We start from the raw sequence: 72,089 nt of genomic DNA, 5'->3' as shown, positions 1-72,089 counted from the left end.
ATAATGGATCTATCATAATCAGACTTACATAGTTGTTGCATACTTTCTAATCTGCAATGAGGTGAAGTACTGGTAAGATGAATACGCAACCCGGTACCTCAACATGCTTTGTCTATTTTATGGAGTCCATTAACGTCAAAGTACATCTGAGTAGACAATGTTATGATAATGTTGGTATTTCGTTTTTTTTATCGGAAAATCAGTTTGACTGGTAATGAATCAATATGATTTTCAAATGTTAGGCATAAAACATATTTATGGAATTTACTAAGTACAAAATAATATGATATCTAGCCTTTCTGTTTCAAATTAAGAATATTGTTTCTCCCACCTCCATTAATTTGGCTGAGGCCTACGCCTTCGTTTGCAATTTACCCTCTGAAAGGAACACATCGGCAATAAGAGCGCACGAATTGTACCATTCATTTTATTTTATTTTTATTATTTATTTAACAATCACCAGATACAGCTCAGAGACCATTTTATACTATCTATCTACAACAACAATTACAACAGAAAAGAATTGAGTAGGTATCGGCAACGGTCTGTTTAGTAGGTACAAGGGCGCATTTGGCTGCTAGGACTAAGCAAAACCCTTGTCAGGATGGTCGGCAACCGGAATCGAGCCCACGACCTCCCGGTGCTAATCCAACGCACTACTCTACTACTTGAGATCCTTCGCTCGGTACTTCGCTTCATTTTACAATAAGAACTGTTTGTTGTGTTTATAATACCACTTCTTCCTTTATCTCTTACTTAATAATTTATTGAGGTGGAGTAAATCTATTGAAATGTGTGGTATATTCTTCTGAAAAATTCAACATTTCCAGACAAGCTTTTAATTTGGTGACATCGTTTGGTGCAAAGCATTTAAAAATAGCTCAACATGCTTCTTGACATGTGATATTTATACCTGCTCACCTCATCATTACATTCTTGTATTTATTGTCGAACGTGTCTAATTCTTTACATGCAATCAGTTTTGTTCCTGAATACAACTAATATATCATCCAAAAATCCATCCACCTTTGATATATCTCTCGAACACTTTCGACATTTCTTTAAAAAATATGGGGTTGCATGTTAATCCAAAAAGTAAACCATCATTTTCTTATAGACTCTGTGGAGTTTTACTGTGAATATTTTTGACTTTTTATCAACCTACATCTGTCGGTACGCAATAGGCAAGTGCAAGACTGAAATATTGTGAATCTGTGTAGTTGACTTAAAATGCCCCCAGCTAGGTTTAGAGTAAACTACTATTTCTAAAACTTTATTAATTGTTGAATTATAATTGGCACATAATCGTATCTGAGTACTGTTCATTTTTACGTCATCATGGGAGACAATCTATTGAGCCACTGCCATCCATACATTTTGCTTCACACAAACACCAGTATTTTCTCTGAAGTCTCCTTTTTTGATTTATGTGTTATGTAGACCCTTAATACTACTTGTATCTTTCACAGTTCCTGTAAAATTTCCTTTCATTGTTTCAAGACTATGTGCAAAAACGGTTGTTCAACAAAAGCTTATTTTAACTTATCGTTCACTATCCCTAAAGTACCCATCTTATAAAAATGTGCTTTTGTAAGTATATGTTGATTATGATCTAAAATGATCAATAGCATTCTGTCAGCGGCGGGTAAGTGAAGTGAATTATGTAACTGAAGAATACGGAAATATGAATTATTTATATTTGAAAACACATATGTCTTGTGGCAGCCCTGTGGCGACTTTGAAATTGTACGAATATTCGATCCAAAATTTGTAAGAGCTTTTTGAGACCAGCTACCTAGACTGAGCTTTTTTCTGGGTATTGCTCATTCACACCACGCCACGCCACGTTGATACCGAATATACAGATTCCAAGGCGCTTCCTTCCCCCTTCATTTGATAACGGGCTCAGCGCAAAATATTATATCTCATAGGTGATAGGCTTAAGGCCTCAGATGCCTTTAATATTCAAAAATATGTGTAAAATAAATAAAAACCACTTTAAAATTAATAAAACCATTATTACATTATAAAGAGATTAGACATATAAATGATTTGTTTGGTTTTAATTCACCTGTTGTTAACTGAACAATTTCCAGTTTTGCATATAATAATTGAAATGCTTCCTATTGTGTACTATTGCTTGATCACTCGGCACCAATTGTAACTGCAAACCTCTATTAGCAACTATAAAGTACCAGGTGGCATAGTGCCGTGATATGCGATTCCGTCATGTTATCAGATCGCTTAATATGTCTTGTTAACTTTCGTGATAGAGTAAATGAATACTAATACATATATAGGTGTATGTAATTATCGGAATACATACTGAATGTCAACACCTTTTCATTACAAAGATTCCGGTAACTTTTAATAACAACGAAACAGGTAACTAATTATCTTTCTTTAAATGTAACTAGAACCAGCTTAGTACTTTAATGTATCACTTTCTTACCTATACTTGTTACGTGAGATAACCTCCGAAGACACAGATGGTGATTAGAAAAATGGAAACACCTGTAGCTGGCAACACGTCAGATGAGTTGGCAGTGGTGTCGTGGCGCCCGCAGCGCCGGACCGCTGGTGGTGGTGTGTTAGGTCGGTCTCCATACTACCTCAGGCGCAGTGGAATAGCAGTGTCCAGCGGCTGCAGTAGACGAAGGTAGTGTAAAATGGAAGACCTCTCAGATTTTCAAAGAGGGCAAATTGTTGGTACGCGGTTATGTGGAGTGAGTGTAACGGTAGTGGCTACTGTGTTAAGTGTGTTGCGTGGGACAGTGTTGAAGGTGATGACGGCCTACATAACACACGAAAAAACCACATCGGGGAAGCGGAACAGTGGGCGGAAGAAAATCATGAGTGACAGGTCACGCCGGGTATTAAAGTACATTATCACGCAGAACCGTCGTGCCACTGCGGAGCAAGTGACGGAGGAACTCAATCAACACATTCCCTACCCTGTTTCGACAATCACAGTCCGCCGCGAATTACATGACATGAACTTACGGGGTCGTGTTGCACGGGCCAAACCGCTCATCAGGGACCATAACGCTTTTGCACGCCCCGAATGGTGCCATTCCCATGCAACTTGAATCGTTGAGGACTGGAAACGTGTGATATGGTCGGATGAGTCATCCTTCACCCTATTCCCAACCACGGGCCGTGTTTATGTGTGGAGAACGCCCAAAGAAGCTTATGATCTGCAGTGTCTCCGCCCAACTGTGAAACATGGCGACTGCTCGGTGATGCTGTGGGCCGCCATATCATGGTTTTCATTGGGTCCTGTGGTCACACTTAGCGGACGTAACACTGCCAAGGATTATGTCGTGATTTTAGGAGACCACTTGCATCCTATAGTCCGGATGTTGTTCCCGGACAATGACGCCATCTTCCAGGATGATAATGCACCCATTCACACAGCTGTCGTTGTTGCAGCGTGGTTTTAGGAACATCGGGATGAAGTTCAACACCTCCCTTGGCCCGCCCAATCTCCAGGTCTCAACATAATTGAAAATCTGTGGTCCGTCTTGGAAACAAGAATCCGGCGACGATTTCCACCTCCATCCTCTCTCACAGAACTGGCCGATGCCCTGCACGAGAAATGGTGTAAAATTCCTCTTGCTACCATTCATGACCTCTATGGCTCCATCCCACGTCGCATCAAGGCTGTTCTGAAGGCGAAAGGTGGCCCGACACCATATTAATCTGGTAAGTTGCAATTTCGTTCAGGTGTTTGCATTTTTCTGATCACAATCTGTAGATCCCCTATTATTTGCTACAGCGACCATATTATTTTCTATCAGGTGCTTTCATTGGAGACCTTAGTTATTCACCAAAAAAATCCACTCTACTCTGTTAGTGAATTTAACTTTCGGATGGCCAGAACAACTTTTTAACACAGGGGCTTGGGATTGGTTATGCCGGAGTTGTATCATCATCAGTATATTTGTATAATATTTGCATTACTTACAATAACGTATTGACACCACTTGGTCCTGGGAGAGGTACAACTTCGTCATCAGAGCTTCCGGACGAACATGCAAATCTGTTCTGTAACGATTTGGAAAATAATTATATAGACAGAGAAAGAACAGACTCATGTAAAAAGAAGTTCTTAGAAGTCTTATTACAGTATTGCTATGAGCGCTTCATGTTAAAAATGGGAACTCCTGGGTGTTAGGTAGTTAGCATTTACATGGGTGTGAGGTGGAAAATCATCGCGGAAAATTTTCCATTCCTGAAAATTTTCCGCTATATTTTTCCGGACAATTTTCCGTTGTAAAAGATATCAGTAATCAAGTAACAATTCATCAGCAATCATGAAATTGATTGAATCCATGTATAGGAATGTTAAAAAGTGAAAGATCGTTTAAAGAATCTGAAAATTTTCATAGCTCAGACAATTTTCAGTATTATGTAGGAACAAGTTAAAAAAATTTTCATGAATCGAAATATTTTGTCTTATATGGAAAAATTGAATAACTTTGTATGAGTCGGATGGTTCTCATCATTTAAAAAAAAAAGATAAAACAACATTTTTTTGTGAATCGGGAAGTTTTATTGCTCTGTAGAAACAAGTGAAAGGAATTTTCATAGATCGGAAAATTTTCATCACGATGTAGAAACAAGTGGAGAAAACTATTTATAGGCCGAACAATTTTGAATATTATGTACAGTGATGTTAGGTGGAAAATTTTCCACTATATTTAACTGCACATAGAGCTAAAAAATTGAATTTCTGTACAGGAAAGGTAGTCAGCAACAAATTATAATTTTCCAATTAGCTTTCGGGAACCGGAAAATTTTCTAATATTTCAAGTTGGGAAGTAAAATTTTACACTGTTTCTCTCTCTCTCTCTCTCTTCCTCTGCAAGCTCCTTCGTTGCTAAGCGGTTAGCATACGCGCCTTCGGCATGGATAATCTGGCTTCGATTCACATCGGGAGCTCATGTACTTCGGATTCCACGTTAATCAGTTGGTTCCATTTTATATAGTGTCGCTGCTGAAAAGGACGTTAAACTCAAAATCAACTCAACTACTCTCTCTCTCTCTCTCTCTCTATCTGTGTGTGTGTGTGTGTGTGTGTGTGTGTGCAAAGTGCAGAGAACATACATCTAGTTCGTATAGTACAAATATCCCATTCTATTATATAAAATTTCAATTTATTACAAGTCATGAATGTTTTCCGATTCATAAAAACATACTTCTTCTATTCATTCGAATCATGAAAAATTGTTTAAATTGTTTCTACATAGTAAAGAAAATTGTCTGAGCCATGAACATTTTCAGATTCTTTAAACGATCTTTCACTTTTTAACATTTCTATGCATGAATTCAATCAATTTTATGAATACTGGCGAAGTGTTACTTGATCACTGATATTTGTTAAAAACGGAAAATTTTCCGGAAAAGATATAGAGAAAAAGTTTCCACCTTACATCACGGCTAAACAACGATGTAGGAATAAGTGGAGTATGTTTTTATGAATCGGAAAATTTTCCGTTTCAAAATTTTCCGGAAAATTTTCATCACTGTACAGGACAGACAATTTTTCGATTCATGAAAAATTGTTTCACTTGTTTTTACATAATACTGAAAATTGTCTGAGCTATGAAAATTTTCTGATTGTTTAAACGATCTTTCACTTTTTAACGTTTCTATACATGAATTCAATCAACTTTATGAATACTAAGGAATTGTTACTTTATCACTGATAGTTGTTAAGAACGGAAAATTTTCCGGAAAAATATAGACGAAAATTTTCCACCTCACATCACGGCTAAACAAAGATGTAGAAATAAGTGGAGTATGTTCTTATGAATCGCAAAATTATCCGGAATATTTTCTGAAATTTTCCGTTTCCAAATTATCCGGAAAATTTTCATCACTCCATGGGTGTTCACAGCAATGTCCAACTGCGAGTGCGATACAGCCATGACTGAGAAAGCACCACTAGTAGTAAGAACACAATTGAAAAGACCTTGACGAGTAATGAATTTAAGTGGAGTTTTTGAAATGAAAGGACCAAGAAAAGTTAATAACAAAAGTAGTTTATCAATACAAGTGTCTATTGTATGGATTCAAGTTGTAATGAGTTCAATCAGTTTTGGTATATATAAAGATATATTATCCAATGCAGCCATTTCTTTCTCATTAGCATATCATTAGAGTTGATTTTAATCAGTAACCATAAATATATACTATTATAACTATTCAAATATTTTCCTTTTATGTTAGTGTTACTTAGAGATTTCCCATTTATACTGTATGTTTAATATTAATCTAAGTACTATCAGTCAATTGAACGTTAAAGTGTAGTGAATTTGGGGACATTCTTTTATCCCAGACTTACTTCCTACCTAACGATATCTCTATGTCTAGTCTGTATGACAAGGTACGTTGCACAGTAATACGTTGCACAGTTGGACAGTAATATCTAGTACCTGTTCGTCTGTTAAGCTGAAAGAATTCAGTTTCTTTACGTCATTGTCAATTGTCGATTAGTGAAATACTCTGTTTATGTTTTGTCAAAGTACAGTACAGAGTAGTTTTATCTTGGAATTATGTTGAGAAATATTAATGCAAATCTAGTAGCGATCTTATTTGTATGAAAATACATTGAATGTCAAAGCAATTTATAAAAAGTCAAAGCAATAATTTTAAAGTTAAATTGAAATTAATGAACCTCCGAGCCCAGTTTTATGATCTCCCTTTTCAATATCTTGTTTATCAAGTCCTTTTGAACTCAGCTAGAATAGACAGAATACATACCGATTACATAATAAATCAAGGGTACTTGCTGTATCTGTTGATAAGATGCGGATGTAGTTAATACATATTTTTGTTTTGTCTGTACGGAGGTGTTCAGAAACATATTGTTTATCTTTTGGTACCTGTTATGGCACTTAATTTTTTTTGTATATCTATCTATCTATCTATCTATCTATCTATCTATATATATATATATATATATATATATATATATATATATATATATATATATATTTATCCTGATACCGGTGGAACGACCATACATTGGCGATTTGCATTCCATCAGGCGACCTGGTCGATCAGGCGACACTATATGGTCGTCCAGTGGGAAACCGTGTTAGACGGTCTCCTCTCACCATCACTAGTGCGTAGAAATCAACTTTGAAAATTGATGTTGGTGGTCCCAACGGTGCTGAGATAACTTTTTTTTGTATAACTGAAGTTCAGGGTTTCATCGGCAGGTGCGCGACAGTCGCGAGCGTATAGCTTGTCGAGCGTATAGTTCTATCTACATCAAGGCGCGTTGGACCACCGAAAGTTCTCATTTCGCAGTTGGCAGCTGTGCTCACCATTGGCTCGCGCATGCACTTTGTTCTGTTAGCAGATAAACAGATTTCTCGCGGTTTCGGAAGCTAGAAGAAACAACACGAATGAATGAATCAAACAATGATTAAAATACAACTTAAAAAACTGACAGAATATTTTATATAGTAATATACAAGACAATAAGAAAAAGTAACAATGTTTTTAGCTTGTACATAGAATACATGTGACTATCTACAAATAATTATTATAATACGTTGTTTCAATTATTATCATACATATTAATCCTGTGGGATGTCAAATACTTTTACAAGCAGTGTTGGGCGTCTTTGGCCCACTTTCACATAATAAAAGCCGAAAGTTACTGGCAGAAGTTTAAAAATGTTTTATATCCATTTATAAGAAAATCGTTAATCGTTTTATACTAGTTTCCTTAAATCTCGGAACCGTTTCCCGCAGAGCCGTAGCTCGAAGGGGACGCGCGGGGCGGTCGTCCCGGGCGCTGATGGCTAGAAAGCGCCGAACGAGCAAAAAGAAAGAAAAAGTGCTAGAAATGATTAAAAAAGTATTGACGCCCTATTAAATCAATGTTGTCGTCGGTTTTGATACAATTTGATACGACTGTAACACTCCGATTTTGATAAAATTTGGCAGTTAGATACTACACATAAAATACACGAATACGTGTTTTTTTTTTTTTAATTTTCTGTGGAGAAACAATAATTGGGGACCAAAACCCCTACCCAATATTTCGAAAGCTCACGCCCGAACGCAGTATGAAGTGGACCGAAGTGAATGAAATTGTACACAGATATTGTACCTAGTAGATATAAAATATGGGAATACTTGTTTCGTATTTTCCTGAAACAAAGAAATAAATGGGTGGGACAAAGACCCTTCCTAATATTTGATTACGAAATATGAAAAGTGCTAAAGAGTATACTTTCGAAGTGCCTAAATTACATAGAGAATCGCAACGAAAGTATGTTAAGAAACAATACACAAAAACAAGCTAACCCGTGTTTTGTAGTTTGTGCGGAAAAACTGTGTGGATGCCAAGGTCCTCTCCTAAAAAAAGTACATAATAAAGCAGAAATGCAGGAAGGAGTGGACAGAAGCGAATGAAATTATACATAGATCTTGTAGACCTATATGTAAAATAAGGCAATACGTGTTTCGCAAGTAGCTAGGGGGCGCTAACTTCAGTCTTTGAACTTGAACTTTTGAGGGCAGAAACACGAAACACTCGAAATTTATTGTATTGATTCACTGTACATTAGGACATCTATCTATTGGTAAAATTTCACTATTTTCACACTAGTTTTTTCTACATATAGCATATTTTATAGTATTTCGAGGTGCGCTTTTAACCCTTACAGTGTTTTTCCATAAATGAAAACACGTGTCGATTTATTTGCTGTTTACTGTTGATGTGCAAATTTGTAGCAAATCAGTACGGGACACTTGGAAAACACGAGTTGCTTTATTTTACATATACAATATCTACACACAATTTCATTCGCTTCGCTCCACTCCTTCTTGCGCTTCTGCTGTAATATTTACTTTCTTTGGAGGGGCCTTGGCCCAACACTATTTTCCCGCAGAAACTAAAAACACGTGTTCGCTTATTATTATTATTATTATTATTTTCCTATTGTCCCTACACAAAGTGTTGTAGTAATTCTTCTTATCCTTTAGGCACTTCTAATATATACTTATTCGCACTTTTGATATTTCGTAATCAAAGGTTTGGAAAGGTCTGTGCCCCATCCACCAGTTTCTTTTCTTTTCTTTTCTTTTCTTTTTTTTTTTTTAAAGAAAATACGAAATACGTATTCCTTCGTTTTAATTCTACCGTATCTATGCATAATTTCAATTACTTCGGTCCACTTCTTGCTTTTCGAACGCCAACTTTCAAAATTTTGGGTTTGGGGCTTGTGCACCCTAAAACTTTTTCCGTAGGAAGAAATTACGTATTCATTTATTTCATGTGTAACATCTACCTGCCAAATTTTATCAAAATCGGAGTGTTACACTTGGGAAGTGTTACATGTTAGTACTTAAAGAAAGTTATTGCTGTATATCATTTTTAATGACGGTGTGATATATATAAGGTGCTAAGTAATGATTTATAATGTATTCAAGAGCGTTTTCAAAATCAGAAACAGTCAAAGTCTGAGTCTGAAATGCGTTGATGGTGATAAGTTTGCTTACTTAATCATGCTTTTCTACCCAATGGGATTAATATTTCTGTGAGAATGAAGATACAAAAATGAAAGGAGTGAAGAGACACGAGAGGACATGCAAGTTGCTGTTTGCGCGGGAATATTAAAAGTGTAGGTAAACAACAGGAATAATAACACTTTCGACCTTGAAGCAGATGTAAGAAAGGAGTCAGCGAATTTTCTCTTTCTCAAAGATTGATCACTACCAGTGTATTTTTTTATTCCTTTGATAGGTTATAAGAAATGCTTCCAATTTGAAGGAATTTGTTGGAATTATTTCTCCATCAACCACTTGTATCGCCAGGATATTTTCTTTTGTGCATATGTATCTAGTTTTGTGGTTTTCTATCAGCATACATACCAAACGTATACACATATATATAATATATAATATATATATATATATATATATATATATATATATATGTGTGTTAGTGTATTTTTAATATGTTAATTAATAATAAGCAACCTTAAATTCAGAACTTCTATTCATTAAGAGATTAAGTAATTACTATTATTTCAAAATGTTGTAGCGAAGTATATTTTGGATTTGAAATACAGCAGTAAACATATTCTTTAGCTCCATAGATCAATATTGAGAAATTCGCAAAGAAGGCTCCTTCTAAATGTCCATTACATTTCACAAAATATTTTTTTTATCGTAAAAGAATTGAAATTAAAATCATATTTACCTACAGAATAAAATTACAAAAGTTTACAATTATTACTGGAAATTAATGCTATAATTCATTTCGAACATTTTAAAAGCACATAGTTTCTAATGTACTGAAATTTCATTTCTTATCGATAGAATGAAATATAGCGAATAGTTTTACTGTAAGTTTCCATAACTGTTCTCCAAGTGGATTTGTATAGAATCAAAGGAAGTTTTGTCAAGTTTAACAAAAAATTCCAAAAAAAAAAAAAAAAAAAGAAACCTCTTGAAAGCAGCTCTTATTTGTAAAAGAATACATCACCATCATCATAGGTATTCTGCCTTTATTGGCAGGTCACTTGCCGCAGCTGAGAAGCTTCCATGCTCCACGGTCCTCCGCTAACCTTTTCGTCTTCGCGTATGATCTTGTATCATACATAATGATCGCTTTTGGCTGTTGTAATGCTCTTTTAAGCAGCTTAATAAAAATTCAGTGTAGTATAATAACAAAAGCTGCTTTTCTTATGTAAAGAAAAAAGAAAGAAAGAAAGAAAGCTTGGTAAGGTGTCTGTACTGGGTGCTGAATTCTACTTCACCCCGGGCACCGAAATCTCTATTTACGGTTCTGGTTGACGGTATTAACAAAAAAAAAAAAAAAAAAAAAAAAAAAAAAAAAAAAAAAAAACCTCTGTTGACATGTAAAAAGTTCGAACGGAGTTCTTACAAAACGGAATACCGAGCTCATTCATGGTGTATGGCATGCTTTAACAATGAGAAAGGCAAATAACTTTAAAACGGTGGCACAATCAAGCCCTTAAATGAGATATGAACTTCCTTTTCTGAACATTTGTAATCTCTAGGTTGAAATTGTAAGGGTAATTTTAATTTTTCATTATTGGGTAAAGATAGGAAGATTGTGCTGATATATTTACTGGTACAGTCAACTGCTTTCGAGCTTCTTTAAAAGTACGAGTAATTTCATGTGTTTAGGTACAACTCTTCCTCGTTGTTCAATCACTCATTTTCCTCCTTAATTATTCTTTGTTTTTGGCTGGAGTTAAAATAATTGAAGTAAATGATATAAGTTGGTTCTCAAAATAATTTACTGCAAACATTACTACATAATTATTGGTCAAGTAATTAAGTTCTATTACTGACAGTTTTATTCAAAGTAACTTATAATCTTTCATACTGTGTGTAAATTGAAGAAATTTTTTCCAATAAAAAAGTAATTAATCAATACTTGTATTTTCACTTCCAGTATGTCTTTGTGATAATTTTTGTGACATTTTACATGTTACAAGCTTTGCTTACTTAATATACATTAATATCATCACTGAGCAAATCAGAATGTTTTAATTTAGAAAGTTGAACATTTACATTCAATTTGATAAACTAGTCCTACTTTACCCCGACCGAAGAAGAAGAGAGTTGTTTCGTTGACAGCTCTCATGACTTATTTATACTTTTCTCGAGTAATCTTAATGAGTACGGAATTTTAATTATGTTGTCCTCACTACGCAAATTCAATGAAAATTCTTGTGATTACTGTATCTTGTTTTCTGGTTTGTTGAAGTGATGTCTGAATCTCAATCAGCCTTCACACTTTTGAAGACTTGAACTATGATGATTCTTTTTTTTCAAGGAAAGTCCCCAAAGGATATAATGTCTGCACCACAGATGGAATAGGTCAGTGGGTCAAGATTTGTGAGTGGATCAGTGGGTCGTGGTCAGCAGGACGTGACCCACTGCTACCTACCACCCACCGTGGCCCACTCTGACTCACCGACACACTCAGACCGACTGACTCACTCTATTCAGTCCATAGTAGCCAGCATCTTCTGAACACTGATGAATGTGCCTGTGTTTCACTTTCAAGGCCTCCATTTTATTCTTTTTTCATTTTTTTCTGTTTACTTATCTGAGATGAGTATATCTATGTGAAAAAAGAACTTCAGGTATTTTGGATATTGATATTTTTAACTGTTGTAACAACAATAGGACTTATTACCTGGCTTTCGAGATACAGCCTGAGAGTTTTTAGAGGAGCTAACTACTGAAAAAATACATTTTTTAATCACCTGTAATACATGAATTATTACATAAAAGCGAATGTAACTATGTGTGAGTGATGATCACGGACAAATGGCAAAGCCAACTGAAATGAATTGTGGTAGATAGTTAGACCCTAATCCCAACTGGGATGTTATCATATCACTTTTATTATAATACATGTACTAAAGGGGGAGAGGAGGTCCAAGTTTTTACGAAAAATTGAGTATCTCACAAGTCGTTCAACTTAGGGAGTGAAATTCAGTATATTAACACTTTATTAAAAATAAACAGAACGTGTTCTAGCAATTTTTTAATTTCTCTTCTATGGGGGAGACTTTCTATATATGGGAGATTGGTAGTGGGTTGATTTGTAAAACTAATCAAAAACGATCGATATTAGTTGAGTAAAAAATAAGAAACAATTATTAATTGAGACACAAAAAATACAGTATCAATTAATTAGAAAGCAGTAATAATTAGAAAGCAATGGCATCATATATCCACTACTTTCTAATATAATAATTTTTGAATCTTATGTTTATTATATGGAGCCTTCTCAGCACAAGGCAGTGAAGCTATAAGGTTGCGAGAAAATTTGCGTATATATATATATATATACAAAATTTGTACTGTAAGTTTAATTACATGGAAGTCTTAAGTTTTCACTGTATACTTAATTATATGGAAAACTTTACATTTTTTTCACATTTACTTTGGTCCACTATACCTTGATTTGAGACTTTCAAATTTCATCCTATTTTCCACTGAAAAGTATCTGTAATTCAGCAAGGAAATAATTATATATAATACTTCAAATTCATCGTAAATGTACCCATGACAAATATTTTACCATTTTATATTGTAAAGGTCAGATCCACCTTATTGTAACAGAGCGGTGCTTGAGCGATTGACCGTAGAAATTCAAACTCTGATTAGTGATAATTTCACAGCATTGTTTAATTGCAAGTGTAAACTCTTTAGTCAGTGAACAGGAGGACGTGGATCATGGGTTAAAGTTGATTACGATGGGTTTTGATGGGTAGTGGGTCAGAGTGCGTCACGTTAGGTAGTGGGACATATTGGGTCACGGTTTGTCGAAGTGGGTCATGGTGGATGATGGAGCACAGTGGATCATGGTCACAATGGGTGGTGGGTCAATGGGTTGTGGGACAATATTTCATTGACATACATCATTTGAACAGTGATCAGAAATAATGAATTGAAGCAAGCACCATTCCTTCTGATCACTGTTCAGACATTTTTTCCTTTATATATTTTCCTTGGAACAACGTAAACATGATAGTCTAAACTAATACTTGAAGGGTTTGAAGATTGCTTGAGATTCCGCCATCACTTTTTCAAGCCTGACGTATTATAAGAAAAGTAACAATGCACTGTAGTGTCTTTCTTTGCTAAACAAACGCATGTTTAATTAGATGCGTAACCGCTGTCTCAATTAATGCGGATAATCAACACTATTACTTTTACTGTCACTACTGGAAGTAGGATTTCCTTATAGATTAATTGGTATTTTAGGCTTCAATACTTTTACTTGCCTCTTGATGTGACACTCGTCAATAAGCACGTAAGGTTGTAATGAAAAATGAGACAATTAAATTGTCCATTACTAAGCAACAGTCTGAAAGAGTAGGGATGCACGCGAGACGCGAAAAGTCTCTTCTTGCCTCGCGTCTCGTCTCGCAAATGCGAGACGATACACGAGACGAGAGTGAAAATTTTATGCGAGACGCGAGACGAGACTAAACCATGCGAGACGAGACGCTAGACGAGACTCTGTTAAGTCTCGCATGAGAAGTCTCGCGAGACTTCTCGCAGTCTCGCAACACTTATGAATTACATTTAATTGTATATTTAGTGAGTTTACATTTATTGAGTTTTCTAAGTTGAGCGTTAATGCCTCCAGGAACAAAAAAGTGATTGGGGAAATACACATTTTATGAGATTTATTATTATTCAAGGTTGATTTTCAGAATTAAAGCCTTCTTTAGTTTCTAAACATCATTAAAAAAGAAAAGCTTTGTAAATTGGAAATTTATTACAGCATCGATTTAGGACTTTATTTTGCGACACAAATACATACACACGGGCGCGCACGAATACATAAACTTCTGTTTTTGGTCTGGAAAGCGAATAAGACTCTCTATTGCTGCGAAATGTGATATTTCTGTTGTTTCTGTCTTTTTCACATTACTACTAGCGATTAATGTTGGGGGATGGCGGAGAAATCCCCTCTCGTCAAAGTTTATCCCCGGCCCGGCTCCCAGAAATAACATGATATTTTTACATGGAATAAGTATTTTCTTTCTATATATTTATCAAAAACATTCCCCTCTAGTTCGGAAGTTTAATTCAAACACTGGTTTGGTAGGATGGCCCTATAGGTTTGGTGGGAGATAGTAGGAATGGCCCTATATCTGTCAGTATTTTATTTTCTAGATCTGGCAACACTATATAAGTTAAAAGCGAAAGTTGATAAAATGCGATAATGCTACATTGCCACAAGCGCGAACGAACCGAAAGAATTGGGTCGTATTGTGTTGTGGGGAGTTCTATTTTTGTCTACAAGTGCTTTTGGTGATATAAAAACATCTTTATAATGGAAAATCACCCTTCAAGGAAACGACCAAAACGTGTAAATGTTGATAGTGGCGACGATATTTTTGAAGAGCCAAATATTGCTGGAGACCTCTAAGCTGGAAAACAATGTTGGATCCAGCAACAATTTATGCTGGTTTTGCTGTAAATTATGCTATTAATTTGACGAAAATTAATGGTCCAGCAATCAAATTCCAGCACAACTTTTCTTTTAATTTGGAGCGGAGGGGACACAAGTTCGGATACCATGTTGAACTCTAGGTTCCGTTTCCTTAGGATGTTATAAACATTCATCCCATGGAAAGCAATGGCAAACCAACATGGATTCACCTTGCCAAGGGACTTTTAGGTCAAATACCTGCCTTCGGACAGAATATCACATCATCATTCATTAACAGCCATAGAATACATTGCAAAATTTTGACCCAGAATATATGCGAGACTGCGAGACCATGCGAGATAGTCTCGCGTGAGACGCGAGATGAGACTCGAAATTTTACGCGAGACGAGACTTCACATTTGAGAGACAAGACGAGACGCGAGACGAGACCAACATCTGAGGCTGCGAGACGAGATACTTCCATTTCTCGTCTCGTCTCGTCTCGCGTGCATCCCTATGAAAGATGTTTGATTTAAAGAGGGTGAGTGTCAAGAAAAAAAAAGTAGATTTTGTTGCGGAGGATGATAGGTAAATATAAAAGTTCGTAGTAAAGCTATACGTATAAGGGTAACATTTTTAAGGGATGACAATAGTTTTAAGAAGCAAAGAAATATGAAGTTTGTTTACAGGGTGTCCAAAAAGTCCCGTATCATAGATGGGAGCACATTTGTTCAATGTGCCCTCTGTTGAATTCTACCCATGTTTTGACGTGGAATGATAAAGGATACGGGGGGGGGGGGAATTTGGGAAAATTGCTTCCCTTATATATCCTTTGTTTTCGTGCAAAGATGAGCCCCGTCGCGAATCTATATGCTGCATTACAACAGAGATAACCGTACTCCCAGAAAGCGTAGTTCATCGAACTCAAAGTAAGCCTCGGGCTCCTTGACGATCAATACAGTTTGCCTGAAATTTAGTGTTCAAGTAGTTTAGTATGAGGAAGATGTAGTGTGCTAGGGCACCAACTTGCATGAACCATGCTTTCTTTATATGTTCTAATAACAAAGTGCAATATTCTTATCCATGTTCAAGAAATGACCACACAATACTAGTTTATATTCACGATCTTGGGGAAGGAAAAGTCGCAGCTTAAATGGATGTAGTTTTCCTTTGGGATATCGTGAATGGCTGAGCGTCTTGTCTTATCCTCCTATCCTCCCTTTATTTTCAAATGCCGTATTTACGCAATCCTAAAACGCACATTTTAAATTATTTTTCAGCCCCAAAATCGAGGTGTGTTTTACATTCGAGTTTGCAAGTTTAAGCCCAAGCACTGTCAGTAAGGCCCAATTTACAGCAGAAAACGATTGAGTTTTGCCGGAGATAGCTAATCTCGTTAGTCATGATTCTGTGAAAAATGTGTACTAGGAATACCCACATTTTCCGAAAAATGGGAAATTGTTCTATCCAGAAATTGCAAACTGAAAATGGAAGACGAAACATTTTCATTGTGTTTTCACATGTTTATTTATCTTTTTCATTCTTAAAAGTCAATGCCGAGTAGTTTTTTTTTTTCGTCTCACATTTGAGGGCGTTTTAGACTCAAGTAAATACGGTATCTAAAATGTCCTGCAACCCGCTTTAATTGACACCTACGTTGAAACTGCTAAACTTTTATTCTTATGAACTTTTAGTTGAGATGCATATTCAATATTTTTTTCTATGGCCACGGATATTCACCCCAACGAAACTACGTTGGGAACATCAGAAACACTTAATATATACAGAAGTGAACATAATGTTTAAGATTGTAGAAATTTTGTTTTCACACATTTTCACCGCAAATTCAGTTTCACCAATTTATTGTATATTACAGCACTTTTGAAGTATTCTGTAGACATATAAATGATAGTCAACGCTTTACTTTTACATAACAGAAAAATACATTTGAAGAGAAAAAACGCCATACAGTTTACCTCAGTTGCATATTCACCCATTTAAAGGAAAGTAAACGTTTTATTTTAAAAGAACTGAACACTGTTTGAAACTGAAAGAAATGTTTGAAACCTCAGATGTTATTTCACTTAACCCATTTCAGGAATTTTGCAGAAATTTTAAAGTAACATGTATACAGGGCGTATCAGATTAGCCGTCCCAGGCTTTTTTTCGGCTCGTAGTGCACGTATACACTTCAGACAACAAATGGTGATGCTTTTATAATTGGTTCTTCGATTAAGTCAAACTAGCTTCAGGTATTCTTCTTATGGCAATGCTATTAAGCGATCAGCTAACTGCTTCACATGGCATTTGATACATAGATTTGGTGTCCCAAATACTTCTCTGCAACACAGACTGTCACAGCGAAACCAAGGAATGAAATTACCTGTTGCGCGTAAGTTAGGAGTTGAGAAAATACTTTCCCCGATATGTATGGAAAAGAGCTGAAATGCCATGTGAAACAGTTAGCTGATCGTTTAACGGTAAGAATACCTGAAGCTAGTTTGACTCAACTGAAGAACTAAATATCAATGACAGGTTCAACAAAGATAAACAGAGTGCTGTGAAAGATTTTTATACGAGTTTAAGAAGTAACTTCCCAATTTATTTGTTAGAACACCTGTGCCTACAAGTATATTGAAATCTTTGAGTTTCATTTCCCACGCTTATGCCGTCTAGGCTAATGGAGACGGCAATGATGAGAAATGAATGAAATGGTGGAATCAAGAAAGTGGGAGAAAACGGAAGAGCCTGGAGGAAACACACACACGCGGTATTTGTCCACCACAAAGGTCACTTGGCGGAGCTGTGATCGAACCAAGAACTCTATGCAGCAGAGGTAAACGCTCTACCACTGAGCCACCGCGGTCGGTAATTATATCGTGAACAACAACTTTCAATAAGGAACAAATTGCAAAGTTCTATACAAATTAGTGCACAATGATGAACAAATGTTCTTTTCCACCAGCACGAATACTGAACCCTCATGAGATTGGTGTATCGTGTGTTCATGTTAATCCCAAAGTGATATGTGAAAAACGGAAACGAGTTCTGGGCAAGTTGACATCGGGCTAGGGTTGCCAGACGTGTCGGTTTTCAATGAAAGAATTAAGTGCCCCGAGAAAGGCTTTCAGGACGCCTGTTTTCGCTCTTCAGATCGAAAAAAAATCAGCCCGCAAGAACTAGTATGTCTTACCTGAAAATTGTAAGTAGCTACTAATCTGGAAAAGACAGGTATAATCGATTCTTGACAAATGAGTGTGAACCGTGATCTTAATGGCTATATAGCGTGAGATTGGTGTCCCGGTTTTTTGCTTACAAAATCTGGCAATCCTACGTCGGGCGAAAGAGGTCGGAATATAACATTGATATTCTGAGTGAGTGCTACTGGTCAGTTTGTACTACCCCTCTTCATAGTCGTATTTCCGCGCCAGAGAATGAGTGAGGGACTGTTTGTTGATGCTCCACCTGAGAGTATTGCTGTAGCACAAAGTACTGATTGGATAACGAGTGATACTTTTTTTTAACTTTGTTGCAACACTTTGTGAAATTCTGTCATCCTTCCCCTCACATCCCAGTTCTGCTAATTGTTGATGGACATGGCAGCCATAAAGAACTGAAAGTGATTAAGTGTGCGAGGAATCACAGGATTCACTGCTCAGTACTTCTCCACATATCACTCACAAGACTCAACTCACTGATAGATGTTTTATGAAACCATTTCAAGACGCATACAATGATGCTTGTTCACTGTGGATGCGCAAAAATTCTGGAGTAAAGACATCCGAATACGATGTAGCGCATCTTGTTTCAGAGGCATACCAAAAGGTATGTCACATGGACGTAGCTCTCAACCGATTTGAATTCACTAGAATATATTCACTGAACCCTCAGATATTCACAAACACTGACACTCTGTCCGCAAACGTCCACGAGTATCTGATCGGCATTTTGTGTGTAAAGGATTGGGCACGTCCATCCTCACCACAACCAGCGTCTGCAGATCAGGCGTCATGTGCAGGATAAACGGTCTCCCGACATCCTTGATGCAGTCCTTATGGTTCCTCAAATCTCAACAGGACGATTAGCTAGGGATGCTGCTATGAGCCACTTAATGATTTGGAGGATTCTGCACAATAACGCGTTAAATCCTTATCATGTTCGTCTGCACCAAAAACTCCGAGAACAAGATTTCCATAACCGTCTGGAGTTTTGTCAATGGGTGAGCGCCAGGAACCCATGTTTCACTATAACATTCTGTGTAGGCGACCTTCAAGATTAATGTAGGTCAACGTCCAGCGAGAATGCTCACTGGGTACGTGAAGTTGACAATCAACATATCTGGAGTCTAAATGTCTGCTGTGGTATAGTGGGAGGCCAAATTGGACCTTACTTCTCCGAAGGTACTTTAACAGAAGTAGGATACGCTAATTTTTTGTCAGATGTTCTTTGTGAGCTCTTCGAAGAGGTCTCGTTAGCAACTCGTAAAACAATGTGATTACAAGACGATTGCTCTGCTCATTTTGCAAGAGTTGCCGGACAAACTGTTGCTCATTTATTTCCAAACATTTGGATCGGAAGAGGAGGCCGTTTCCTCGTCAGCTCGTTCTCCGGACCTGACTCCTCTCGATTTTTCTTTTGGGGACGAGTCAAGGAGCTGGTTTAGCAAGAGCGTCCTACTACAATGGAAGACATAATGAACAAGATCTATAATGTCTGCCATGGACTAAGAGGAAATGAAGTGTTAAGAGCAATCTACAATGTCTCGGTGCGCATTCGAATGTGCATCGCACGTGCTGGACGATCCTTTGAACAGTTATTGTGAGTTTTATTTTTTTTGGGGGGGGTACGATATTTTGGTGAGAATGTTCAGAACTTGCAGTTCATGTTATTTATTTTATTTATTATCTTCAGTTTGTTTATATATACTATTCTTGAACAATTGTTTGTGCAATGAGTTCCAAAAAGTGATTTATTAAAATGTTTACATACGTTAAGAAGACTAAGAGAGTGGCAGTGATTTCGTAAGTTTGATTCTTTTGGGAGGGGGGGGGGTGTTGGACTTTACATCCAAATTTGTTTCATACGCAGTTTAAAACCAGAGTGTTTTTCTCTGTTTTTCTGTTTTAAATTGATTCAGATTCCGAAATTTAAACTAGTACTGTCCTGTAATATTGTTTTCGTTTGTTGATAAGTAGACGAGATATGCCCTAACGTTTGATACTGAATTCTGTAAAGGGTTTTCAACAACTATTTAATAGAACATGTGCTATCTGATGTTCTTTTGGAGTCATTACCAACTAAAACTGTTGTTCTTAGTTGCAATTCAACAGCAAATAATACATACAGTAGATGCCAAACCGTAGAGTTTAACGAAAATGTTCCTATAAAAGTTGTTTCCTTTTCAATAATACTTCCAAATAAATCGAAATTGGTACCACTCTCCATTTAAAATTTTGGAGTTGATCCCCCGCGGAAGTATTCTCGCTACGCCACTGAATATGAAAGAGTTGAGTTGAGTTGATTTTGAGTTTAACGTCCCGTTCAGCAGCGAGGCTATATGAGACGTGGACCTACTGATTAACGTGGAATCCGAACCACATGAGCTCCCGCCGGGAATCGTGAATATGAAAGAATCACAGTTTGATTCTTTACTTACGGTTTGGTAATTCATTTTTTTTTTGTTTGTTTGTTTGTATGAAGTGTCTACGTGCACTACGAAGTACGAGCTGAGAAAAATGCGTGGAACGGGTGGTCTGATAGCAATTCAACAACAAATAACACACACAGATGACAAACCGTAGAATTTAAAGAAAAGTGTTTCCTGCAAAATTGCTTGTTTTTCAATAATACTTCCAAAGAAATCGAAACTCATACCACTTTCCATATATTTTTTTGAAGTTGATCCCCCGTGGAAGTATTCCATTAAAATTTTTGAAGTTGATCCCCCGTGGAAGTATTCCCGCTACGCCACTGAATACGGAGGCACCACTATTTGATTCTTCACATACGCTTTTGGTAGTTCATTTTTTGTTTCAAGTGTCTACGTGCACTACGAGGCGAGAAAAGTGCCTGGGACGGGTGGTCTGATACTCCTTGTATATAGTAAAAAGCTGAAGGAACAGAATAAAGAGCTCGTCGCTCCATCAGATAAATACATACATATCTGTTACCATAACTAGAGGTGCGTAAAACATCTATACACAGCTTCGCCGGAAGTCCGCTTCATTGTAAGGCTAATTGGACGCCCAAGCAAACGTTGGTACTTCTGCTTGAATGGGCGCAGAAATTGCCTGAAACTGTACGCAAAAAAGCATCTATACTGGACTCCGAAGAGGTACTTGAGTGAATTGTCTCCAGAAGAACGCCAGTTTGGGAATAGGCAGAAATACATCAATTTTGAAGAAAAAAAGTTGACTACGGTGTCATCCTCAATGTCTAGAGACGATATATCCAAAAAGAAATTTCTATACTCCAGCCGTTCACCCGGTTGCAAAAAGGATACGTTTTATGACGGTCCCCATATTGGTATAGGGATTTAAATATATATATATAGTGTGGCACTAAATTCGTTGTACAAAAGCAGAGGGGTGATTTCTAAAAGTAAAACAACCAAAACAAGTTCTAATAAACGTAGGGCGAAAACTGCGTCATTTACATGTTATGGGCTGCCGAAAGCGTGAGAAAACGAACTCTGAGACAAACCCACACGGAACGTCAACTCTTGCCCATCAGAAACGGTGTTCTGTGAATGTTCGGGCAGGAATCGTTCATAATTATCTTATCGGACCGTATCTACTACCACAAGGTTTGACCAAGTGGGAGTATCGCATATTTTCGAAAGAGGTTCTGCCTAAAGTGTTAGGGTTTGTGATACTGGCTGTTCGTCGAAACATGCTTTTTTTATCACGACGGTGCTAAAGCACATTTCGCTGCGGAGATGCGAAATTTTTTCAACGCATTCTTTCCGAACCAATGGATCGGCGTAGATCGGAACCAGTGTCTTAGCCAACTCGCTCATCAGATATTAACCCCTTTGATTTATTTTTCTGGAGCCATATGAAACAACTAGTCTATACGACGCCTGTACAATCAGAGTAGGAATTCCTTTCTTGAATTTTTGGTGCTGCCTGGAGCATTAGGGAAACGCCAGGAGTGTATCAGCGCGTCCCCCGGTCCCTTCACCGCTGCTGTAACCTTTGCATTGAAGTGAAGGGTCGAAACTTTGAATATGTTTTGTAGTGACAGTTCTGACAAATATCCTCTTTTAATTTTAAGAAAGACTCTTCTCTGCACTTTGTTCCCTACAATTCTCTTCGGTATGCAGTCCCGTTATACGACTTGGGACAAGAAAAAAAAATGAAATTTTGAGTTTTACGTCCCACGGTTATGCCGGTTAGGCTAAAGGAGACGGTGATAATGAGTAATGAATGAATGAAATGGTGGAATGAAGAAAGTGGGAGGAAACGGGAGATCCCCGAGAAAACCCACGCACACGGTGTTTGTCCACCACAAAGTTCACTTGGCGGGAGCAGGGTTTGAACCCGAGACCCCTAGCACCAGAGGTGAACGCTCTACCACTGAGCCACCGCGGCCCCTTGGGACAAGAAACATCAGCCTCTGTTACAACAAATATCGCACGTGGAATGAATGTTTTGTTTCACGTCAGTCAGTTTAGATCATTAATTGAAAAAAAGAAGAACGTATTGTAGTCGCATTTATGTGATATACTGATCAAAACAGATGTGCTCAAACTGTTATGTGTATTATTATTATTATTGATATTATTATTATTATTATTATTATTATTATTATTATTATTATTATTATTATTATTATTATTATTATTATTATTATTATTATTGTTGTTGTTGTTGTTGTTGTTGTTGTGAATGTTTTATTTCTTTTTAATAATGGTTCTTGTTCAATTAATAGTAATAGTAAAATTGAAAGCGTTTTCAAAAGCTTTGCGATATCATTAATATGAGCGGATCAGCAATCGGAATTTCTTTATCTTCTGTTACCTATCAGCTTGTGTTGTACGATTTTTCACATTGCAGCCACGTGACGTTTCCAGTGAATTATTGTACAACGCTTTTACTAGTACTTCTTGAGGGAATATGCAACCACGCACAGTGATTATTACCTCATCCGCCATTTTTTAATCTGCGTGTATGAATACTGATCTGCCACGTAGTATTATTTATATTCAATGAGGCGTCTTTTACATGCTCTTGTCCAATCAATTTACGTCATAAAATGTCTGGGAATCCCTGACGGCCTTTGGGGAATCCATTGTGCCGCCACTGCAGAATCTGAAAGCTCCACATTTCGATAGAGCAGATTAGGATCATTTGACGATATCATGCCGCATCACGTCTACGCTTAATAGTTAGTGAAATATTTAAGTCTAAAGTTCGTTTTCCCACGCTTTCGGCAACCAATAACAGGTAAACGACGCGGTTTTCACCCTATGTTTATTAGAGCTTTTCTGTTTGTTTTACTCTCAGGAATCGCCCTTCTGCTTTTGTACAACGAATTTGTACAACATAGGTCGAACAGAGTTATGAACCGGCGAAAATTCGAAAAACCAAGTTTCCAAACGCCTTGCCTCAGAAATTATAGGACCTATCCCAAGCGGTTTAAGGAATTACATAGGATCTAGTAAGCGCTCTATCTAAATATCTATGTTCTACCATGGTCCGTTATCGGCGAAATGAACTGTAAAAGGGAATTCAACGTACAGGGATACTCCTTTAAGCACTAATGGCGCGTTCGTATAACCGATAACGGAGGATGGGAAAACATTGATATTTAGATAGATCGCATACTAGTTCCTGTGTAATTCCTTAAACCGCTTGAGATACTTCCTATTGTTTCTGAGGGAGGGCATTTCGAAACGCGATTTTTCGAATTTTTTGCGGTTCATAACTCTGAAAGGAGAATTTTTCGACGAATGATTATTAGACCTTTTCTTTCATTTCAAAATAAGATAAAAAGTTCATATAGAACTGTGGGGAAAAGTGCATAGTTTCAGAGCTAGGGCTGTTCAAAATCGCGAAAATGCAAATTTCAAGAGGCATTATTTCGAATTCGAGAAACTGTGGATGGTGGTCCTTATCAGTATAAAGGAAGTCACGCATGCGCAATCCCAAAATGCATATTTCATTAATGTTCAACGGGTGTGTAGAGTATTCCATACAGGGTGAAATTCACAGACATGCCACCAACCGAATTTTGAGATATACTCTGACTTTATGACTTAATGCTCTGACTACATTGGTTCAAAGTAGGCAAATGATAAACTTTGATAGCAGTGAACATGAGATGTTTTGGCGCTATGCCAGAAGTGTTAAGGATCGTCAGCAGCACAGTCTCTCGTACTCGGGAGAATGCATGCCGCAATGTTTTCTTTGAGGCTTATAAGTGAAGAAAACGTGAAATAAACCGTGACAAAATACATCGCATCACACGTTATTCCGAACACACACAGACAAAAAAAAAAACATGAAGGAATGTACCAATGTCAAGGGGCGACAAACTTCTGTGAGACGCAAATGCCCCCAAGTTCCCCATCATAGTCCTAGGGGCCAACCTCAAACTTTCAAATGGCACCAGCGGTCGAATCATATTTCTTTCGATAAATTTTGGAATATGAAACAACGCATATCAGAAATATTTACTATGTGGAATTTCAAAATGGCTGCGAAAAATATCTGCTTGGTGTTAAGAACACCGTGCATTTTTGGCGGCCATCTTGAAGCCCGTGCTTCATATAGCAAATGTTTTCTATAGGTGTTGTTGCACATTCCATGATCTATCGAAAGAGGTACCACTCGGTCCCTGTTGCCATTTGAAAGTTTGAAGTTGGCTCCTGGACCGTTATGATGGGGATCCTGGGGGCACTTGCTTCTCACAGACTTCTATCACCCCCCTGACATTGGTACATTCCTGCACAACTAGATCCGTCACATTTTTGTTCGTTTCGCAAATCTTTCAGGACACAAAGTTTGGTGGGACACTCTGTATATTCCCACATACGACCCAACCATGACATAATGTTCAGTACTTCTATTATCGGTTGTTGGCTCAACCGAACAATTTCATGTTCTCCGATTTGATATTGCCTCTATAACTCCAGTATTGATCCATTCCGAGTGATGCCTGTTGCCGGAATTTTCTTTTTGTGAAGCGAGTGGCCTTACTATATTAGACTTGTCTGGATTTTCATGGCCAGTGCTGCCAACTTTGGAACTCGTTTTTCTTTTCGACTCTAGGTACGTCGGTTTCCTGCATAGTTGGTACTTTCTTGTTTTGTTCATTCTAATATGCACAGTTAGTGATGAAATGTGGCATATTATGGTCAAATCCGTCTTTTCCGTATTTTTCGTATTTCTGTTTTTCTATTTTCTTTTATTAAATTGTACCACTGATTATACACGTCATATCTTATGTTCTACATGACAGGTTGACGCTGAATATTGCACTCAGTTATCTTTGCAAAACATGTACTTTTCATTGCAGTTGGCAACACTGTTAACTACAATGGTGGCCTTCATTTGTTCTCCATTGTGGCAACTCTCTTTCTATACATCACTTCTCAGCAATGTATTTTGCCGTGTTCCCGTTTTTTGCGGAATTTGCATTTTTTTTCCCCTGTCCAACCTTGCTGTTTCCCAAACTTCCACCCCTTATATTTCTTGAACCTATTGCTATGGGCAGGTAATTTTCTGGGATTGCTCATTTCTGTTACAGCTCTTTCAATTGGCATAGGTAACATCTTTCACTGCAACTATCATTTTGGGAAGGTTCTCTTGTAAGTTTTTCCTCCTACCTTATTTCCTAATTTTTTTTAGTCTTGTTTTATTTTAGCAACCTGTCCCCATTTCACTTGATCACTAATATAATCATGTTATGTAATTGATTTGCATCTAAAGATCTGATTTTCTTTCACAAAGCGTTGCGAGCTATAATCCATGCGCTTATAGACTTTCGTTATATCCCGAGGGACTAATTGTTTACCGTTGTCAGCTTTGACCAGTCGTAGCCGTGAACGATTGTTTAGTTAATGACGTATTATTATTATTATGATCTTTTCTTTACTATAGAACGATTTTGATATTGCTTTCAGACTTTTTAACCGTGTTGTGTCGGTATTTAATCTTCGGGTCCCACCTATAACCTTCGTTATTGCATTCAGCTTTTCAGTATCACACAGAGATGAATATATCACTGACTGTAACTAGTGGGCCCTCTAATCTGTAATTAAGTTGTTTTAACAATATTTTTATTATAGTATTCCTTGATAATCATGCTTACACGGTTTATAACTACCTTAGGCATATACATGTTTGTTGTTTTTACAGACTGAAACTTCGGTAATGAAATATAATCTAAATTAGGAATATATTTCAGTGTGGTCACTCATCTTGTTTGGTTATTTGTCAAGTCCATTTTTGTGCATGTAGTGTAGTTAGGCAGCCTAAAATATGAATGTACGGGATGATTAACTATGAGTTGTATAAAATGATTAAGTATATGTGAATTGATATGTAAATATATGATAAATGTACTTCTTTGTGGGAAGGTATATTACGAATTTGAAGTATGCCATTCCAATGTGAATGAAGGGTTTCATTATTACCCCGCTTACTTTTTGGGCGATTAATGCCATAATTTGGTTGCCATAATTTCGGGTCGTCGATAGACATAAGTATAAACTGTTTGAGTATACCGTCATTGTCCTGAATGTAACTTTTCTCTTTTGTGTTGTCATGATACCCATATGTGTACTTAACACCTCTGTGGTGTAATCGTCACTAACTGCATGTTGGGGTCTTAGTTCAGCAGGTTATCGAGATGTAGTTTAACCCCTAGTGTATCCATCCAACATTGTGAAACCAATTTGTTAACACATCCATCCCTTGTCCCTTTGTGAACCATAAACCTCCAAAGATCCTGATAGTGTTATTCCTACGAAAATAAAAGTATAGTGATCGTTCATTAATAGTGATTGGTAGTAAGAAACCCCATGATTACAGTTTACTACGATTCCATCCTAAAGTATTCCTCAGAATAGGGACTTTAGGATTCTTCGTGCCTGAAATATTTATATAATTAATCTTGACTTTGTTATGTGTCGTCAAATAGTTAAGAATAGATGTTGACTTATATGATTAATTTCGCGATAATATGAAATTGGACTTAACGTTAAACTCCCAATTTGATTACCACGTAGGTTTATAGACTACGAGAACAGATTTGATATCTTCATCGATAAAGATAATAGTTTCCTTTGAACAAGTGTAAAGAATGATCTAGAAATTGTCGTACTTTTAAAGCAAAGAGTGCAACGACACTTTATAACGACACTCTTATTTACTGTTGTTTTGACATGTAATTTGTCACATAAATGTCTTTGCCGGTTACATACATACTAACATTGTAAGAAATACCGGGCGAATTCGTTATTAAATTATTTTCCTACAACAACATATTTATAGACATGCGACAATAATGTTGCACATGAGTGTAGCTTAAAAATGTGGTTACGTTATCTCCATGACCTAGGTAATGAATGCCACTGTTCTTAGTTAATTCAAAAACGGCTCTACGAAGTGGGCATAAACGGCAGAACTAAATTTGCAACGGTAGTTATGGAAACTAGATACTTCGAGAACTCCATTCACGGAGCATAAGCTAAACATTTGACTTTTTCTTCTCCACTAACTTAAACAGGGTTTCAATTGTCGAGTAGCATACAATAAAGTAACAAAATTGACTTTTAATCAGGAATTGTAACTAATTTGATCAGACTAACATTCTCACCCCTTGGCTGGGTTTGGGTAACTACCACTTGTGAACTTACCTGGATCCAGATCAGGGCCATATGAGTTGACTTGTGTCTGCATTAAACCGTTCAAGCTCGATTCCTGGGAATTTAACAGAACAAGAAGTGCCCTCAGTATTTTTGGATTTTCTCTTCTATACTTCAATATTTCTTCTGTGCATGTTTCTTCTCTCTCACTTCCTCTTTCTCCCCTCCCTTTCCATCTTCACATACACCATGTGATATGCTTCCCTTACTATAACTTCGGAACTGTTTCCTACTTTTCCTGAAGTAACATATCCCCTGTATGAAGTTACTGAAATTCTTTTACACTGTATTATCTTCACCTTCTTCCTCCTCTCTTACCTTCCTGTTAACTCATCTTTTTCTCTTAATCTATACTATTTTAGAATTGTAAACCACAACGAACTTAAACAACGACATAAGCAGAAGTCCGATACCAAGACGGTTTAAGTAGTATGCATATGTATTAAATTTTGCAATCGATGTATTTTATTTAATGCAAGTTTTCATTCTTATGTTTCAATTTAATTGGCAACTAAATAGCACAATAAGTACCAAGTTAGCTTCACTACTACATTACACTTTCTCGATCAAGTTCAATATTCTGGCGTGTGTAATTACAACATACACAAACCTGCATACATAACACACAAACATATATATATGAATTATGAACAGGTCATTTACATGTACATTGGGCTGTTATACAAATCTAATTGGTGAAAGTATATATTACTATCATAAACTAAAAAAAGTAGACACTAGTTTATTAAGCTAAGACAACCACATAATTTGTGAAGTCTTATTGTTTATACTGCGCATCAATTTTCTGCAAATGGTATCGGAAGTAAAACGAATACATATCGACATGATAAGGTCGATGTGTGGTAAGCACATATAGAAGGGTGTATGCAGCGAGCCAAATTATACCCTTATTTTTTGCTTAGGGAAGATAATTAAAATCTGAAAATATATAAGAACATTAGTAGTCATAATAGTGTTTAGACGAACAACAAATCTTACTTGTAGGTAGGTAGGCTAAAAGGTTGTCAGATATTTGGAATCTCTGCACAAAATTGTAATCGGTGCTCAAGAGTATCTCTGTTATTGCAGTGAGCACATATATAGTAAGCCACTATATCTAGTTATAGGAGTCGGTCTAGCGTTTCATATTTGTTGTTTACTATAACAGGATCTCTGTTGAATAGTTAACAAAGGAGCGTTAAGGGGGCAGACTATTAAATATTTTTCAAAACACTTTTTCTGTGCCAGTTTTACGTAAATGAAAAGAAATAATGAAATGTAAGTTACCTCAATAATAGATACTATTATTCTACACCGGAAAATACGAATCGGAAGAATTTCCAGTGTGGCCATCCATAGAAACTACACTGTGACAAGAATTTGATTTACACATAAATCTAGCTTATGGCAGCAGCTAGAAAAATGAACTCAACTATAATTGATGACTAATTCTGCTGTCTATGTTCCTTGTTAATTACATCTTAAATAATATTTGTATTTATTTTATAATAAAGAGTACTGAATAAATAAATATTAACAAACAGTAGAATTCAAATACAAATATTATTTAAAAAGTAATTAAACAAGAAACATAGGCAGCATGGTAAGTCACAAATTGCTGCTGAGTTCATTTTTCTAGTCACACTGTAATTTCTATGAATAGCAACACTGAAAATTCTTCAGATTCATATTTCCGGGTGTAGAATAATATTATCTATTATTAGGTAATTTACATTTCATTATCTCTTTTCACCTACGAAAAACTGGCGAAAGAAAAATTGTTAGCTTTTAAAAAATATTTAGTAGTATGCCTCTCAATGTTTCGTCAAATATAGGGCCAGTGAAGGTGTTGTACTTTCAATTGAATATGAGGTGTGACGAAGTGTTGTGTCTGTATGTAACGGTGATAAATTCATCTAACAAACATAAGGTCTAAATTGCTTCGGGTAATCAACCCATAGGCTATATCAAGAACTGGTTCACACAAGTGTGGAAATTTAAATCCCCAAGGAAAAATACTAACAGCTGTTTCAAGGTCGAAAACAAGCTAAACAAGCGGAGATAAAATAGCTAGATACACTGTTCTCATCGCTCGTAAACACGTCAATGGTTCATTTCAATACTAATGCTTTAGCGTGAATCGCAATATCTTGAAAGTTCATTCCACGTTGTGCAGGGGGTAGCACGAGTTGCTCACTTGCCACGCGAAGCAGTTTATAATGCCCTACAAACAAAGCTTGGCTAGTGAGGAATTTGTATGTTTGTAGGAGGAGAGAAAAAATAGAACAAACAAACCACAGAAGGCTAAAAGCTTTTGTTGAGAAAGATATTTCTACTGATCGAGTTCATATTGGGAGGTTTATGTCCTATTAGAAAGACTCGTGTGTTGTGTGCTACTATATCATAATTGAAAGTAATGGATTGTTTGATGTTATTGAACCATTCAATACTCAGGATTTTGACTGAATTAACCACAGTGGATTATGCACTGTATAGATCCTGGTATTTGGGATGACTACAGAGCAACTTTGTTTTTCGAGTATTTAATCTTGCGCTTGAAATACTTTGATACGTGGCTAAAAGACTCTGAATATCGTCGAGGGTGTAAATACTGCTCACATAGAAGTATTGAAATAAGAAGCGCGGTAAATTGTGATGTAAATGAGTGTAGTTTAACCGCACAGTCTCATGATAGGCTATAAAATCTCTTACGTTAGCTGAAGTTCCATAAATTAAAGTATGGCGTCCATGACCGTATTGACAGGGACTAATTAACTCCCTACATAATTGTGCAAACGACGAGCTACACATCAGCTTAAGATTTTTAAGTCTGTACATATTTGTAATGGACTTAGGGTTAGGCTTTCTAGGGATTAAGACAGTAACATTCGTAGAGAGAGATTCTGCTAATGTAAAACATTTTCGATATCCATTGAAGAGATCCGTAATGGAAGACGGGTCATTATCAATGGAACTAAGAGATAATTCTAATGGAAGAGAGTCTATTCCAGTTGATTTGCCACGTTTTCCTAATCTAATGGAGATCTCAACTTCATTGATTGTAAAGGGATTGTTTAGATACTCTTGAGCATTTACATTTAGGATTGGAGGTCTAAAACAGATTCATCCACATTCGTTACCTGAGATGTTGAATACAGGTTTTTATAATACTGAACAAGTCAGAGAATTACCTGCAAACCTTCATAACTTTGGGCATCCTCGCCCTTAATCCAAGAAATCAAATAATTTTTGCATCTGAGTTGTTCTTTTTGAATTTGTATAATGGTAGCTTCGTTCCGGGACAAATTTGTTTCGGACCAAAATACCACGAATTCGTTGTAATGACAATTAGTTTCATTTTATGTATTTGAGGCCTGACTAGACTGCTTCGCAATTGTTCTTGCATGTTTTCTTTAAGTAGGCTCGAGTAATAGTTGTATTGAGTATTGTATGTCTGGTTCGTTTTAATACATGTCTGAATTACTTATTGTATGTCTATATTACTTACTTATTGATTGAAATCACCGATTAGTTCGTTTGTCTCAAAAATACATAAGTTTGCCCTGATAGTGTGATAGTAACGGAAATAAGATCCGCCATTCCTTTCATATTAAATGCTCATACTCTGTGTCATAAGTATAGAAGGATTAAAATACTAAAGGGGATTACTTCTCAAAAATGTTGACACTGGTAGGATTATTCTCACAATAAGAACATAGTGATCGCTAAAACAGACAGGTTCGAGCGCAACGTCTCGTATTTGTGTAAGCAAATTATGTGAGCGACTTATGTAAAGACAGTCCAAACGTCTAGAGGATTGGCACATATGAAATGAATCACCAGGGTCAGTGGGTGGAAAGTGACGCCACACATCAACTAGATTATATGTGACTATTATTTGCTTGTGCTCAGGAAAAAAATTAAAGTTTGGAGTCTGGTCAATAGGCTGTAAAACTGAGTTATAATCTTCAGCTAATATACAAGGGTTGATACCATTAAATAAACCCTATGCAAGATCAGTGTTCAAGAAACCATGCCTCTCTCGCTTTTTGTGACAACCAGACAGGATATAAAGATTATATAATTTGATGTGTTGAAACATCCGAACGGAGATACGTTCATTTGGGTGATCATTAACTGCCTTAAACTCTAGACCATTACGATAGATGATAGCTGTACCTTGCCCATTCTCAGTAAAACGAGAATAACATGTATAATTTCAGAGATAACCTTCCTCTGGAAGGGCCACTTCTTGAGGGAACACATCAATAACTGCTTTATAAATAAAATCTTTTAATGCTTCTTTTTCAAGAGGAGAGGTAAGTCAGTTTAGGTTAATGGTGGCAAAACTAAAACTATGCATAAAGATAACGAAAATAGATTTAAGGGAAATGGTACTCACTGCATAAATGTATGAAAATAAGACAATAATAATACAAGGAAGATAATTATAAGTTGTCCCCAATGGAGGTACAAGCTTTCAACCTTTTCAAGGTGGCTTGGGTTCGTGCACCTGAAATTAGTGTAATATCCTGAAGTACGGCCTCCTGTAGAAGTTTTTGAAACTCCAGTAACAGTCTTTCATTTGGAAAGTTTACATTTTTCATATACAGGGGCACTCAGATCAGATTCACTGGTGGAGTCACTGTGAAGTGATTGCACATTCCTGTCAAGAGTGATGTTTGAATCTGTTACCAAGTACACGTCAGACTGGTTACCAAGCACACGTCAGAATGATTACCGTGATCCACAGGAGCACTAGGATCAACTTTTAAATCTTTAACTGACTTTTGGTCACCTAACTGAGCTAGTTGTCCTTTCTGGAGAATTTACTGGGCCTTTGGACCAGGATTAGATGGAGGTACTGCAGTAGTTTCCAGAAGGGCAAGAACTTCCCGTTCCGAAGGATGAACTCCTTCGATAGGTGGGTCGGGGCGAATGACGGTATCATAAGTTTTTTCAATTGCTGGAAGGTCATGACTTGAAGAAATACCAGGGTTAGCAAAAGTAAGCAGAGAAACCTCCGTGTAGTTATCAGTATGCAAAGTCTTTCTCATGTGGAAGATTATGAGGTACACGAAGCGGTGGCCGATAAGAACTTCGAACTTGCAAATGAACTTTGAATTGCGGACCTTTTTGCAGGTGCACTCTTGAACAACAAGCTCCTGTGAACTGTACAACGCGCAACTTTGGATTTCACCTGAGTAACTAAAAAATAGGCCCAAACCACACACGGTAATAAATGATGGAATATTTTGTATAATCTTCATTTTAATTAACTTACCTCCAGTACGGGTGACATATACATGTTCCGCATAATACTGTTCGTCTAGGATTGACTGCATTTTACCATAATGAGGTTAAAAACACGTATTGACCGGAGATTACTAAGTTCCATGGAGCACAAAGTCACTTTAACGACTGTAATACTGTTGTCAGACAGACCAATAAGAAGTAAATGTCCCCTGTCACTATCGGTGTATTTGACTTCACCATTAGTTGAAAAAACAATTCTTACACACAACACCTTCTTAACTAAATTAATATACAGTTGTTTCCTTATGACATCTATTTCTATATTGTGTATTTGATTAAAGGTTAATTTTAGTGTGTTTCGTATTCATTCATGCATAAAAGTTGAAATAGGCGTGTGACTTACTTGACCAAAATTGATACGTAAGGTATTCTCACGTAAGCAACTCATTCTGAATTTTTGTCGTACAACGAACACAAAAATAACTTCGAAGTAACAAAATATTTAGATTTAAAACATTAAGGAGAAACTGAATTATCACACTACGATGTTAACACATTACACAAACTTATTTCATGACTTGTGTTTTGTTACTACACAAAGGGGCAGCGAAAGAGACACGATGTTACTGACACGAAGCTCAAAAACATGTGACACTTCGCCACAACTTCCTCATACGAAGATAAGAAAATAAACTAGTAGTTAGGGGAGACAAACATAGAAGTGTCTATTTCTACACGTGTTGACAAAATTAAAAGAGTGTAAGAGTAATTTCTACCGCCTTTTCATATATCACATTTCATACATCACCAGATAAAACGCAATTACCTCTAATGAATACAGTACTTAAAGGCCTAAATGTAGTGATCACTTGATATTTTTCTTGTTAGTTCTGTAACATAATCAAGGTAAAATCACATTAGATAAACATTCAGAAGATAACTTTTCGAATTATTTACTTGAACTGTTGAGATACTGCGAAAACATTGTCATTAATAGTTGGATTGATTAGGTCCTATTAATCACTTGCTACATTACTTGGTTATTTGATTATTAATTTAAAGGGATTATTAAAGATGAATAAGTTGGAACATCCTTATCTATTGCTCAGTCCTAAAGAAGTGAATAATTACCAAAGAGACTCAAAAGTAACAATAAATTCAACTACCGACAAAATGTCGGGCTCTTAATTTTGCTGTGTTTTAAAGGTGTCTAAACTGAATAAACAGTTACAAATTTGTAACTTATCTTGAATTAGTAAACTATGCATATTTCTTTTCTACAGTGTTTATTATTAACTTATCAATTTAGACAGGAGCGTACATTGAATTCAGATATAAGATAATTTGTATAATTTATGATAGTGTGAACAATTATAAATTTGAAAATTATTTTTAATACGAGTATTATGCAAGTAAAATATTTAAATCGTTTATTATTATTATAGGGTCCTCTGCACCCATTTTCGTGATTCTTAAGAACTATCTTGATGTAAGACTTTACTGGTATGTTACATGTGTCTCGTTCGTGACGCATTTTATTCTGCTTAGAGGCGAAGACTTTCAAACATTTCGAACAACGATATATTTTCCTCACCTCTACTCTGCGATTCTTGTGTGTCTCTTCATGTCGCTTCAGATTACTACGATTTGACAACTCTTTTCCGCAGGTTCCACACTTAAATTTTCTGCTATTCCCGTTCTGTCTACTAGTTGATGCTGCTTCATTCCGTGAGTTTGCTCTGGAACTTCTGGAAATTTAGAAAAGAAATTAATGTATTTTATGTGATTTTCTTGTATATTTATTCACACCAATTATTTTATTTCATTTTCTTGTTTATCTATACAAATCAATTATTTAATTAGTCAACTCTGCTACGAATTTTGACAGTCAACAACAAATTTGACCTAGAGGAAATTAATCAATTTGAACACCCTTTCTAGGTTGAATCATTTAATGTTTTAAAAATTAAGTTATGTAAAGTATAATAGTGGGATACATTGCCCGGTGAAGAGAAGAATGCTGTGAAATATTCTCTTATTGCGTGCACGTAATGTAGCTGAATACAGCCAATGTAGGGTTGGTGATATATTTTGTTGTATAACAACACGTCAGTTTGCATTACTAACAGACAAGTACCAACATTTATATTAGCTACAGTGCAGTTTTTATATATGAAGATTGTAATATAATGTTCTAATTTTTTTAAAAAAAATAAGTCAAAGCATACCTAAAAATAGTATTTATCGTTTTCTTCTTTAATTATCTTTATTATCGAAAGGTGCATCCACTAAATAAATCTATCTCTAGGAGTATTTATTAACTTTATAACATATATTGCCACAGTTCGTTCATTTCTACACTGCAATAATTATTATTCGTACCTATATACACTGTGTACACCATAAGTAATCATTAATTATATTAGCCTTAATATTCAATATGTTATAGATATTTGATGCATATATAATAGCTAGCTCATATGCGTCCTTGTATTTCGGTGTTTTAATCTGTTCAACAAATAAGTCAATATTGATTAGTACATTTTTGAACAACTTTCCTTTCCCTTTTTCTTTCTTTTCTGGCTACTGCAATATTTAGAAGCGTTGTCGTTAAATGAAATGGATCCTGAAAGGCGGGATTCGTTAAGTTCTCCTGTACAATTATACAAAAGAACTTCGAACCGTAAAATTAAGATATTTGTTATTAATGGTTTGAGTATGATTAATTTCGAATTTCTGAATAGGCATCAAGGTTTGAGTAAAATTCATAGCTCGCTTATAGGAATCTGTTAATTTATTTATTTCCTAGCAGGTAAAGAATTAGAGCTGGCCGACCCTACAATGTCTATATGATAAATTGTTACAATGTATCTTTAGATAACTCTCTGGTGATCACTGGTGTAATAATGGATCTATCATAATCAGACTTACATAGTTGTTGCATACTTTCTAATCTGCAATGAGGTGAAGTACTGGTAAGATGAATACGCAACCCGGTACCTCAACATGCTTTGTCTATTTTATGGAGTCCATTAACGTCAAAGTACATCTGAGTAGACAATGTTATGATAATGTTGGTATTTCGTTTTTTTATCGGAAAATCAGTTTGACTGGTAATGAATCAATATGATTTTCGAAGGTTAGGCATAAAACATATTTATGGAATTTACTAAGTACAAAATAATATGATATCTAGCCTTTCTGTTTCAAATTAAGAATATTGTTTCTCCCACCTCCATTAATTTGGCTGAGGCCTACGCCTTCGTTTACAATTTACCCTCTGAAAGGAACACATCGGCAATAAGAGCGCACGAATTGTACCATTCATTTTATTTTATTTTTATTATTTATTTAACAATCACCAGATACAGCTCAGAGACCATTTTATACTGGCTATCTACAACAACAATTACAACAGAAAAGAATTGAGTAGGTATCGGCAACGGTCTGTTTAGTAGGTACAAGGGCGCATTTGGCTGCTAGGACTAAGCAAAACCCTTGTCAGGATGGTCGGCAACCGGAATCGAGCCCACGACCTCCCGGTGCTAATCCAACGCACTACTCTACTACTTGAGATCCTTCGCTCGGTACTTCGCTTCATTTTACAATAAGAACTGTTTGTTGTGTTTATAACACCACTTCTTCCTTTATCTCTTACTTAATAATTTATTGAGGTGGAGTAAATCTATTGAAATGTGTGGTATACTCTTCTGAAAAATTCAACATTCCCAGACAAGCTTTTAATTTGGTGACATCGTTTGGTGCAAAGCATTTAAAAATAGCTCAACATGCTTCTTGACATGTGATATTTATACCTGCTCACCTCATCATTACATTCTTGTATTTATTGTCGAACGTGTCTAATTCTTTCCATGCAATCAGTTTTGTTCCTGAATACAACTAATATATCATCCAAAAATCCATCCACCTTTGATATATCTCTCGAACACTTTCGACATTTCTTTAAAAAATATGGGGTTGCATGTTAATCCAAAAAGTAAACCATCATTTTCTTATAGACTCTGTGGAGTTTTACTGTGAATATTTTTGACTTTTTATCAACCTACATCTGTCGGTACGCAATAGGCAAGTGCAAGACTGAAATATTGTGAATCTGTGTAGTTGACTTAAAATGCCCCCAGCTAGGTTTAGAGTAAACTACTATTTCTAAAACTTTATTAATTGTTGAATTATAATTGGCACATAATCGTATCTGAGTACTGTTCATTTTTACGTCATCATGGGAGACAATCTATTGAGCCACTGCCATCCATACATTTTGCTTCACACAAACACCAGTATTTTCTCTGAAGTCTCCTTTTTTGATTTATGTGTTATGTAGACCCTTAATACTACTTGTATCTTTCACAGTTCCTGTAAAATTTCCTTTCATTGTTTCAAGACTATGTGCAAAAACGGTTGTTCAACAAAAGCTTATTTTAACTTATCGTTCACTATCCCTAAAGTACCCATCTTATAAAAATGTGCTTTTGTAAGTATATGTTGATTATGATCTAAAATGATCAATAGCATTCTGTCAGCGGCGGGTAAGTGAAGTGAATTATGTAACTGAAGAATACGGAAATATGAATTATTTATATTTGAAAACACATATGTCTTGTGGCAGCCCTGTGGCGACTTTGAAATTGTACGAATATTCGATCCAAAATTTGTAAGAGCTTTTTGAGACCAGCTACCTAGACTGAGCTTTTTTCTGGGTATTGCTCATTCACACCACGCCACGCCACGTTGATACCGAATATACAGATTCCAAGGCGCTTCCTTCCCCCTTCATTTGATAACGGGCTCAGCGCAAAATATTATATCTCATAGGTGATAGGCTTAAGGCCTCAGATGCCTTTAATATTCAAAAATATGTGTAAAATAAATAAAAACCACTTTAAAATTAATAAAACCATTATTACATTATAAAGAGATTAGACATATAAATGATTTGTTTGGTTTTAATTCACCTGTTGTTAACTGAACAATTTCCAGTTTTGCATATAATAATTGAAATGCTTCCTATTGTGTACTATTGCTTGATCACTCGGCACCAATTGTAACTGCAAACCTCTATTAGCAACTATAAAGTACCAGGTGGCATAGTGCCGTGATATGCGATTCCGTCATGTTATCAGATCGCTTAATATGTCTTGTTAACTTTCGTGATAGAGTAAATGAATACTAATACATATATAGGTGTATGTAATTATCGGAATACATACTGAATGTCAACACCTTTTCATTACAAAGATTCCGGTAACTTTTAATAACAACGAAACAGGTAACTAATTATCTTTCTTTAAATGTAACTAGAACCAGCTTAGTACTTTAATGTATCACTTTCTTACCTATACTTGTTACGTGAGATAACCTCCGAAGACACAGATGGTGATTAGAAAAATGGAAACACCTGTAGCTGGCAACACGTCAGATGAGTTGGCAGTGGTGTCGTGGCGCCCGCAGCGCCGGACCGCTGGTGGTGGTGTGTTAGGTCGGTCTCCATACTACCTCAGGCGCAGTGGAATAGCAGTGTCCAGCGGCTGCAGTAGACGAAGGTAGTGTAAAATGGAAGACCTCTCAGATTTTCAAAGAGGGCAAATTGTTGGTACGCGGTTATGTGGAGTGAGTGTAACGGTAGTGGCTACTGTGTTAAGTGTGTTGCGTGGGACAGTGTTGAAGGTGATGACGGCCTACATAACACACGAAAAAACCACATCGGGGAAGCGGAACAGTGGGCGGAAGAAAATCATGAGTGACAGGTCACGCCGGGTATTAAAGCACATTATCACGCAGAACCGTCGTGCCACTGCGGAGCAAGTGACGGAGGAACTCAATCAACACATTCCCTACCCTGTTTCGACAATCACAGTCCGCCGCGAATTACATGACATGAACTTACGGGGTCGTGTTGCACGGGCCAAACCGCTCATCAGGGACCATAACGCTTTTGCACGCCCCGAATGGTGCCATTCCCATGCAACTTGAATCGTTGAGGACTGGAAACGTGTGATATGGTCGGATGAGTCATCCTTCACCCTATTCCCAACCACGGACCGTGTTTATGTGTGGAGAACGCCCAAAGAAGCTTATGATCTGCAGTGTCTCCGCCCAACTGTGAAACATGGCGACTGCTCGGTGATGCTGTGGGCCGCCATATCATGGTTTTCATTGGGTCCTGTGGTCACACTTAGCGGACGTAACACTGCCAAGGATTATGTCGTGATTTTAGGAGACCACTTGCATCCTATAGTCCGGATGTTGTTCCCGGACAATGACGCCATCTTCCAGGATGATAATGCACCCATTCACACAGCTGTCGTTGTTGCAGCGTGGTTTTAGGAACATCGGGATGAAGTTCAACACCTCCCTTGGCCCGCCCAATCTCCAGGTCTCAACATAATTGAAAATCTGTGGTCCGTCTTGGAAACAAGAATCCGGCGACGATTTCCACCTCCATCCTCTCTCACAGAACTGGCCGATGCCCTGCACGAGAAATGGTGTAAAATTCCTCTTGCTACCATTCATGACCTCTATGGCTCCATCCCACGTCGCATCAAGGCTGTTCTGAAGGCGAAAGGTGGCCCGACACCATATTAATCTGGTAAGTTGCAATTTCGTTCAGGTGTTTGCATTTTTCTGATCACAATCTGTAGATCCCCTATTATTTGCTACAGCGACCATATTATTTTCTATCAGGTGCTTTCATTGGAGACCTTAGTTATTCACCAAAAAAATCCACTCTATTCTGTTAGTGAATTTAACTTTCGGATGGCCAGAACAACTTTTTAACACAGGGGCTTGGGATTGGTTATGCCGGAGTTGTATCATCATCAGTATATTTGTATAATATTTGCATTACTTACAATAACGTATTGACACCACTTGGTCCTGGGAGAGGTACAACTTCGTCATCAGAGCTTCCGGACGAACATGCAAATCTGTTCTGTAACGATTTGGAAAATAATTATATAGACAGAGAAAGAACAGACTCATGTAAAAAGAAGTTCTTAGAAGTCTTATTACAGTATTGCTATGAGCGCTTCATGTTAAAAATGGGAACTCCTGGGTGTTAGGTAGTTAGCATTTACATGGGTGTGAGGTGGAAAATCATCGCGGAAAATTTTCCATTCCTGAAAATTTTCCGCTATATTTTTCCGGACAATTTTCCGTTGTAAAAGATATCAGTAATCAAGTAACAATTCATCAGCAATCATGAAATTGATTGAATCCATGTATAGGAATGTTAAAAAGTGAAAGATCGTTTAAAGAATCTGAAAATTTTCATAGCTCAGACAATTTTCAGTATTATGTAGGAACAAGTTAAAAAAATTTTCATGAATCGAAATATTTTGTCTTATATGGAAAAATTGAATAACTTTGTATGAGTCGGATGGTTCTCATCATTTAAAAAAAAAAGATAAAACAACATTTTTTTGTGAATCGGGAAGTTTTATTGCTCTGTAGAAACAAGTGAAAGGAATTTTCATAGATCGGAAAATTTTCATCACGATGTAGAAACAAGTGGAGAAAACTATTTATAGGCCGAACAATTTTGAATATTATGTACAGTGATGTTAGGTGGAAAATTTTCCACTATATTTAACTGCACATAGAGCTAAAAAATTGAATTTCTGTACAGGAAAGGTAGTCAGCAACAAATTATAATTTTCCAATTAGCTTTCGGGAACCGGAAAATTTTCTAATATTTCAAGTTGGGAAGTAAAATTTTACACTGTTTCTCTCTCTCTCTCTCTCTCTTCCTCTGCAAGCTCCTTCGTTGCTAAGCGGTTAGCATACGCGCCTTCGGCATGGATAATCTGGCTTCGATTCACATCGGGAGCTCATGTACTTCGGATTCCACGTTAATCAGTTGGTTCCATTTTATATAGTGTCGCTGCTGAAAAGGACGTTAAACTCAAAATCAACTCAACTACTCTCTCTCTCTCTCTCTCTCTATCTGTGTGTGTGTGCAAAGTGCAGAGAACATACATCTAGTTCGTATAGTACAAATATCCCATTCTATTATATAAAATTTCAATTTATTACAAGTCATGAATGTTTTCCGATTCATAAAAACATACTTCTTCTATTCATTCGATTCATGAAAAATTGTTTAAATTGTTTCTACATAGTAAAGAAAATTGTCTGAGCCATGAACATTTTCAGATTCTTTAAACGATCTTTCACTTTTTAACATTTCTATGCATGAATTCAATCAATTTTATGAATACTGGCGAAGTGTTACTTGATCACTGATATTTGTTAAAAACGGAAAATTTTCCGGAAAAGATATAGAGAAAAAGTTTCCACCTTACATCACGGCTAAACAACGATGTAGGAATAAGTGGAGTATGTTTTTATGAATCGGAAAATTTTCCGTTTCAAAATTTTCCGGAAAATTTTCATCACTGTACAGGACAGACAATTTTTCGATTCATGAAAAATTGTTTCACTTGTTTTTACATAATACTGAAAATTGTCTGAGCTATGAAAATTTTCTGATTGTTTAAACGATCTTTCACTTTTTAACGTTTCTATACATGAATTCAATCAACTTTATGAATACTAAGGAATTGTTACTTTATCACTGATATTTGTTAAGAACGGAAAATTTTCCGGAAAAATATAGACGAAAATTTTCCACCTCACATCACGGCTAAACAAAGATGTAGAAATAAGTGGAGTATGTTCTTATGAATCGCAAAATTATCCGGAATATTTTCTGAAATTTTCCGTTTCCAAATTATCCGGAAAATTTTCATCACTCCATGGGTGTTCACAGCAATGTCCAACTGCGAGTGGGATACAGCCATGACTGAGAAAGCACCACTAGTAGTAAGAACACAATTGAAAAGACCTTGACGAGTAATGAATTTAAGTGGAGTTTTTGAAATGAAAGGACCAAGAAAAGTTAATAACAAAAGTAGTTTATCAATACAAGTGTCTATTGTATGGATTCAAGTTGTAATGAGTTCAATCAGTTTTGGTATATATAAAGATATATTATCCAATGCAGCCATTTCTTTCTCATTAGCATATCATTAGAGTTGATTTTAATCAGTAACCATAAATATATACTATTATAACTATTCAAATATTTTCCTTTTATGTTAGTGTTACTTAGAGATTTCCCATTTATACTGTATGTTTAATATTAATCTAAGTACTATCACTCAATTGAACGTTAAAGTGTAGTGAATTTGGGGACATTCTTTTATCCCAGACTTACTTCCTACCTAACGATATCTCTATGTCTAGTCTGTATGACAAGGTACGTTGCACAGTAATACGTTGCACAGTTGGACAGTAATATCTAGTACCTGTTCGTCTGTTAAGCTGAAAGAATTCAGTTTCTTTACGTCATTGTCAATTGTCGATTAGTGAAATACTCTGTTTATGTTTTGTCAAAGTACAGTACAGAGTAGTTTTATCTTGGAATTATGTTGAGAAATATTAATGCAAATCTAGTAGCGATCTTATTTGTATGAAAATACATTGAATGTCAAAGCAATTTATAAAAAGTCAAAGCAATAATTTTAAAGTTAAATTGAAATTAATGAACCTCCGAGCCCAGTTTTATGATCTCCCTTTTCAATATCTTGTTTATCAAGTCCTTTTGAACTCAGCTAGAATAGACAGAATACATACCGATTACATAATAAATCAAGGGTACTTGCTGTATCTGTTGATAAGATGCGGATGTAGTTAATACATATTTTTGTTTTGTCTGTACGGAGGTGTTCAGAAACATATTGTTTATCTTTTGGTACCTGTTATGGCACTTAATTTTTTTTTGTATATCTATCTATCTATCTATATATATATATATATATATATATATATATATATATATATATATATATATATATATATATATATATAGTGTGGCACTAAATTCGTTGTACAAAAGCAGAGGGGTGATTTCTAAAAGTAAAACAACCAAAACAAGTTCTAATAAACGTAGGGCGAAAACTGCGTCATTTACATGTTATGGGCTGCCGAAAGCGTGAGAAAACGAACTCTGAGACAAACCCACACGGAACGTCAACTCTTGCCCATCAGAAACGGTGTTCTGTGAATGTTCGGGCAGGAATCGTTCATAATTATCTTATCGGACCGTATCTACTACCACAAGGTTTGACCAAGTGGGAGTATCGCATATTTTCGAAAGAGGTTCTGCCTAATGTGTTAGGGTTTGTGATACTGGCTGTTCGTCGAAACATGCTTTTTTTATCACGACGGTGCTAAAGCACATTTCGCTGCGGAGATGCGAAATTTTTTCAACGCATTCTTTCCGAACCAATGGATCGGCGTAGATCGGAACCAGTGTCTTAGCCAACTCGCTCATCAGATATTAACCCCTTTGATTTATTTTTCTGGAGCCATATGAAACAACTAGTCTATACGACGCCTGTACAATCAGAGTAGGAATTCCTTTCTTGAATTTTTGGTGCTGCCTGGAGCATTAGGGAAACGCCAGGAGTGTATCAGCGCGTCCCCCGGTCCCTTCACCGCTGCTGTAACCTTTGCATTGAAGTGAAGGGTCGAAACTTTGAATATGTTTTGTAGTGACAGTTCTGACAAATATCCTCTTTTAATTTTAAGAAAGACTCTTCTCTGCACTTTGTTCCCTACAATTCTCTTCGGTATGCAGTCCCGTTATACGATTTGGGACAAGAAACATCAGCCTCTGTTACAACAAATATCGCACGTGGAATGAATGTTTTGTTTCACGTCAGTCAGTTTAGATCATTAATTGAAAAAGAAAGAACGTATTGTAGTCGCATTTATGTGATATACTGATCAAAACAGATGTGCTCAAACTGTTATGTGTATTATTATTATTATTGATATTATTATTATTATTATTATTATTATTATTATTATTATTATTATTATTATTATTATTATTGTTGTTGTTGTGAATGTTTTATTTCTTTTTAATAATGGTTCTTGTTCAATTCCTAGTAATAGTAAAATTGAAAGCGTTTTCAAAAGCTTTGCGATATCATTAATATGAGCGGATCAGCAATCGGAATTTCTTTATCTTCTGTTACCTATCAGCTTGTGTTGTACGATTTTTCACATTGCAGCCACGTGACGTTTCCAGTGAATTATTGTACAACGCTTTTACTAGTACTTCTTGAGGGAATATGCAACCACGCACAGTGAATATTACCTCATCCGCCATTTTTTAATCTGCGTGTATGAATACGGATCTGCCACGTAGTATTATTTATATTCAATGAGGCGTCTTTTACATGCTCTTGTCCAATCAATTTACGTCATAAAATGTCTGGGAATCCCTGACGGCCTTTGGGGAATCCATTGTGCCGCCACTGCAGAATCTGAAAGCTCCACATTTCGATAGAGCAGATTAGGATCATTTGACGATATCATGCCGCATCACGTCTACGCTTAATAGTTAGTGAAATATTTAAGTCTAAAGTTCGTTTTCCCACGCTTTCGGCAACCAATAACAGGTAAACGACGCGGTTTTCACCCTATGTTTATTAGAGCTTTTCTGTTTGTTTTACTCTCAGGAATCGCCCTTCTGCTTTTGTACAACGAATTTGTACAACATAGGTCGAACAGAGTTATGAACCGGCGAAAATTCGAAAAACCAAGTTTCCAAACGCCTTGCCTCAGAAATTATAGGACCTATCCCAAGCGGTTTAAGGAATTACATAGGATCTAGTAAGCGCTCTATCTAAATATCTATGTTCTACCATGGTCCGTTATCGGCGAAATGAACTGTAAAAGGGAATTCAACGTACAGGGATACTCCTTTAAGCACTAATGGCGCGTTCGTATAACCGATAACGGAGGATGGGAAAACATTGATATTTAGATAGATCGCATACTAGTTCCTGTGTAATTCCTTAAACCGCTTGAGATACTTCCTATTGTTTCTGAGGGAGGGCATTTCGAAACGCGATTTTTCGAATTTTTTGCGGTTCATAACTCTGAAAGGAGAATTTTTCGACGAATGATTATTAGATCTTTTCTTTCATTTCAAAATAAGATAAAAAATTCATATAGAACTGTGGGGAAAAGTGCATAGTTTCAGAGCTAGGGCTGTTCAAAATCGCGAAAATGCAAATTTCAAGAGGCATTATTTCGAATTCGAGAAACTGTGGATGGTGGTCCTTATCAGTATAAAGGAAGTCACGCATGCGCAATCCCAAAATGCATATTTCATTAATGTTCAACGGGTGTGTAGAGTATTCCATGCAGGGTGAAATTCACAGACATGCCACCAACCGAATTTTGAGATATACTCTGACTTTATGACTTAATGCTCTGACTACATTGGTTCAAAGTAGGCAAATGATAAACTTTGATAGCAGTGAACATGAGATGTTTTGGCGCGATGCCAGAAGTGTTAAGGATCGTCAGCAGCACAGTCTCTCGTACTCGGGAGAATGCATGCCGCAATGTTTTCTTTGAGGCTTATAAGTGAAGAAAACGTGAAATAAACCGTGACAAAATACATCGCATCACACGTTATTCCGAACACACACAGACAAAAAAAAAACATGAAGGAATGTACCAATGTCAAGGGGCGACAAACTTCTGTGAGACGCAAATGCCCCCAAGTTCCCCATCATAGTCCTAGGGGCCAACCTCAAACTTTCAAATGGCACCAGCGGTCGAATCATATTTCTTTCGATAAATTTTGGAATATGAAACAACGCATATCAGAAATATTTACTATGTGGAATTTCAAAATGGCTGCGAAAAATATCTGCTTGGTGTTAAGAACACCGTGCATTTTTGGCGGCCATCTTGAAGCCCGTGCTTCATATAGCAAATGTTTTCTATAGGTGTTGTTGCACATTCCATGATCTATCGAAAGAGGTACCACTCGGTCCCTGTTGCCATTTGAAAGTTTGAAGTTGGCTCCTGGACCGTTATGATGGGGATCCTGGGGGCACTTGCTTCTCACAGACTTCTATCACCCCCCTGACATTGGTACATTCCTGCACAACTAGATCCGTCACATTTTTGTTCGTTTCGCAAATCTTTCAGGACACAAAGTTTGGTGGGACACTCTGTATATTCCCACATACGACCCAACCATGACATAATGTTCAGTACTTCTATTATCGGTTGTTGGCTCAACCGAACAATTTCATGTTCTCCGATTTGATATTGCCTCTATAACTCCAGTATTGATCCATTCCGAGTGATGCCTGTTGCCGGAATTTTCTTTTTGTGAAGCGAGTGGCCTTACTATATTAGACTTGTCTGGATTTTCATGGCCAGTGCTGCCAACTTTGGAACTCGTTTTTCTTTTCGACTCTAGGTACGTCGGTTTCCTGCATAGTTGGTACTTTCTTGTTTTGTTCATTCTAATATGCACAGTTAGTGATGAAATGTGGCATATTATGGTCAAATCCGTCTTTTCCGTATTTTTCGTATTTCTGTTTTTCTATTTTCTTTTATTAAATTGTACCACTGATTATACACGTCATATCTTATGTTCTACATGACAGGTTGACGCTGAATATTGCACTCAGTTATCTTTGCAAAACATGTACTTTTCATTGCAGTTGGCAACACTGTTAACTACAATGGTGGCCTTCATTTGTTCTCCATTGTGGCAACTCTCTTTCTATACATCACTTCTCAGCAATGTATTTTGCCGTGTTCCCGTTTTTTGCGGAATTTGCATTTTTTTCCCCTGTCCAACCTTGCTGTTTCCCAAACTTCCACCCCTTATATTTCTTGAACCTATTGCTATGGGCAGGTAATTTTCTGGGATTGCTCATTTCTGTTACAGCTCTTTCAATTGGCATAGGTAACATCTTTCACTGCAACTATCATTTTGGGAAGGTTCTCTTGTAAGTTTTTCCTCCTACCTTATTTCCTAATTTTTTTTAGTCTTGTTTTATTTTAGCAACCTGTCCCCATTTCACTTGATCACTAATATAATCATGTTATGTAATTGATTTGCATCTAAAGATCTGATTTTCTTTCACAAAGCGTTGCGAGCTATAATCCATGCGCTTATAGACTTTCGTTATATCCCGAGGGACTAATTGTTTACCGTTGTCAGCTTTGACCAGTCGTAGCCGTGAACGATTGTTTAGTTAATGACGTATTATTATTATTATGATCTTTTCTTTACTATAGAACGATTTTGATATTGCTTTCAGACTTTTTAACCGTGTTGTGTCGGTATTTAATCTTCGGGTCCCACCTATAACCTTCGTTATTGCATTCAGCTTTTCAGTATCACACAGAGATGAATATATCACTGACTGTAACTAGTGGGCCCTCTAATCTGTAATTAAGTTGTTTTAACAATATTTTTATTATAGTATTCCTTGATAATCATGCTTACACGGTTTATAACTACCTTAGGCATATACATGTTTGTTGTTTTTACAGACTGAAACTTCGGTAATGAAATATAATCTAAATTAGGAATATATTTCAGTGTGGTCACTCATCTTGTTTGGTTATTTGTCAAGTCCATTTTTGTGCATGTAGTGTAGTTAGGCAGCCTAAAATATGAATGTACGGGATGATTAACTATGAGTTGTATAAAATGATTAAGTATATGTGAATTGATATGTAAATATATGATAAATGTACTTCTTTGTGGGAAGGTATATTACGAATTTGAAGTATGCCATTCCAATGTGAATGAAGGGTTTCATTATTACCCCGCTTACTTTTTGGGCGATTAATGCCATAATTTGGTTGCCATAATTTCGGGTCGTCGATAGACATAAGTATAAACTGTTTGAGTATACCGTCATTGTCCTGAATGTAACTTTTCTCTTTTGTGTTGTCATGATACCCATATGTGTACTTAACACCTCTGTGGTGTAATCGTCACTAACTGCATGTTGGGGTCTTAGTTCAGCAGGTTATCGAGATGTAGTTTAACCCCTAGTGTATCCATCCAACATTGTGAAACCAATTTGTTAACACATCCATCCCTTGTCCCTTTGTGAACCATAAACCTCCAAAGATCCTGATAGTGTTATTCCTACGAAAATAAAAGTATAGTGATCGTTCATTAATAGTGATTGGTAGTAAGAAACCCCATGATTACAGTTTACTACGATTCCATCCTAAAGTATTCCTCAGAATAGGGACTTTAGGATTCTTCGTGCCTGAAATATTTATATAATTAATCTTGACTTTGTTATGTGTCGTCAAATAGTTAAGAATAGATGTTGACTTATATGATTAATTTCGCGATAATATGAAATTGGACTTAACGTTAAACTCCCAATTTGATTACCACGTAGGTTTATAGACTACGAGAACAGATTTGATATCTTCATCGATAAAGATAATAGTTTCCTTTGAACAAGTGTAAAGAATGATCTAGAAATTGTCGTACTTTTAAAGCAAAGAGTGCAACGACACTTTATAACGACACTCTTATTTACTGTTGTTTTGACATGTAATTTGTCACATAAATGTCTTTGCCGGTTACATACATACTAACATTGTAAGAAATACCGGGCGAATTCGTTATTAAATTATTTTCCTACAACAACATATTTATAGACATGCGACAATAATGTTGCACATGAGTGTAGCTTAAAAATGTGGTTACGTTATCTCCATGACCTAGGTAATGAATGCCACTGTTCTTAGTTAATTCAAAAACGGCTCTACGAAGTGGGCATAAACGGCAGAACTAAATTTGCAACGGTAGTTATGGAAACTAGATACTTCGAGAACTCCATTCACGGAGCATAAGCTAAACATTTGACTTTTTCTTCTCCACTAACTTAAACAGGGTTTCAATTGTCGAGTAGCATACAATAAAGTAACAAAATTGACTTTTAATCAGGAATTGTAACTAATTTGATCAGACTAACATTCTCACCCCTTGGCTGGGTTTGGGTAACTACCACTTGTGAACTTACCTGGATCCAGATCAGGGCCATATGAGTTGACTTGTGTCTGCATTAAACCGTTCAAGCTCGATTCCTGGGAATTTAACAGAACAAGAAGTGCCCTCAGTATTTTTGGATTTTCTCTTCTATACTTCAATATTTCTTCTGTGCATGTTTCTTCTCTCTCACTTCCTCTTTCTCCCCTCCCTTTCCATCTTCACATACACCATGTGATATGCTTCCCTTACTATAACTTCGGAACTGTTTCCTACTTTTCCTGAAGTAACATATCCCCTGTATGAAGTTACTGAAATTCTTTTACACTGTATTATCTTCACCTTCTTCCTCCTCTCTTACCTTCCTGTTAACTCATCTTTTTCTCTTAATCTATACTATTTTAGAATTGTAAACCACAACGAACTTAAACAACGACATAAGCAGAAGTCCGATACCAAGACGGTTTAAGTAGTATGCATATGTATTAAATTTTGCAATCGATGTATTTTATTTAATGCAAGTTTTCATTCTTATGTTTCAATTTAATTGGCAACTAAATAGCACAATAAGTACCAAGTTAGCTTCACTACTACATTACACTTTCTCGATCAAGTTCAATATTCTGGCGTGTGTAATTACAACATACACAAACCTGCATACATAACACACAAACATATATATATGAATTATGAACAGGTCATTTACATGTACATTGGGCTGTTATACAAATCTAATTGGTGAAAGTATATATTACTATCATAAACTAAAAAAAGTAGACACTAGTTTATTAAGCTAAGACAACCACATAATTTGTGAAGTCTTATTGTTTATACTGCGCATCAATTTTCTGCAAATGGTATCGGAAGTAAAACGAATACATATCGACATGATAAGGTCGATGTGTGGTAAGCACATATAGAAGGGTGTATGCAGCGAGCCAAATTATACCCTTATTTTTTGCTTAGGGAAGATAATTAAAATCTGAAAATATATAAGAACATTAGTAGTCATAATAGTGTTTAGACGAACAACAAATCTTACTTGTAGGTAGGTAGGCTAAAAGGTTGTCAGATATTTGGAATCTCTGCACAAAATTGTAATCGGTGCTCAAGAGTATCTCTGTTATTGCAGTGAGCACATATATAGTAAGCCACTATATCTAGTTATAGGAGTCGGTCTAGCGTTTCATATTTGTTGTTTACTATAACAGGATCTCTGTTGAATAATTAACAAAGGAGCGTTAAGGGGGCAGACTATTAAATATTTTTCAAAACACTTTTTCTGTGCCAGTTTTACGTAAATGAAAAGAAATAATGAAATGTAAGTTACCTCAATAATAGATACTATTATTCTACACCGGAAAATACGAATCGGAAGAATTTCCAGTGTGGCCATCCATAGAAACTACACTGTGACAAGAATTTGATTTACACATAAATCTAGCTTATGGCAGCAGCTAGAAAAATGAACTCAACTATAATTGATGACTAATTCTGCTGCCTATGTTCCTTGTTAATTACATCTTAAATAATATTTGTATTTATTTTATAATAAAGAGTACTGAATAAATAAATATTAACAAACAGTAGAATTCAAATACAAATATTATTTAAAAAGTAATTAAACAAGAAACATAGGCAGCATGGTAAGTCACAAATTGCTGCTGAGTTCATTTTTCTAGTCACACTGTAATTTCTATGAATAGCAACACTGAAAATTCTTCAGATTCATATTTCCGGGTGTAGAATAATATTATCTATTATTAGGTAATTTACATTTCATTATCTCTTTTCACCTACGAAAAACTGGCGAAAGAAAAATTGTTAGCTTTTAAAAAATATTTAGTAGTATGCCTCTCAATGTTTCGTCAAATATAGGGCCAGTGAAGGTGTTGTACTTTCAATTGAATATGAGGTGTGACGAAGTGTTGTGTCTGTATGTAACGGTGATAAATTCATCTAACAAACATAAGGTCTAAATTGCTTCGGGTAATCAACCCATAGGCTATATCAAGAACTGGTTCACACAAGTGTCGAAATTTAAATCCCCAAGGAAAAATACTAACAGCTGTTTCAAGGTCGAAAACAAGCTAAACAAGCGGAGATAAAATAGCTAGATACACTGTTCTCATCGCTCGTAAACACGTCAATGGTTCATTTCAATACTAATGCTTTAGCGTGAATCGCAATATCTTGAAAGTTCATTCCACGTTGTGCAGGGGGTAGCACGAGTTGCTCACTTGCCACGCGAAGCAGTTTATAATGCCCTACAAACAAAGCTTGGCTAGTGAGGAATTTGTATGTTTGTAGGAGGAGAGAAAAAATAGAACAAACAAACCACAGAAGGCTAAAAGCTTTTGTTGAGAAAGATATTTCTACTGATCGAGTTCATATTGGGAGGTTTATGTCCTATTAGAAAGACTCGTGTGTTGTGTGCTACTATATCATAATTGAAAGTAATGGATTGTTTGATGTTATTGAACCATTCAATACTCAGGATTTTGACTGAATTAACCACAGTGGATTATGCACTGTATAGATCCTGGTATTTGGGATGACTACAGAGCAACTTTGTTTTTCGAGTATTTAATCTTGCGCTTGAAATACTTTGATACGTGGCTAAAAGACTCTGAATATCGTCGAGGGTGTAAATACTGCTCACATAGAAGTATTGAAATAAGAAGCGCGGTAAATTGTGATGTAAATGAGTGTAGTTTAACCGCACAGTCTCATGATAGGCTATAAAATCTCTTACGTTAGCTGAAGTTCCATAAATTAAAGTATGGCGTCCATGACCGTATTGACAGGGACTAATTAACTCCCTACATAATTGTGCAAACGACGAGCTACACATCAGCTTAAGATTTTTAAGTCTGTACATATTTGTAATGGACTTAGGGTTAGGCTTTCTAGGGATTAAGACAGTAACATTCGTAGAGAGAGATTCTGCTAATGTAAAACATTTTCGATATCCATTGAAGAGATCCGTAATGGAAGACGGGTCATTATCAATGGAACTAAGAGATAATTCTAATGGAAGAGAGTCTATTCCAGTTGATTTGCCACGTTTTCCTAATCTAATGGAGATCTCACCTTCATTGATTGTAAAGGGATTGTTTAGATACTCTTGAGCATTTACATTTAGGATTGGAGGTCTAAAACAGATTCATCCACATTCGTTACCTGAGATGTTGAATACAGGTTTTTATAATACTGAACAAGTCAGAGAATTACCTGCAAACCTTCATAACTTTGGGCATCCTCGCCCTTAATCCAAGAAATCAAATAATTTTTGCATCTGAGTTGTTCTTTTTGAATTTGTATAATGGTAGCTTCGTTCCGGGACAAATTTGTTTCGGACCAAAATACCACGAATTCGTTGTAATGACAATTAGTTTCATTTTATGTATTTGAGGCCTGACTAGACTGCTTCGCAATTGTTCTTGCATGTTTTCTTTAAGTAGGCTCGAGTAATAGTTGTATTGAGTATTGTATGTCTGGTTCGTTTTAATACATGTCTGAATTACTTATTGTATGTCTAAATTACTTACTTATTGATTGAAATCACCGATTAGTTCGTTTGTCTCAAAAATACATAAGTTTGCCCTGATAGTGTGATAGTAACGGAAATAAGATCCGCCATTCCTTTCATATTAAATGCTCATACTCTGTGTCATAAGTATAGAAGGATTAAAATACTAAAGGGGATTACTTCTCAAAAATATTGACACTGGTAGGATTATTCTCACAATAAGAACATAGTGATCGCTAAAACAGACAGGTTCGAGCGCAACGTCTCGTATTTGTGTAAGCAAATTATGTGAGCGACTTATGTAAAGACAGTCCAAACGTCTAGAGGATTGGCACATATGAAATGAATCACCAGGGTCAGTGGGTGGAAAGTGACGCCACACATCAACTAGATTATATGTGACTATTATTTGCTTGTGCTCAGGAAAAAATTAAAGTTTGGAGTCTGGTCAATAGGCTGTAAAACTGAGTTATAATCTTCAGCTAATATACAAGGGTTGATACCATTAAATAAACCCTATGCAAGATCAGTGTTCAAGAAACCATGCCTCTCTCGCTTTTTGTGACAACCAGACAGGATATAAAGATTATATAATTTGATGTGTTGAAACATCCGAACGGAGATACGTTCATTTGGGTGATCATTAACTGCCTTAAACTCTAGACCATTACGATAGATGATAGCTGTACCTTGCCCATTCTCAGTAAAACGAGAATAACATGTATAATTTCAGAGATAACCTTCCTCTGGAAGGGCCACTTCTTGAGGGAACACATCAATAACTGCTTTATAAATAAAATCTTTTAATGCTTCTTTTTCAAGAGGAGAGGTAAGTCAGTTTAGGTTAATGGTGGCAAAACTAAAACTATGCATAAAGATAACGAAAATAGATTTAAGGGAAATGGTACTCACTGCATAAATGTATGAAAATAAGACAATAATAATACAAGGAAGATAATTATAAGTTGTCCCCAATGGAGGTACAAGCTTTCAACCTTTTCAAGGTGGCTTGGGTTCGTGCACCTGAAATTAGTGTAATATCCTGAAGTACGGCCTCCTGTAGAAGTTTTTGAAACTCCAGTAACAGTCTTTCATTTGGAAAGTTTACATTTTTCATATACAGGGGCACTCAGATCAGATTCACTGGTGGAGTCACTGTGAAGTGATTGCACATTCCTGTCAAGAGTGATGTTTGAATCTGTTACCAAGTACACGTCAGACTGGTTACCAAGCACACGTCAGAATGATTACCGTGATCCACAGGAGCACTAGGATCAACTTTTAAATCCTTAACTGACTTTTGGTCACCTAACTGAGCTAGTTGTCCTTTCTGGAGAATTTACTGGGCCTTTGGACCAGGATTAGATGGAGGTACTGCAGTAGTTTCCAGAAGGGCAAGAACTTCCCGTTCCGAAGGATGAACTCCTTCGATAGGTGGGTCGGGGCGAATGACGGTATCATAAGTTTTTTCAATTGCTGGAAGGTCATGACTTGAAGAAATACCAGGGTTAGCAAAAGTAAGCAGAGAAACCTCCGTGTAGTTATCAGTATGCAAAGTCTTTCTCATGTGGAAGATTATGAGGTACACGAAGCGGTGGCCGATAAGAACTTCGAACTTGCAAATGAACTTTGAATTGCGGACCTTTTTGCAGGTGCACTCTTGAACAACAAGCTCCTCTGAACTGCACAACGCGCAACTTTGGATTTCACCTGAGTAACTAAAAAATAGGCCCAAACCACACACGGTAATAAATGATGGAATATTTTGTATAATCTTCATTTTAATTAACTTACCTCCAGTACGGGTGACATATACATGTTCCGCATAATACTGTTCGTCTAGGATTGACTGCATTTTACCATAATGAGGTTAAAAACACGTATTGACCGGAGATTACTAAGTTCCATGGAGCACAAAGTCACTTTAACGACTGTAATACTGTTGTCAGACAGACCAATAAGAAGTAAATGTCCCCTGTCACTATCGGTGTATTTGACTTCACCATTAGTTGAAAAAAGAATTCTTACACACAACACCTTCTTAACTAAATTAATATACAGTTGTTTCCTTATGACATCTATTTCTATATTGTGTATTTGATTAAAGGTTAATTTTAGTGTGTTTCGTATTCATTCATGCATAAAAGTTGAAATAGGCGTGTGACTTACTTGACCAAAATTGATACGTAAGGTATTCTCACGTAAGCAACTCATTCTGAATTTTTGTCGTACAACGAACACAAAAATAACTTCGAAGTAACAAAATATTTAGATTTAAAACATTAAGGAGAAACTGAATTATCACACTACGATGTTAACACATTACACAAACTTATTTCATGACTTGTGTTTTGTTACTACACAAAGGGGCAGCGAAAGAGACACGATGTTACTGACACGAAGCTCAAAAACATGTGACACTTCGCCACAACTTCCTCATACGAAGATAAGAAAATAAACTAGTAGTTAGGGGAGACAAACATAGAAGTGTCTATTTCTACACGTGTTGACAAAATTAAAAGAGTGTAAGAGTAATTTCTACCGCCTTTTCATATATCACATTTCATACATCACCAGATAAAACGCAATTACCTCTAATGAATACAGTACTTAAAGGCCTAAATGTAGTGATCACTTGATATTTTTCTTGTTAGTTCTGTAACATAATCAAGGTAAAATCACATTAGATAAACATTCAGAAGATAACTTTTCGAATTATTTACTTGAACTGTTGAGATACTGCGAAAACATTGTCATTAATAGTTGGATTGATTAGGTCCTATTAATCACTTGCTACATTACTTGGTTATTTGATTATTAATTTAAAGGGATTATTAAAGATGAATAAGTTGGAACATCCTTTATCTATTGCTCAGTCCTAAAGAAGTGAATAATTACCAAAGAGACTCAAAAGTAACAATAAATTCAACTACCGACAAAATGTCGGGCTCTTAATTTTGCTGTGTTTTAAAGGTGTCTAAACTGAATAAACAGTTACAAATTTGTAACTTATCTTGAATTAGTAAACTATGCATATTTCTTTTCTACAGTGTTTATTATTAACTTATCAATTTAGACAGGAGCGTACATTGAATTCAGATATAAGATAATTTGTATAATTTATGATAGTGTGAACAATTATAAATTTGAAAATTATTTTTAATACGAGTATTATGCAAGTAAAATATTTAAATCGTTTATTATTATTATAGGGTCCTCTGCACCCATTTTCGTGATTCTTAAGAACTATCTTGATGTAAGACTTTACTGGTATGTTACATGTGTCTCGTTCGTGACGCATTTTATTCTGCTTAGAGGCGAAGACTTTCAAACATTTCGAACAACGATATATTTTCCTCACCTCTACTCTGCGATTCTTGTGTGTCTCTTCATGTCGCTTCAGATTACTACGATTTGACAACTCTTTTCCGCAGGTTCCACACTTAAATTTTCTGCTATTCCCGTTCTGTCTACTAGTTGATGCTGCTTCATTCCGTGAGTTTGCTCTGGAACTTCTGGAAATTTAGAAAAGAAATTAATGTATTTTATGTGATTTTCTTGTATATTTATTCACACCAATTATTTTATTTCATTTTCTTGTTTATCTATACAAATCAATTATTTAATTAGTCAACTCTGCTACGAATTTTGACAGTCAACAACAAATTTGACCTAGAGGAAATTAATCAATTTGAACACCCTTTCTAGGTTGAATCATTTAATGTTTTAAAAATTAAGTTATGTAAAGTATAATAGTGGGATACATTGCCCGGTGAAGAGAAGAATGCTGTGAAATATTCTCTTATTGCGTGCACGTAATGTAGCTGAATACAGCCAATGTAGGGTTGGTGATATATTTTGTTGTATAACAACACGTCAGTTTGCATTACTAACAGACAAGTACCAACATTTATATTAGCTACAGTGCAGTTTTTATATATGAAGATTGTAATATAATGTTCTAATTTTTTTAAAAAAAATAAGTCAAAGCATACCTAAAAATAGTATTTATCGTTTTCTTCTTTAATTATCTTTATTATCGAAAGGTGCATCCACTAAATAAATCTATCTCTAGGAGTATTTATTAACTCTATAACTTATATTGCCACAGTTCGTTCATTTCTACACTGCAATAATTATTATTCGTACCTATATACACTGTGTACACCATAAGTAATCATTAATTATATTAGCCTTAATATTCAATATGTTATAGATATTTGATGCATATATAATAGCTAGCTCATATGCGTCCTTGTATTTCGGTGTTTTAATCTGTTCAACAAATAAGTCAATATTGATTAGTACATTTTTGAACAACTTTCCTTTCCCTTTTTCTTTCTTTTCTGGCTACTGCAATATTTAGAAGCGTTGTCGTTAAATGAAATGGATCCTGAAAGGCGGGATTCGTTAAGTTCTCCTGTACAATTATACAAAAGAACTTCGAACCGTAAAATTAAGATATTTGTTATTAATGGTTTGAGTATGATTAATTTCGAATTTCTGAATAGGCATCAAGGTTTGAGTAAAATTCATAGCTCGCTTATAGGAATCTGTTAATTTATTTATTTCCTAGCAGGTAAAGAATTAGAGCTGGCCGACCCTACAATGTCTATATGATAAATTGTTACAATGTATCTTTAGATAACTCTCTGGTGATCACTGGTGTAATAATGGATCTATCATAATCAGACTTACATAGTTGTTGCATACTTTCTAATCTGCAATGAGGTGAAGTACTGGTAAGATGAATACGCAACCCGGTACCTCAACATGCTTTGTCTATTTTATGGAGTCCATTAACGTCAAAGTACATCTGAGTAGACAATGTTATGATAATGTTGGTATTTCGTTTTTTTATCGGAAAATCAGTTTGACTGGTAATGAATCAATATGATTTTCGAAGGTTAGGCATAAAACATATTTATGGAATTTACTAAGTACAAAATAATATGATATCTAGCCTTTCTGTTTCAAATTAAGAATATTGTTTCTCCCACCTCCATTAATTTGGCTGAGGCCTACGCCTTCGTTTACAATTTACCCTCTGAAAGGAACACATCGGCAATAAGAGCGCACGAATTGTACCATTCATTTTATTTTATTTTTATTATTTATTTAACAATCACCAGATACAGCTCAGAGACCATTTTATACTGGCTATCTACAACAACAATTACAACAGAAAAGAATTGAGTAGGTATCGGCAACGGTCTGTTTAGTAGGTACAAGGGCGCATTTGGCTGCTAGGACTAAGCAAAACCCTTGTCAGGATGGTCGGCAACCGGAATCGAGCCCACGACCTCCCGGTGCTAATCCAACGCACTACTCTACTACTTGAGATCCTTCGCTCGGTACTTCGCTTCATTTTACAATAAGAACTGTTTGTTGTGTTTATAACACCACTTCTTCCTTTATCTCTTACTTAATAATTTATTGAGGTGGAGTAAATCTATTGAAATGTGTGGTATACTCTTCTGAAAAATTCAACATTCCCAGACAAGCTTTTAATTTGGTGACATCGTTTGGTGCAAAGCATTTAAAAATAGCTCAACATGCTTCTTGACATGTGATATTTATACCTGCTCACCTCATCATTACATTCTTGTATTTATTGTCGAACGTGTCTAATTCTTTCCATGCAATCAGTTTTGTTCCTGAATACAACTAATATATCATCCAAAAATCCATCCACCTTTGATATATCTCTCGAACACTTTCGACATTTCTTTAAAAAATATGGGGTTGCATGTTAATCCAAAAAGTAAACCATCATTTTCTTATAGACTCTGTGGAGTTTTACTGTGAATATTTTTGACTTTTTATCAACCTACATCTGTCGGTACGCAATAGGCAAGTGCAAGACTGAAATATTGTGAATCTGTGTAGTTGACTTAAAATGCCCCCAGCTAGGTTTAGAGTAAACTACTATTTCTAAAACTTTATTAATTGTTGAATTATAATTGGCACATAATCGTATCTGAGTACTGTTCATTTTTACGTCATCATGGGAGACAATCTATTGAGCCACTGCCATCCATACATTTTGCTTCACACAAACACCAGTATTTTCTCTGAAGTCTCCTTTTTTGATTTATGTGTTATGTAGACCCTTAATACTACTTGTATCTTTCACAGTTCCTGTAAAATTTCCTTTCATTGTTTCAAGACTATGTGCAAAAACGGTTGTTCAACAAAAGCTTATTTTAACTTATCGTTCACTATCCCTAAAGTACCCATCTTATAAAAATGTGCTTTTGTAAGTATATGTTGATTATGATCTAAAATGATCAATAGCATTCTGTCAGCGGCGGGTAAGTGAAGTGAATTATGTAACTGAAGAATACGGAAATATGAATTATTTATATTTGAAAACACATATGTCTTGTGGCAGCCCTGTGGCGACTTTGAAATTGTACGAATATTCGATCCAAAATTTGTAAGAGCTTTTTGAGACCAGCTACCTAGACTGAGCTTTTTTCTGGGTATTGCTCATTCACACCACGCCACGCCACGTCGATACCGAATATACAGATTCCAAGGCGCTTCCTTCCCCCTTCATTTGATAACGGGCTCAGCGCAAAATATTATATCTCATAGGTGATAGGCTTAAGGCCTCAGATGCCTTTAATATTCAAAAATATGTGTAAAATAAATAAAAACCACTTTAAAATTAATAAAACCATTATTACATTATAAAGAGATTAGACATATAAATGATTTGTTTGGTTTTAATTCACCTGTTGTTAACTGAACAATTTCCAGTTTTGCATATAATAATTGAAATGCTTCCTATTGTGTACTATTGCTTGATCACTCGGCACCAATTGTAACTGCAAACCTCTATTAGCAACTATAAAGTACCAGGTGGCATAGTGCCGTGATATGCGATTCCGTCATGTTATCAGATCGCTTAATATGTCTTGTTAACTTTCGTGATAGAGTAAATGAATACTAATACATATATAGGTGTATGTAATTATCGGAATACATACTGAATGTCAACACCTTTTCATTACAAAGATTCCGGTAACTTTTAATATCAACGAAACAGGTAACTAATTATCTTTCTTTAAATGTAACTAGAACCAGCTTAGTACTTTAATGTATCACTTTCTTACCTATACTTGTTACGTGAGATAACCTCCGAAGATACAGATGGTGATTAGAAAAATGGAAACACCTGTAGCTGGCAACACGTCAGATGGGTTGGCAGCGGTGTCGTGGCGCCCGCAGCGCCGGACCGTTGGTGGTGGTGTGTTAGGTCGGTCTCCATACTACGTCAGGCGCAGTGGAATAGCAGTGTCCAGTGGCTGCAGTAGACGAAGGTAGTGTAAAATGGGAGACCTCTCAGATTTTCAAAGAGGGCAAATTGTTGGTACGCGGTTATGTGGAGTGAGTGTAACGGTAGTGGCTACTGTGTTAGGTGTGTCGCGTGGGACAGTGTTGAAGGTGATGACGGCCTACATAACACACGAAAAAACCACATCGGGGAAGCGGAACAGTAGGCGGAAGAAAATCATGAGTGACAGGTCACGCCGGGTATTAAAGCGCATTATCACGCAGAACCGTCGTGCCACTGCGGAGCAAGTGACGGAGGAACTCAATCAACACATCCCCTACCCTGTTTCGACAATTACAGTCCGCCGCGAATTACATGACATGAACTTACGGGGTCGTGTTGCACGGGCCAAACCGCTCATCAGGGACCATAACGCTTTTGCACGCCCCGAATGGTGCCATTCCCATGCAACTTGAATCGTTGAGGACTGGAAACGTGTGATATGGTCGGATGAGTCATCCTTCACCCTATTCCCAACTACGGGCCGTGTTTATGTGTGGAGAACGCCCAAAGAAGCTTATGATCTGCAGTGTCTCTGCCCAACTGTGAAACATGGCGACTGCTCGGTGATGCTGTGCGCCGCTATATCATGGTTTTCATTGGGTCCTGTGGTCACACTTAGCGGACGTAACACTGCCAAGGAATATGTCGTGATTTTAGGAGACCACTTGCATCCTATGGTCCGGATGTTGTTCCCGGACAATGACGCCATCTTCCAGGATGATAATGCACCCATTCACACAGCTGGCGTTGTTGCAACGTTTTAGGAACATCGGGATGAAGTTCAACACCTCCCCTGGCCCGCCCAATCCCCAGATCTCAACATAATTGAAAATCTGTGGTCCGTCTTGGAAACAAGAATCCGGCGACGATTTCCACCTCCACCCTCTCTCACAGAACTGGCCGATGCCCTGCACGAGAAATGATGAAAAATTCCACTTGCTACCATTCACGACCTCTATGGCTCCATCCCACGTCGCATCAAGGCTGTTCTGAAGGCGAAAGGTGGCCCGACACCATATTAATCTGGTAAGTTGCAATTTCGTTCAGGTGTTTGCATTTTTTCTGATCACAATCTGTAGATCCTCTATTATTTGCTACAGCGACCATATTATTTTCTATCAGGTGCTTTCATTGGAGACCTTAGTTATTCACCAAAAAAATCCACTCTACTCTGTTAGTGAATTTAACTTTCGGATGGCCAGAACAACTTTTTAACACAGGGGCTTGGGATTGGCTATGCCGGAGTTGTATCACCATCACTATATTTTTATAATATTTGCATTACTTACAATAACGTATTGACACCACTTGGTCCTGGGAGAGGTACAACTTCCTCGTAAGAGCCTCCGGACGAACATGCAAATCTGTTCTGTAACGATTTGGAAAATAATTATATAGACAGAGAAAGAACAGACTCATGTAAAAAGAAGTTCTTAGAAGTCTTATTACAATATTGCTATGAGCGCTTCATGTTAAAAATGAGAACTCCTGGGTGTTGAGGTAGTCAGCATTTACATGTGTGTAGTGATGTGAGGTGGAAAACAATCCGCGGAAAATTTTCCATTCCTGAAAATTTTCCGCTATATTTTTCCGGACAATTTTCCGTTGTAAAAGATATCAGTAATCAAGTAACAATTCATCAGCAATCATGAAATTGATTAAATTCATGTATATGAATGTTAAAAAGTGAAAGATCGTTTAAAGAATCTGAACATTTTCATAGCTCAGACAATTTTCAGTATTATGTAGGAACAAGTTAAAAAATTTTTCATGAATCGAAATATTTTGTCTTATATGGAAAAATTGAATAACTTTGTATGAGTCGGATGGTTTTCATCATTTTCAAAAAAAAAGTTAAAAAAACTTTTTTTGTGAATCGGGAAGTATTATTGCTCTGTAGAAACAAGTGAAAGGAATTTTCATAGATCGGAAAATTTTCATCACGATGTAGAAACAAGAGGAAAAAACTTTTTATAGGCCGAACAATTTTGAATATTATGTATAGTGAGGTTAGGTGGAAAATTTTCCACTATATTTAACTGGACATAGAGCTAAAAAATTGAATTTCTGTACAGGAAAGGTAGTCAGCAACAAATTATAATTTTCCAATTAGCTTTCGGGAACCGGAAAATTTTCTAATATTTCAAGTTGGGAAGTAAAATTTTACACTGTTTCCCTCTCTCTCTCTCTCTCTTCCTCTGCAAGATCCTTTGTTGCTAAGTGGTTAGCATACGCGCCTTTGGCATGGAAAACCTGGGTTCGATTCTCATCGGGAGCTCATGTACTTCGGATTCCACGTTAATCAGTTGGTCCCATTTTATATAGTGTCGCTGCTGAAAAGGACGTTAAACTCAAAATCAACTCAACTCCTCTCTCTCTCTCTCTCTCTCTCTCTCTCTCTCTGTGTGTGTGTGGTGTGTGTGTCTGTGTGTGTGTGTATGCGAAGTGCAGAGAACATACATCTATTTCGTAGAGTACAAATATCCCATTCTATTATTTAAAACTTCAATTTATTACAAGTCATGAATGTTTTCCGATTCATAAAAACATACTTCTTCTATTCATTCGATTCATGAAAAATTGTTTAACTTGTTTCTACATAGTACTGAAAATTGTCTGAGCCATGAACATTTTTAGATTCTTTAAACGATCTTTCACTTTTTAACATTTCTACACATTAATTCAATCAACTTTATGAATACTAAGGAATTGTTACTTTATCACTGATATTTCTTAAGAATGGAAAATTTTGCGGAAAAATATAGACAAAAATTTTCCACCTCATATCACGGCTAAACAACGATGTAGAAATAAGTGGAGTATGTTTTTATGAATCGCAAAATTATCCGGAAAATTTTCTGAAATTTTCCGTTTCCAAATTATCCGATCTTATTTGTATGAAAATACATTGAATGTCAAAGCAATGTATAAAAAGTCAAAGTAATAATTTTAAAGTTGAATTGAAATTAATGAACCTCCGAGCCCAGTTTTATGATCTCTCTTGTCAATATCTTGTTTATCAAGTCCTTTTGAACTCAGCTAGAATAGACAGAATACATACCGATTACATAATAAATCAAGGGTACTTGCTGTATCTGCTGATAAGATGCGGATGTAGTTAATACATATTTTTGTTTTGTCTGTACGGAGGTGTTCAGAAACATATTGTTTATCTTTTGGTACCTGTTATGGCACTTAATTTTTTTTGAACATCTATCTATCTATCTATATATATATATATATATATATATAGTGTGGCACTAAATTCGTTGTACAAAAGCAGAGGGGTGATTTCTAAAAGTAAAACAACCAAAAGAAGTTCTAATAAACGTAGGGCGAAAACTGCGTCATTTACATGTTATAGGCTGCCGAAAAGAGTGGGAAAACGAACTTTAGACTTAAATATTTCACTAACTACCAAGCGCAGACGTGATGTGGCATGATATCGTCAAAGGATCCTAACCAGCTCTATGCAAATTTTCAGTTTTCAAATTTGTACAGTGGCGGCGCAAGGGATTCCCCAAAGGACGTTAGCGATTAACGAACGTTTTATAACGTAAATTGAGTGGATAAGAGTACGTAAAAGATGCCCCATTGATTAGAAATAATCCTACGTGGCAGACCAGCATTCACACACGCAGATTAAAAGATGGCAGATGAGGTAATAATCGCTGTGCATGGTTGCATACCTCCTCAAAAAGCACTAGTAAAAACGTTGTACAAGAATTTACTGGAGACGTTACGTGGCTACAATATAAAAATACGTACAACACAAGCCGATAGGTAACAGAAGATAAAGAAATTCCGATTACTGATGTGCTCATATTAATGACATTATATCGCTTTTATTGATGATCTGTTACTAATACTAATGTCGCTTAGTTTATTTGTGATTCGTAATGTACATATTCGACTCTCAATCTCATTAGTATCTTTTCCAACCCCTTTGGTGCTAAGCGACGTTAGCGTATGCGATTTTTGCAAGAAAGATCCGGATTCGATTTCCGGCGGGAGGTCATGTGATTCGCATTCCACGTTAATCAGTTTCACCAGTAGCTACGCGAACGGCATGCTAATACACCTCGCTTCATGTCTCGTGTTCTCTTCGCAGATGAAGCTACGTTTCCCGTGATGGAATGTTCAATACTCACAATTTGTGATCTGAGACAAACCCACACGGAACGTCAACTCTTGCCCACCAGAAACGGTATTCTGTGAATGTTAGGGCAGGAATCGTTCATAATTATCTTACCGGACCGTATCGACTACCACAAGGTGTGACCAGGTGGGAGTATCGCATATTTTCGAAAGAGGTTCTGCCTAAACTATTAGGGTTTGTGATACTGGCTGTTCGTCGAAACATGCTTTTTTTTATCACGACGGTGCTAAAGCACATTTCGCTGCGGAGATGCGAAATTTTTTCAACGCATTCTTTCCGAACAAATGGATCGGCGTAGATCGGAGCAGTGTCTTAGCCAACTCGCTCATCAGATATTAACCCCTTTATTTCTTTTTCTCTAGCCATATGAAACAACTAGTATATACGACGCCTGTACAATCAGACTAGGAATTCCTTTCTCGAATTTTTGGTGCTGCCTGGAGCATTAGGGAAACGCCAGGAGTGTATCAGCGCGTCCCCCGGTCCCTTCACCGCTGCTTAACCTTTGCATTGAAGTGACGGATCGAAACTTTGAATATGTTTTGTAGTGACAGTTCTGACAAATATCCTCTTTTAATTTTAAGAAAGACTCTTCTCTGCACTTTGTTCCCTACAATTCTCTTCGGTATGCAGTCCCGTTATACGATTTGGGACAAGAAACATCAGCCTCTGTTACAACAAATATCGCACGTGGAATGAATGTTTTGTTTCACGTCAGTCAGTTTAGATCATTAATTGAAAAAGAAAGAACGTATTGTAGTCGCATTTATGTGATATACTGATCAAAACAGATGTGCTCAAACTGTTATGTGTATTATTATTATTATTATTATTATTATTATTATTATTATTATTATTATTATTATTATTATTATTATTATTATTATTATTGTTGTTGTTGTTGTTGTGAATGTTTTATTTCTTTTTAATAATGGTTCTTGTTCAATTCCTAGTAATAGTAAAATTGAAAGCGTTTTCAAAAGCTTTGCGATATCATTAATATGAGCGGATCAGCAATCGGAATTTCTTTATCTTCTGTTACCTATCAGCTTGTGTTGTACGATTTTTCACATTGCAGCCACGTGACGTTTCCAGTGAATTATTGTACAACGTTTTTACTAGTACTTCTTGAGGGAATATGCAACCAAGCACAGTGATTATTACCTCATCCGCCATTTTTTAATCTGCGTGTATGAATACTGATCTGCCACGTAGTATTATTTATATTCAATGAGGCGTCTTTTACATGCTCTTGTCCAATCAATTTACGTCATAAAATGTCTGGGAATCCCTGACGGCCTTTGGGGAATCCATTGTGCCGCCACTGCAGAATCTGAAAGCTCCACATTTCGATAGAGCAGATTAGGATCATTTGACGATATCATGCCGCATCACGTCTACACTCAATAGTTAGTGAAATATCTAAAGTTCGTTTTCCCACGCTTTCGGCAGCCAATAACAGGTAAACGACGCAGTTTTCGCCCTATGTTTATTAGAGCTTTTCTGTTTGTTTTACTCTCAGGAATCACCCTTCTGCTTTTGTACAACGAATTTGTACAACATAGGTCGAACAGAGTTATGAACCGGCGAAAAATTCGAAAAACCATGTTTCCAAACGCCTTGCCTCAGAAATTATAGGACCTATCCCAAGCGGTTTAAGGAATTACATAGGATCTAGTAAGCGCTCTATCTAAATATCTATGTTCTACCATGGTCCGTTATCGGCGAAATGAACTGTAAAAAGGAACTCAAGGTACAGGGATACTCCTTTAAGCACTAATGGCGCGTTCGTATAACCGATAACGGAGGATGGGAAAACATTGATATTTAGATAGATCGCATACTAGTTCCTGTGTAATTCCTTAAACCGCTTGAGATAGGTCCTATTGTTTCTGAGGGAGGGCATTTCGAAACGCGATTTTTCGAATTTTTGGCGGTTCATCACTCTGAAAGGAGAATTTTTCGACGAATGTTTATTAGAACTTTTTCTTCCATTTCAAAATAAGATAAAAAGTTCATATAGAACTGTGGGGAAAAGTGCATAGTTTCAGAGCTAGGGCTGTTCAAAATCGCGAAAATGCAAATTTCAAGAGGCATTATTTCGAATTCGAGAAACTGTGGATGGTGGTCCTTATCAGTATAAAGGAAGTCACGCATGCGCAATCCAAAAAAGCATATTTCATTAATGTTCAACGGGTGTATAGAGTATTCCATACAGCGTGAAATTCACAGACATGCCACCAACCGAATTTTGAGATATACTCTGACTTTATGACTTAATGCTCTGACTACATTGGTTCAAAGTAGGCAAATGTTAAACTTTGATAGCAGTGAACATGAGATGTTTTGGCGCTATGCCAGAAGTGTTAAGGATCGTCAGCAGCACAGTCTCTCGTACTCGGGAGAATGCATGCCGCAATGTTTTCTTTGAGGCTTATAAGTGAAGAAAACGTGAAATAAACCGTGACGAAATACATCGCATCACACGTTATTCCGAACACACACAGACAAAAAAAAACATGAAGCAATGTACCAATGTCAGGGAGCGACAAACTTCTGTGAGACGCAAGTGCCCCCAAGTTCCCCATCATAGTCCTAGGGGCCAACCTCAAACTTTCAAATGGCACCAGCGGTCGAATCATATTTCTTTCGATAAATTTTGGAATATGAAACAACGCATATCAGAAATATTTACTATGTGGAATTTCAAAATGGCTGCGAAAAATATCTGCTTGGTGTTAAGAACACCGTGCATTTTTGGCGGCCATCTTGAAGCCCGTGCTTCATATAGCAAATGTTTCTTATAGGCGGTGTTGCATTTATGCAAAGAAATATCATCCGCACCCTGTTCCCATTTGAAATATTGCGGTTGACCCCTCGAGGCTTATGATGGGGGCCCTGGGGGACTTGCTTTTTACAAAGTTTTCTTGGCCCTCGACCTGAGTACATTCCTGTGCAATTGAATTTGCAACATCTCCATCGCTTAGCATCAATTTGAGATCACAATGTTCGATGCCATGTTAAGACAAAACATATATTTTTGGCAGCCACTTTGGAAACCATGCTTCATATAGCAAATGTTTTCTATAGGTGTTGTTGCACATTCCATGATCTGTCGAAAGAAGTACCACTCGGTCCCTGTTGCCATTTGAAAGTTTGAAGTTGGCTCCTGGGCCGTTATGATGGGGATCCTGGGGGCACTTGCTTCTCACAGACTTCTATCACAACCTGACATTGGTACATTCCTGCACAACTGGATTCGTCACATTTTTGTTCGTTTTGCAAACCTTTCAGGTCACAAAGTTTAGTGGGACACCCTGCATATTCCCACATACGACCCAACCATGACATAATGTTCACTACTTCTATTATCGGTTGTTGGCTCAACCGAACCATTTCATGTTCCCCGATTTGACATTGCCTCTATAACTCCAGTATTCATACATTCCGAGTGATGCCTGTTGCCGGAATTTTCTTTTTGTGAAGCGAGTGGCCTAACTATATTAGACTTGTCTGGATTTTCATGGCCAGTGCTGCCAACTTTGGAACTCGTTTTTCTTTTCGACTCTAGGTACGTCGGTTTCCTGCATAGTTGGTACTTTCTTGTTTTGTTCATTCTAATATGCACAGTTAGTGATGAAATGTGGCATATTATAGCCAAATCCGTCTTTTCCGTATTTTTCGTATTTCTGTTTTACTATTTTCTTTTATTAAATTGTACCACTGATTATACACGTCATATCTTATGTTCTACATGACAGGTTGACACTGAATATTGCACTCAGTTATCTTTGCAAAACATGTACTTTTCATTGCAGTTGGCAACACTGTTAACTACAATGGTGGCCTTCATTTGTTTTCCATTGTGGCAACTCTCTTTCTATACATCACTTCTCAGCATTGTATTTTGCCGTGTCCCCGTTTTTTGCGGAATTTGCATTTTTTTCCCCTGTCCAACCTTGCTGTTTCCCAAACTTCCACCCCTTATATTTCTTGAACCTATTGCTATGGGCAGGTAATTTTCTGGGATTGCTCATCTCTGTTACAGCTCTTTCAATTGGCATAGGTAACATCTTTCATTGCAACTATCATTTTCGGAAGGTTCCCTTGTAAGTTTTTCCTCCTACCTTATTTCCTAATTTTTTTTAGTCTTGTTTTATTTTAGCAACCTGTCCCCATTTCACTTGATCACTAATATTATCATGTTATGTAATTGATTTGCATCTAAAGATCTGATTTTCTTTCACAAAGCGTTGTGAGCTATAATCCATGCGCTTATAGACTTTCGTTATATCCCGAGGGACTAATTGTTTACCGTTGTCAGCTTTGACCAGTCGTAGCCGTGAACGATTGTTTAGTTAATGACGTATTATTATTATTATGATCTTTTCTTTACTATAGAACGATTTTGATATTGCTTTCAGACTTTTTAACCGTGTTGTGTCGGTATTTAAACTTCGGGTCCCACCTATAACCTTCGTTATTGCATTCAGCTTTTCAGTATCACACAGAGATGAATATATCACTGACTGTAACTAGTGGGCCCTCTAATCTGTAATTAAGTTGTTTTAACAATATTTTTATTATAGTATTCCTTGATAATCATGCTTACACGGTTTACAACTACCTTAGGCATATACATGTTTGTTGTTTTTACAGACTGAAACTTCGGTAATGAAATATAATCTAAATAGGAATATATTTCAGTGTGGTCACTCATCTTGTTTGGTTATTTGTCAAGTCCTTTTTTGTGCATGTAGTGTAGTTAGGCAGCCTAAAATATGAATGTACGGGATGATTAACTATGAGTTGTATAAAATGATTAAGTATATGTGAATTGATATGTAAATATATGATAAATGTACTTCTTTGTGGGAAGGTATATTACGAATTTGAAGTATGCCATTCCAATGTGAATGAAGGGTTTCATTATTGCCCCGCTTACTGGTTGGGCGATTAATGCCATAATTTGGTTGCCATAATTTCGGGTCGTCGATAGACATAAGTAAAACCTGTTTGAGTATACCGTCATTGTCCTGAATGTAACTTTTCTCTTTTGTGTTGTCATGATACCCATATGTGTACTTAACACCTCTGTGGTGTAATCGTCACTAACTGCATGTTGGGGTCTTAGTTCAGCAGGTTATCGAGATGTAGTTTAACCCCTAGTGTATCCATCCAACATTGTGAAACCAATTTGTTAACACATCCATCCCTTGTCCCTTTGTGAACCATAAACCTCCAAAGATCCTGATAGTGTTATTCCTACGAAAATAAAAGTATAGTGATCGTTCATTAATAGTGATTGGTAGTAAGAAACCCCATGATTACAGTTTACTACGATTCCATCCTAAAGTATTCCTCAGAATAGGGACTTTAGGATTCTTCGTGCCTGAAATATTTATATAATTAATCTTGACTTTGTTATGTGTCGTCAAATAGTTAAGAATAGATGTTGACTTATATGATTAATTTCGCGATAATATGAAATTGGACTTAACGTTAAACTCCCAATTTGATTACCACGTAGGTTTATAGACTACGAGAACAGATTTGATATCTTCATCGATAAAGATAATAGTTTCCTTTGAACAAGTGTAAAGAATGATCTAGAAATTGTCGTACTTTTAAAGCAAAGAGTGCAACGACACTTTATAACGACACTCTTATTTACTGTTGTTTTGACATGTAATTTGTCACATAAATGTCTTTGCCGGTTACATACATACTAACATTGTAAGAAATACCGGGCGAATTCGTTATTAAATTATTTTCCTACAACAACATATTTATAGACATGCGACAATAATGTTGCACATGAGTGTAGCTTAAAAATGTGGTTACGTTATCTCCATGACCTAGGTAATGAATGCCACTGTTCTTAGTTAATTCAAAAACGGCTCTACGAAGTGGGCATAAACGGCAGAACTAAATTTGCAACGGTAGTTATGGAAACTAGATACTTCGAGAACTCCATTCACGGAGCATAAGCTAAACATTTGACTTTTTCTTCTCCACTAACTTAAACAGGGTTTCAATTGTCGAGTAGCATACAATAAAGTAACAAAATTGACTTTTAATCAGGAATTGTAACTAATTTGATCAGACTAACATTCTCACCCCTTGGCTGGGTTTGGGTAACTACCACTTGTGAACTTACCTGGATCCAGATCAGGGCCATATGAGTTGACTTGTGTCTGCATTAAACCGTTCAAGCTCGATTCCTGGGAATTTAACAGAACAAGAAGTGCCCTCAGTATTTTTGGATTTTGTTTCTTCTCTCTCACTTCTTCTTTCTCCCCTCCCCTTCCATCTTCACATACACCATGTGATATCCTTCCCTTACTATAACTTCGGAACTGTCTCCTACTTTTCCTGAAGTAACATATCCCCCGTATGAATTTACTGAAATTCTTTTACACTCTATTATCTTCACCTTCTTCCTCTTTTCTTACCTTCCTGTTAAAATTGTAAACCACAACAAACTTAAACGACGACATAAGCAGAAGTCCGATACCAAGACGGTTTAAGTAGTATGCATATGTATTAAATTTTGCAATCGATGTATTTTATTTAATGAAAGTTTTCTTTCTTATGTTTCAATTTAATTGGCAACTAAATAGCACAATAAGTACCAAGTTAGCTTCACTACTACATTACACTTTCTCGTTCAAGTTCAATATTCTGGCGTGTGTAATTACAACATACACAAACCTGCATACATAACACACAAACATATATATATGAATTATGAACAGGTCATTTACATGTACATTGGGCTGTTATACAAATCTAATTGGTGAAAGTATATATTACTATCATAAACTAAAAAAAGTAGACACTAGTTTATTAAGCTAAGACAACCACATAATTTGTGAAGTCTTATTGTTTATACTGCGCATCAATTTTCTGCAAATGGTATCGGAAGTAAAACGAATACATATCGACATGATAAGGTCGATGTGTGGTAAGCACATATAGAAGGGTGTATGCAGCGAGCCAAATTATACCCTTATTTTTTGCTTAGGGAAGATAATTAAAATCTGAAAATATATAAGATCATTAGTAGTCATAATAGTGTTTAGACGAACAACAAATCTTACTTGTAGGTAGGCCAAAAGGTTGCCAAATATTTGGAATCTCTGCACAAAATTGTAATCGATGCTGAAGAGTATCTCTGTTATTGCAGTGACCGGAAAATGCGAATCGGAAGAATTTCCAGTGTTGCCATCCATAGAAACTACACTGTGACAAGAATTTGAATTACACAAAAATCTAGCTTATGGCAGCAGCTAGAAAAATGAACTCAACTGTAATTGATAACTTATTCTGCTGTCTATGTTAATTGTTAATTACTTCTTAACTAATATTTGTATTTATTTTGTAATAAAGAGTACGGAATAAATAAATATTAACAAACAGTAGAATTCAAATACAAATATTATTTAAAAAGTAGTTAAACAAGGAACATAGGCAGCATGGTAAGTCACAAATTGCTGTTGAGTTCATTTTTCTAGTCGCTGCTATAACCTAGATTTTTTGTAGTTCACACTGTAATTTCTAGTCACACTGTAAATTATAGTCACACTTTAATTTCTATGAATAACAACACTGAAAATTCTTCAGATTCATATTTTCGGGTGTAGAATAATATTAACTATTATTACGTAATTTACATTTCATTATCTCTTTTCACTTACGAAAAACTGGCAAAAGAAAAATTGTTAGCTTTTAAAAAATATTTAGTAGTCTGCCTCTTAATGTTTCGTCAAATATAGGGCCAGTGAAGGTGTTGTACTTTCAATTGAATATGAGGTGTGACGAAGTGTTGTGTCTGTATGTAACGGTGATAAATTCATCTAACAGGCATAAGGTCTAAATTGCTGCGGGTAATCAACCCATAGGCTATATCAAGAACTGGTTCACACAAGTGTCGAAATTTAAATCCCCAAGGAAAAATACTAATAGCTGTTTCAAGGTCGATACAAGCTAAACAAGCAGAGATAACATAGCTAGATACGCTGTTCTTATCGCTCCTAAACACGTCAATGGTTCTTTTAAATAGTAATGCTTTAGCGTGAATCGCAATA

General features: G+C 36.3%; 1 long non-coding RNA gene across 1 annotated transcript; it reads right to left on the bottom strand.

The window, feature by feature from the left end:
• Positions 1–34,462: 34,462 nt before the first annotated feature.
• Positions 34,463–61,293, bottom strand: LOC145693976 (uncharacterized). The gene is made up of 4 exons (XR_014132865.1): positions 61,130–61,293; positions 55,857–56,010; positions 39,962–40,041; positions 34,463–34,840 (listed from the first exon to the last, which is right to left on the bottom strand). It is a non-coding gene; the product is annotated as an uncharacterized LOC145693976 (long non-coding RNA).
• Positions 61,294–72,089: the final 10,796 nt, after the last annotated feature.

Source organism: Thermobia domestica, chromosome 9 (genome assembly GCF_964235325.1).
Source record: "Thermobia domestica chromosome 9, izTheDome1.hap1.1, whole genome shotgun sequence".
In the NCBI taxonomy this organism is placed as follows: domain Eukaryota; kingdom Metazoa; phylum Arthropoda; class Insecta; order Zygentoma; family Lepismatidae; genus Thermobia; species Thermobia domestica.
This window is presented reverse-complemented; position numbering and strand designations above follow the sequence as displayed.